At 40.6% G+C, this 71,610-nt stretch overlaps 2 protein-coding genes across 9 annotated transcripts; one reads left to right on the forward strand and one right to left on the reverse strand.

The window, feature by feature from the left end:
- The first annotated feature begins 11,912 nt into the window (after window positions 1–11,912).
- Window positions 11,913–38,489, forward strand: LOC131217524 (uncharacterized). Of its 4 annotated transcripts, none has more exons than XR_009157265.1 (8): window positions 11,913–12,149; window positions 19,993–20,058; window positions 21,621–21,695; window positions 29,805–29,934; window positions 30,098–30,223; window positions 31,515–31,687; window positions 37,896–37,976; window positions 38,074–38,489. XR_009157265.1 is itself a non-coding variant. In XM_058212460.1 (7 exons), exons 1-6 carry the CDS (start codon window positions 11,992–11,994, stop codon window positions 31,656–31,658), a joined length of 699 nt encoding a protein of 232 aa, XP_058068443.1. In that variant the 5' UTR covers window positions 11,913–11,991; the 3' UTR covers window positions 31,659–31,687; window positions 36,138–36,883. The 4 variants fall into 4 exon arrangements, 2 of the variants coding, with proteins under 2 accessions (XP_058068443.1, XP_058068442.1); XR_009157266.1 differs by having other exon boundaries at window positions 37,910–37,976; XM_058212460.1 differs by lacking the exons at window positions 37,896–37,976; window positions 38,074–38,489 and adding an exon at window positions 36,138–36,883.
- Window positions 38,490–44,892: 6,403 nt separating this feature from the next.
- LOC131217537 (transcription termination factor MTERF2, chloroplastic) lies at window positions 44,893–53,647 on the reverse strand. 5 transcript variants are annotated; one of them, XM_058212469.1, is made up of 8 exons: window positions 52,867–53,633; window positions 51,937–52,074; window positions 51,228–51,473; window positions 50,962–51,075; window positions 48,294–48,476; window positions 46,576–46,793; window positions 46,375–46,461; window positions 44,893–45,376 (listed from the first exon to the last, which is right to left on the reverse strand). In XM_058212469.1, the coding sequence occupies exons 1-8, from the start codon at window positions 53,458–53,460 to the stop codon at window positions 45,034–45,036; spliced, it is 1,923 nt and encodes a 640-aa protein (XP_058068452.1). In that variant the 5' UTR covers window positions 53,461–53,633; the 3' UTR covers window positions 44,893–45,033. The 5 variants fall into 5 exon arrangements, 3 of the variants coding, with proteins under 3 accessions (XP_058068452.1, XP_058068455.1, XP_058068453.1); XR_009157269.1 differs by having other exon boundaries at window positions 45,237–45,376; window positions 46,125–46,461; window positions 52,867–53,647; XR_009157268.1 differs by having other exon boundaries at window positions 45,239–45,376; window positions 45,870–46,461; window positions 52,867–53,647.
- Between the last annotated feature and the right edge of the window lie 17,963 nt (window positions 53,648–71,610).

Genomic DNA, 71,610 nt, shown 5'->3' on the forward strand with positions numbered 1-71,610 from the left:
TTTGTCTTTAAACTATTGAGATGTGGAGTCACATCTGGGCAGCGCCACTCGACTAGTCGAGTGGGCTGCTCGACCAGTTAGGGCTGGCTCAACTCAAAGTCCACTGAGCTATGATTTTTTGAGTCCGTGGTGCTTGACCAGTCGACGCCCCTACTCTACCAGTCGAGGTTACGCAGATTCATTTCCGGATTTTGCATGGACTGCCGATTTTTTAGACGATTTCGCAAGAGGTGTGAAAGGGAAGTTGTCTAAACTATAAATAAAGGTCCCTAGGGTTTTTTCTAGGGTTATAGGAGTTATTCTAAAGAGTGAGAAAAATATTTTCTCTATACATCCAAGGAAAAAAGTTAGTATATTACTTGTAATCTCGTTTTCTTCATAGCGAAAGTTTGCACCCGTGGTTTTTTACCATTGTTTAGAATTTTTCCACGTATATCTTGTCTTGTGGTTTGTTTGGTATGCTTTGATTCTACTTCTAAATTATATTTCTTTCCTTTTATCGTTTGTGGGTGAGACCGGAGATTAGATCTCGGTTCACTGCGTTGTTGGCATGCTGCACAACAACTGGTATCAAAGCTACGTTTAGTTCTATTGGGAGCGATGACGGAATAAGGGAATACTAGAATTGAAAAGTTTAATGGTTCAACTTTGCCTTCTGGAATATGCAAATGGATGATTATCTGTATCAGAAGGACCTCTATATTCCTCTAGAAGGAAAAGAGAAGAAACCAGAAAAGATGACAGATGATGAATGGTCTTTATTGAATCGGAAGGCTTTAAGAAAGATCCGACTCTCTCTATCAAAGAGCATCGCCTTCAATATATTCAAGGTAAAGACCACAAAAGAATTAATGAAAGCCCTAACTACGATGTATGAAAAACCCTCAGCATCTAATAAGGCTCATCTTATGAAAACAGCTATTCAATATGAAAATATCAGATGGTGGGAGCGTGGTTGAACATATAAACGAGTTCAATATAGTCACGAGTCAGTCGGAATCCGTTGACGTTATTTTTGAGGATAAGGTGAGGACATTATTGATCTTGTCCAGTTTGTCAGACAATTGGGATGGTTTGGTAATTGCTGTGAGCAATTCTTCAAAGTCGACAAAGCTGAAATTTGATAATGTGGCCTGTCTAATTCTTAGCGAATAATCTAGAAGAAAGGCATCAACAGTTTCAGGGGATTAAGGGAATGTTCTAAACGTTGAAGGAATAGGAAGATCGCTAAACAAATGAGGCAATAAACACGGACGTTCTAAGTCGAGGAAAAAGTCCAAGGGACCGAAAGACAAAGATAGGTGTTGGCATTGCGGCAAGAAAGGGCACATGAAACGTAATTGCAGTGCGCTTAAGAAACAAGAAGGAAGCTCTCAAGGCGGAAATGATTCAATGAATCTATCTGAGGAGAGTGACATATAGGCGTTGATCTTGTCTCTTGATGTGAGGAATGAGTCTTGGGTCAAGTAAGTTCTGCGTGATTATGTGACCGGTGACTTCGGGAGAGTCTACTTAGGTGATGATGAGTCGTGCAGTATTGTTGGAGAGAGAGATATTTATATAAGTCAGAAAGACGAAACGACTTTGAAATTGAAGGATGTCAGACATATACTGAGTTTGAAACGGAATTTGATCTCAATAGGGCAGCTGGCCGATACCAGATATGTAACGACATTCACTAGTGATTCCTGGAATATCACAAAAGGTGCATTGGTGATATCTTGAGGCAAGAAGGAAGGTACTTTGTACGTGACTTCAGGATCGTATAGTTCACTCGCAGTCGCATCAACTGGAGTGAATAAGTAGTTATGACATCAAAGGTTGGGACATATGAGTGAGAAGGGAATTAAAGTGTTATTATCAAAAGGGAAGCTACCAGGGCTAAAGTCTATTAACTTGGAATTCTGCGAGGATTGCATGTATGATAAGCAGAAGAGGGTAAGTTTTAAGAAAACAGGACGTGCTCTAAAGACACATCTGTTGGAGCTTGTACACACTAATGTATAGGGATCGGCACAATATTATCTCTTGGTGGCTCACGTTATTTTGTTTCTTTTAATGATGATGCTAGTAGAAAACTGTGGGTCTATTTCTTAAAACATAAATCTGATGTATTTGATGTATTTAAAAAGTAGAAAGTAATGGTAGAAAACGAGACAAGTAAAATAGTAAAATGCCTCAGATCAAATAATGGGGGAGAATACTGTGATAAGAGATTTGATGAGTATTGTGCAACAAATGGAATCAAACATCAGAAAACAATTCCAAGGACACCACAGCAGAACGGTGTGGCTGAGCGTATTAACAGGACCATCGTTGAGCGCGCCAGGAGCATGAGGTTATATGCAGGGTTGCCCAAGACGTTTTGAGCAAATGTTGTGAATACTGTCACATATCTCATCAATAGAAGTCCCCGATCAGCATTGGATGGTGGGCTACCAAGCAAATGGAATCAAACATCAGAAAACAATTCCAGGGACACCGCAGCAGAACGGTGTGGCTGAGCGTATTAACAGGACCATCCTTGAGCGCGCCAGGAGCATGAGGTTACATGCAGGGTTGCCGAAGACGTTTTGAGCAAATGTTGTGAATACTGTCACATATCTCATCAATAGAAGTCCCCGATCACCATTGGATGGTGTGCTACCAAGCAAATGGAATCAAACATCAGAAAACAATTCTAGGGACACCGCAGCAGAACGGTGTGGCTGAGCGTATTAACAGGACCATCCTTGAGCGCGCCAGGAGCATGAGGTTACATGCAGGGTTGCCCAAGACGTTTTGAGCAAATGTTGTGAATACTGTCACATATCTCATCAATAGAAGTCCCCGATCACCATTGGATGGTGGGCTACTAAAAGAAACGTGGACTGGGAAAGAAGTGAATCTTTCACATCTCAGAGTGTTTGGTTGCACTTCATATGTTTAGATTGATGCAGAGCATAGAAACAAGCCGGATGTAAAGTTCAAGATGTGCACGTTTATAGGCTATGGGCAGCATGATTTTGGCTAAAGGTTTTAGGATACAAAAAACAGGAAAATCATAAGAAGCAAAGACATAGTCTTCAATGAAAAGGTAATGCATAAGGACCATGTACAGCAAAATAAGGCCGATGAGAAAGAATTTGTAAAGTTGGAAGAGTTACCGTACATGGGTGCTACAGTGCCACAGGATGATCATACACATGAGCATTATGAGGCAGAGCCACAGACACCGGTTGTGAGGAGGTCTACTTGGGAGAGGAGACCTACGGTCCAATATTCACCCTCCTTACATTATCTGCTGCTGATAGATAATGGTGAACCAGAATATTTTGAAGAGGTATTACAGTCAGATATACGGGTTAAGCGGGACCAGGCCATGGATGATGAGATGGACTTTCTTGAATCATATCGTACATGGGAGCTAGTCACTCTACCTAAAGGTAAGAAAATTCTTTATAACAAGTAGGTTTACAAACTGAAGGAGGAACACGATGGTTCGAAACGGTACAAGGCTTTATATCTAAAGCAGTAGTGAAATATTTTCACCAGTAGTGAAAATGTCTACGATTCGCATGGTCTTGAGTATAGTGGCTACAGAGGACTTACATCTAAAACAACTAGATGTTAAGACAGTCTTTCTTCATGAGGACCTTGAAGAAGAGATATATATGCATCAGACGACAGGATACGTGGCACCAGGAAAGGAGAACAGGGTGTATAGACTAAAGAAGAGTCTATATGGCCTGAAGCAGGCCCCGAGGCAGTGGTACAAGAAGTTCAACAATTTCATACTGGGGAACGGTTTTAGAAGATGTCATGCAGACCACTGTTGTTATTTGAAGAAGTTTGATACGTCGTATATCATCTTTCTTTTGTACGTTAATGATATGGTTGTGGCCAGTTCAAGCATGAAGGACATCTCAAATTTCAAAAGACAACTGTCTAGAGAATTTGCCATGAAGGATTTAGGAGCTATAAAATAAATCCTAAGCATAAGGATAAAGCGTGACAAGAAAAACAAGAAACTAGTTTTTTCACAGGCACCAAGGTACTTAATCGATTTAATATGGGAGGTGCTAAGCCTGTTAGCACTCCATTAGCCAACCATTTCAAGCTTTCTAATGAGTAAGGTGCAAAGACGCGGGAGGAACGAGACTACATGGCTAAAGTCTCATACGTGTCAGCTATTGACAGTCTCATATATGTTATGGTGAGCACAAGGCCAGACGTTGCTCAAGCAGTAGGAGTTACTAGCAGGTTCATGAACAACCCCGGGAAGAAACATTGAGAAGCTGTGAAGTGGATCCTCATATACCCGGTAGGTACTGTGGATATAAGGTCGTGCTATGGTGGATCCGGAATCAAGCTATAAGGCTACGTAGATTCAAATTTGGCAGGAGATATCGACAGTAGAAGAAGCACTACAGGTTATGTCTTTACTCTGGGTAGTGCTGCAGTTAGTTGGGTCTCTCAGTTACAGAAGATAATATCTATCAGTACGACGGAAGCAGAATATGTTGCAGCTACAGAAGCGTGCAAGGAGATGGTGTGGATGCAAGGTTTCATGGAAGAGCTGGGTAAGAAGTAAACGGATTGCAAGTTATACGATGACAGTCAAAGTGCAATATACTTGGCTAAGAATTCAGCCTTTCATTCAATGACCAAGCATATTAACATAAAATATCACTTCATACGTTCGTTATTGGAAGATGGTTCAATTGCTCTGGAAAAGATTCATACAAGCGAGAATCCTACGGATATGCTGACTAAGGCGATCACACGGGATAAGATGAAGCTCTGTTTAGCTTTGATTGGTCTTCAGGCTTGAAGACGGGGATGTGGTGCACTCTGGATGTATAAGACGAAGGTTTATGGCGATGTATCTCCAAGTGATTTTTTACCTTTGTTTGGGATTTTTCCATGTATATCTTATCTTGTGGTTTGTTTGGTATGCTTTAATTCTACTTTTATATTATATTTCTTTTTGTTTATCGTGTTTGGGTGAGATCGGAGATTGGATCTTGGTTCACTACATTGTTGGTGTACTGCACAATATAAACAACTCAGTTCAAGGTTGGCATAGGTCTCATCTCTATGAAAGTGCTCTTTCAGCTCAGTAAGTCTATCATGATATTCTAATTAACTCAGCTTTAAGATTTCTTTGCCATAATTAGTTGTATTTTCAATGAGCTGGCCAATTCAATTATATCTACAATATATATATATATATATAAATATAAATTCATAGTTAGGTGAATTGAAAACACAAATATTAGCCTCAACTAAAACTTTCATGACCTCTTGAATGTTTTAATAGTGAATGTACAATGCTTATTGTTTCCTAACGTGTAGTCCACTTGAGTTTTGGATTTACTCATTTTTTATCCCATGAAATGATTTTAAAAAACAGATAAATGAAATGAATTTCACACAAACATTACGGTGGACCCATCTAGCTTCCCGCGGCAGGAAGTTTGTGTTGGCGCAGGTAGAGATGTGGCCTGAGGAAAAACTGTCCCTCGTGTCTGATCGTACACTCATGGACAGCAAAGAAATATGGCTGTATTTAAAATTCTAATTTTCTAAGCGCGACTCCGGCCCATTGACGCCCCTGCAATGGAACCATGAAAACGTATGATAGTATCCCCGTGTTGCAACGTGCGTTCTGTTCTTCTTTTATATATATATATATATATTTAAAGAAGATAATATGATAATACTCTGGCGGAGCGCAACAGTTCATACCCATACACAATCTCACTGTACACGTGGCATACAAATCCAGAATCCAAACCGTTGAAATCGTGGGTCCCCTTGGGGATGGGTTGCAGCTGAAAAATCAGATTGAAAGGATGGTCCTTTCTCACTACAGGCAGCCATCACATGTACGGTTTGAATGAAAATAATCAATGGCCCACTTTTAACAAGCAACCCTTCATTATCACAGGACCATATGATCTCGACGCTATGCCTCGCGCTTTCATTAGAAATCTCAACTGGGATTTCTCCTGTCTTATGGTCAACGAATGTCTATGTTTCATTTCTAGAAATGGGAAAGAAAATGCCTGTTGATAGATCACCATCAATTGTTAAGTGGCTGTCTTACATCCACCGAACACACGACTTACACGTGTGTCATTCCAGACCGTCCAGATTGTGGGCCTCACGGTCACAAATCACGTTTAGCTGGGAACGTGGATTCCTTGGGAAGGCCTGCCACCGGGAAGCTAGGTGGGGCCCACATGATGTTTGTCAGAATTCCACCAAGTCCATCCATTTTTCCATATCATGACAGGAAAGGGCTCAAAAAAGATGCAAGCCGCACGACCGGACAAGATGGTAGGTTGCCTATCATTGAAACTTCCGTCGGTCTGCCATGACGTTCATATGCCATCCATGCTCTTCCTAAGATCATTCCTATTGGGATTAACTGAAAATATAAAAAGAAATGCCTGATCCAAAACTTCTATGGCCCCACTAGTGTTTCAAGGGTGTAGATTCAATCCTCTGTCATGTGGCTTGCTTGAGCCTTCGATTTCCATCATTTTTAGGTTCATATTCTAACATGATCAAAAAATCGAATGTATGGTGTGGATTTCTCACAAACACCATGGTGAACCCCATCATTTTTAGGTCCATATTCTAACATGATCGAAAAATCGAATGTACGGTGTGGATTTCTCACAAACACCATGGTGAAACCCCACCATAACATATATGTTTTATCAATGTGGTACATCCATTTAAGGGTTTGTTCCAAAAAACGAGAGGGATTTAAATCTGCCATGCTATGGAAACATTAGTGATTGAATGTCCACCATTAAAAACCTCCTAGCTCACACTGTTTTCTTTATTTGACATACAGCCTATTAATTAAGTAACACGACGTGCCCGAATGCAAAAAACAAATATCAGCTTGATCAACTAAGAATGCGTAATTCACTTTATTTAAATTTATTTCTTTTTCGGGTTCATACCTGGAAATAATCTGAAAAAAAATGAATAGACCAAATGATGATCTTGGTGAGGCCCTGTAGCCCCCCACTGTTAAACATTGGCCCGTGGTAAGGCCACTAGGCAATCTATTTTCACATACGTCAAAAGCGAAATAGTTGGTGCATTGGAGTATTAGCTACTTGAGCTCGCATCAAAATGACAAGATTCGAACTTATTGCCCTTTGTACCCAAAACAGATGCAATCAAATTGTGCTACACATTGTCTTAATGACCCCTTCTTATTATATGGCAAGTCACTTTCACTTTAAGCTTTAAAATGTATGCATTTTTTCCTTTGTTGCAGCCAACAAGCCACGGCATCGGCGGTGGATACTAGTAAAGCATATTAGGTAAGAGGCCGGCCTCACCCAACCTTACCCATTAGGGTGAGGCTGTGGGACCACCTTAATGTATGTAATTACTGTCCATGACTTCTTTCCAATTTTCCATATTATTCCATAGCACTATCCCAAAAATGAATTAGATTCAATTATAAGGTAGACCATGCCATAAGAAACAGGTTGATCATCCTACTAAGTAAAAACTCATCAAGGCACACTTGGATGAAAGGAAAAAACGAATATCAGCTTAGTCTAAAACTTTTGTTGCCAATTAATGGTCAATCAACACTATATCCATGGTGTGGTCTGCTTGATAATTGGATCTGCTTCATTTTTAGGATAATGTCTTAAAATGATCTTAAAAAGATAGATGGACGGCATCTATATATGATAGATGCATTAAGGTGGGCGCTCGGCAACCCCACGTTCAGTGCTTAAAAAACGGAACAATATTCTGTCCCACTCTCTCTGTCTCTCTTCACGGTGAAATTAGATCCATCAGTCAGACCCGAATCCTAACTGCACTTTCAGATGCGGTTTTTTCTGGTATGGAGGAGTTTTTTTATATTCTGTCAGCCTATGAAGCTTGATACGCTGGCAAGGCACCCAGATATTTTAGGTAGCGTAACTCAAATTAAGCCGACAAAAGATTGATAAGTCAGGGCCCCAAATTCAGATTGTTTAAACAATCATAGCCGCTGATTTATGGACATTTGTTTTTTTGAACAGGACCTTTAGACTTTTTTCATTTTTAACCGTCCAGTCAGTGTCCACTGATTTGATATTCAGATAATCACGTAATCTTAATTTTTGGTTCATGCTGATCTGGGATCCATTATTTGGACATACCATAGTCTTAATTTTTATATTTATTTCAGAACCAAATATGGGAACACGTATGAAAACGTAAAATTATAATTTGAAAATGAGACAAATGGGCCTGGATCTATAGGAAAGCCCATCAAGATTTTCAAGCATAGGTCTGAATTCTGAGCAATGAGCGTGGACAACTTAATTAGGGGAAAGAAAATATAGATCTAGCCCAGCCCATAGGACCCGTATTCGGTAGTGACCCCACCAGTACCAAGCTTGATACTGATCAGCACTGGAAAAAAGCTCTGCAGGCACACCATCATGTATGTGTTTAATCCAAGCTGTCCATCCATTTTTCCCGATCATTTTAGGGCAGGAGAAAAAAAAAATGAGGTAGATCCAAATCTCAGGTGGACCATAACATATGAAACAACAATGACTGAATGCCCACCATTAGCCACAAAAGTTTTCGATCAAGATGATATATGTTTTTTTTTTCCTTTCATCCAGGTCTGTATGACCTGATCAACGGGTTGGATGGCAAACAAACACTGTAATGGTCCTTAGCAAGTTTTTAATGGTGAGCGGTCACTCGCCACTTTTTCCTGACGTGTGGTCTAATGAAATTTGGATCTACCTCATTTTTGGGCTCATACCCAAAAATTAGCTTTCAAAATGGATCGACGGCATGGATAAGACATATACATCATTTTCTCACTAGGAATTACAAGTTTAAACGAAACAGACTCCTAGCCCGTATGTGTCTACAAAGTCCACCCAAATGCTGTCATTTTCTCACTAGGAATTACAAGTTTAAACGAGGACTGGGCCCATTGTTCGGTTATTAATGTGGCTACTCCAATGGGCCTCATGGAAATTGGACCATGCCCTGAAATGGTTCATATTGCAAGATCCTAGCCATCCAAATCACTGCGCCCATTTTGCTTAAAGCTGTCTGTTTGCCGGAAAAACTTACCGTCTTGTTCCAATGGAAAATTTTGTGGAGCTTAAATATGCATTGGGGCCCATTCAATCAATGAATATTTGGGCTCTAGCCCCCCCTAACTGGCCGATTTGGGCCTGAAATTTTGGTTTGTGACGTGGGTCTGAATCTAAATGCAAGCCAGACAATTGATTGGACAGGACCAGGACACTACCTAATGCTGACATGTGACCAATCCATGCGAGGGATTGGTTACATTACTGCCCTTCTTTGTTTTTTTTCCCTGCACCAAAGCCCATCCTCCTCACCTATACAAAACCTCTTATTATCTACACACCTGGCCTAATCTTCTAGCCCAATCCAGACCCTAGCCTACATTCTCCACCATCTCCACATTCAAACCCATCCATCCTTTGTTATCTCCACATTCAAACACTACCTTCCATTTTCTACCATCTCTGCATTCAAAACCAACTTAGTCCATCCAACCCCCTCTAACTTACCCATCTAAAGCATCCAAACCATTCAACCCTCTATAACCTACCATTTAAACCATTTTACCATTCTAACCATCCAATCCACTAATTCATCCATCCATCCAATTCATCAAAACTACCCATCTTCCCATCCAAACCATTCAGCGCTCTCAAACCATTCAAACCATCTAACCTTATCTAGACAGCTATCTGACCTTCTCAAACCATCCCATCTAAAACATCTAGCCCATCAAACTCATCTAACTCAATCTAGCCAATCCAAGCTACTCATTCAACACATCTAATCCAACCTAATCTACTTAGGCCACCAATCCATTCATTCAAACTTTAGATCATATCTAAGTCAATCCAACATGTCTAAAATTGTCATCTAATTAATGCATGTCATATTAACATTTTAGATCTTGCCAAGCAATGTCAGAGTTGAAGATACTTGGACATCTTTTCTATGAAGTGTGTTGGGTCTCTTCTTTCTTATCTCACATCTTCATTTACTGTTTCTCTCACATGCCATCATTTATTACTTTTTAAATTCACTTATAATTATTCGCAACATTTTTCTTCTCATCATATACTCACTGTTTCTCTAAATGATCTTAGGCATGTATCACGTGACTTTTCGAGTTACGGAAACTTATCACATCAGAAACATGGGACTGCCATCCCTTTTTGTTGCTTATTAGTAACAATATTTATTGGTAACGACTGATGTAAGTAAAGAATCTCAGTTGCCACTTCAAGTAAAGTCCACCATTTATTAATAACAATACTTATTAGATGGCAAATAAACATTGCGGCAGTTCTAAGAAGTTTTTAACGATAAGTATTCAATCACCACTATTTCTAACTATGTGGACCACCTAAGACTTGGATCGACCACCTAAGACTTGGATCGATGAACTAAAACGAGCTGTGAAAATAGACGGACAACATGGATTAATGAAAAATACATCACACTAGCCCCACAGTCAAGGATCAGCATCCACGGAGGCTGGGACTAAGAAATCCATCCCATGCATCTAAAAAAATTAAGCAGATCTGAACAGAGATAAAAGTGCCCACGGTTGAAACCAGGCCTTCCAGGACATTTACACGACATCCAAACCGTTCATAAGGCCATTGTAATTGGGATGAACAGATGCATTAGCTAAATCCAAAACTTCTATGCCTCCACAAAGGTTTCGAAGGTGGAAGTTGCATCCCTGCTGGTCCTGTAGTGTGGTCTACTTGAGTTATGGATCTGTTTCATTTTCTAGATCATGTCCTAAAATGAGTTGGAGAAGCTGATGGATGGGGTGGATTTTCTAGAAGCAGATTGCCTACTACATAACCTCCACATCCATTTTACCATATGATTGTATGGCTTGAGCTCTAAAATGAATCATATAAAAAGATCAAGTGGACCACACTATAGGAAAGAGTATGAATTTAACGTCTACTGGTGAAAAATTCTCAAGTGGTATGGTAGTTTTGGATCAATCTTATGCTTTTGTTAATCTTTCAGCTATGTTTGTGTCATGAAATTGAATCATATGAAAAAATCAAGTGGACCACACCATACGAAAAGAGTATAAATTTATTTTCCATGTTTGTGTCATAAGGTTGAATCATATAAAACGATCAAGTGGACCACACCATAGGAAAGAGTATAAATTTAACTTCCATGTTTGTGTCATAAGATTGCATCACATGAAAAGATCAAGTGGACCACACCATACAAAAGTATAAATTTAACTTCCACGGTTGAAAAATTCTCAAGGGCTATAGTAGTTTTGGATCAATCTCATGATAAATAAATATCATTGTGAGTCCAAAAAGTTTTCAACAGTTCCTAATGTTTTCTGTGGTGTGGTCCACTTCAGCTTTGAATATGCTTCAATTTTGAGCCAAACTCCTTAAATGAGCTTAAAAGAATTGATGAACGAAGTGCATTAACCAAGTACCACAAAGGAAACGGTGAGAATAATTATTTCCACTGTTGAAACCTGTCAAATGCCCACGATGATTTTTATTTGTCATCAAACCTGTTCATGAGATCACACAAACACGGATGATGGGAAAAAACAAATATAAGCTTATCCAAATATTCCGTGCCCCTGAGAAATTTTCAACGCTCGATGTTTAATTCACAGTGTTTCCTGTGGTGTGGTCCACTTGATCTTTGGATATGATTAAATTTTGGTCTTAAGACCCAAAATTATCGGGTAAAATGGATGGACAGAGTGGATAAAATACATAAATGAAGGTGGGCCACATAGAGATTACTCAGTACGGTGGGCCACATAGAGTTTACACGTGTGGGTGGGGTGCAGCAACTCGCGTTCCTGCTCCCGCTCGTGCTGTTCGCATTTCTCGCAGACTAGGGCTTTACGAGGGTTTTCTGAGAAGAAGTAAAAACCACCATTTTAGCAGAGAAATGTTGCAGAGATCTGCTTCGATGATTCTCCTATCTCCGAAAACACGAGGCTTCTGCACATCTGCTGCGGAGAAGATCGTTGCATCCGTACTGTTCGAGAGATTGCCCATTGTCATTCCGAAGATCGATCCTACTGTCTACGCATTCCAAGAATTCTCGTAATTTTCCTCTCTCATCTTCTGATTTCTACTTCCGTTTTCTTTTCCCATTTTGAGAAATAAGTGGCTGTTTGGATGCCTGTAATTGCCTGTAAACAATTTACAGTCTGTAATGCCTTTATTGCTGTTACCTGCAATGTGAAGGCAGAATGCCATGTTTCAGATTACTGGTGATGGAGTTACAGGCTAACGGCTATATTTTTGAAAAATCTGTATGATGGGAGGATTGCAGGGAGGCTTCTCTCTAGCTCCCTGCTTCCGGCGACCAGCTCTGCTTGGAGTGGTGCTGGAAGAAGGATTCGCCCCCATTTTGATTGGAAGAGAAGAAGAAGGAAAGGGTACGGTGTCCTCCACTGTTGTAAGAGGAACATGGTGCACATGCACTGTTTGCGGGGCCCACCGTGATTTGTGTAGGTCATCCAATCCGTCTATTTTTGGGTCACTGTTTTTCTATCTTTGAGCACCAAAAATAAGGCCGATCTCAGAATCAGGCGGGCTACAACAACAATCCGGACATTTTTTGTGGCGGGCATACCCGTCGCAGCTGTTCCTTATGGTGTGCCCACCTGACTACTGAAATGGCTTGATTTCTACATCCCCAATCGTCCTGGTCAGTTGAATCATTTGACTAGATTAGATAGAATAGACGTGGATTGGGTACTACCCCCGCCGGCCGGGGGCTCTGAGGGATCATCATGATGCATGGGTTTAATCCATTTTGCCATATCATTTGAGGGCACAAGCCCAAAAAATGAGGCAGATCCAATGCTCAAGTGGACCACATCCACACCATAGGAAGCAGTGGTGATAACAGGACCCACTGTTGAAAGCTTCCTAGGGCCCCCCATGATGCTTAATTGCCATCCAACCTGTTCATAAGGTCACATAGACCTAGATGAAGGGAAAACACAAATATCATCTTGATCCAAAACGCCTGTGGTCCCCAAAAAGTTTTCAATGATAGGTGTTTAATCCCCACTGTGTGGTCTACTTATGCCTTTGAACTGCCTCAATTTTTGGGATTGTACCCTGAAATGATATGACAAAATGGATGGATGGTGTGGACAAAACCCAAACATCATGGTAACCCCTCAGAGCCCATGTTTGTTCCTATCTAGGGACAGGCAGGTGTTGTACCCAATCTGCGTCCATATGGCATATACATTACATGGCAGGCCCCACAAATAATCATGTTTTTAATGGTGAGCGTCCTCATCCCAATTGTTGCTTGTGGTGTGACCCACTTCCTTGGAATGGCTTGTTTATTGAAACATTATGTTTAAACATATTATTATTATTATTAATTTGTTAATATTTTATGTCCAGATCTTTGTATTCAGTAGTTTCTCTGCATGAAAGGACATTTGAAAAAGTGGACCCACTTTTCTGGCCTTCTTTATGTTAAGTGTAGCCTAACAACCGGCCCAAGACTTCACCAAGATGGGTTCAACACAATGGCCCATCTTATATCAATCTCGTGTATTTGATTTAAAGATTTTGGAGGGTTTTACTGCTCCAAACTCTGTGTGTTGTGAATATCCACCCTCTAACCAGTAAGCATAGACAACTGCTTACCTATAAAGACTTTACAACCAAAGCCAAACAGGATAGCTGTAAACACTTCACACCTGAAAAGAATTTCAGGTGTAAAGTCAGTAAAACTTAAAATTTTACAGGCATCCAAACAGCCCCTAAGATAATTCCAATTCAGGGTTCCAATTCTGCAATTTATTGGAAAAAAAAAAATGATAACTTTCATGAGGAACATGCGAAGTGGCCGTTTGGATGTCATGAATTAGCCAATTCATGAATTGTTGATTTCATGAAATTGGGTTTACTGTTTTAGTTCTGCCATTTGACAATTTTCTTGTTTGGCTAGTCTTATCAAATTTATGATTGGAGTGAGAGGTCCACATCAATTGTTCATGTCCATTAAGAATCACTTTAGTTGGATGATCTAGCCCATCCAATTGATGACCATCAACATTGACAGTCTAAATTGATTATTGTGTAGAGAGGTCCCAATCATGCATCTGAAATTTGCCTCCAATGAACAAACATGGATTTCTACGACATTTCTCCTACTTAACCTTATTAAGAAAGAAAGCCCGAGCGCAAGGCAGCGGCTTAGGTTCTTTTGCAGCACTCAGAGCAAATAGCAACGACCTACTCCCTTTATGTAGATCATCATGTGGTACCCAAATTTGATTGCATGTCTCTTGACAATCACTTTGATTGGATCATCATGACCATCATATGTGCTGTGTGCCTGTATCTCAATTCCCAACTAATTGGGCTGGCTGCACGAATCTTGTTCCATCATTCCACTCTATAAAGGGCACTTTGATTTGATCATTGAAACCATCTTAGTGATTGCCACTGGAACACATACACATGTTCCATCCCGAATATAAAACATCAAATATTTAATTTGGAACATCCATCACGTGGGTCCTACATTAGATTTTTTTTGAAAGACAATGATGCTTTCATAAAAGAAGAACCAAGATGGTGCAAGATACAAAGCTAAAACTAAAGAAAAGAAAACGATAGGAAAGAAAACCAGAAATTACATCCTAAACCTAGAGATAAACTCACTATTAGCCAAGTTGTTTACATATAATCCCATTACGCCACTAGAAGCTTAACCCGATTCGTCGCTTCATTTGCCAAAGATTTTGAATTTCGAAAGCATCTTTCATTTCTCTCCCCCCATAAGACCCATAGACCTTCTAATAAAGCCAATCTCCAACACACGCTTCTATCCTTCCTTAGCCCGACTCCGTACTAGGCATAAAAGCGACTTCCAATTGATTCTGGCATCACCCATGTGACATTGAACAATCCCCTTATTGACATCCACAATACTTTGGGCATAAGTGCAATGGATGAAGAGGTATCAATTGAATCTACATCCACAATACACCACACATATATTGTGTAGCACCAAAGATCTTTTTTTTAAAAAGATTATCTAACATTATCATTCTTTTGTGCCCAAGCCAATCGAACACCATCATTCAACTGATGAAAATTTTCCCTCTCTTCCCTTCCTTTACAAAGGAAATCTCACCCGAGTTTTTGCAAGCTATGGATGACGTATTTACTTGCATGTTTGATATTGCTGCTTTGATAAGCGTTATCCGACCCGTTGGGAATAAGTAATGGCTCTTCCATTCCGACAACTTTCTTTCCATTCTTTCCACCACAACATCCAATAGGTGCTTAGCTGGTTTCCTAACGTAAAGGGTGAGACCAAACTTGTAATTATTTTTCATTGATTAATCATGGTTCATTGCAACCGTAGGACCAAATGAAAGAGGTGCACTCATGGCTTCCCTTTGCTCCCATGGGCCGAATCATGTTGTAGAAGGATTAGACCGAGAGCCTTCCTGATTTATCCACCTTGCAAAACATTCTATCCTGAACTTTATGGACCGGGTGGCACTTCTGAAGGAGATCTTGTAGCTTAATATAGTCTTCGATTTCCTCATCAAGCATATTTCTTCCACAGGGAAGAGATCAGGCAACAAATCCACCTAAACAGGAGAAGCATTAAGATATTGGGATGTTGTGTTGCGGAGATAGGTTCGCTAGCTGCGAAAACAGCTATTGAAGTGGCCTCTTTTCCAACCATGCATCTTCTCGAAACCACACACTCTCCATTATTGATTTCAAAACCAATCCCTCGTATGGATTGCTCTTCATGTTGGTTATTGGCTTCCAAATGTTTGAAGCTCTGTGGATGGACAAGGCTTTTACTCACTAACCTCCTTCCCGGCATCTATATTTGCCCTTAATAACCTCTATCCACATAGGATTTTTTCTGACCCCAAATCTCCTTAGCCATTTCCCCAAATCTCCATAGTCAAAGCGGTGGTAGAGTCCTTGGGGGAACCATTCACCAACATTGAAAAAGAAGCAGACTTCATGCATTCACGCATCCTTCCTCTCCACTTTGAACTGCAACCCAAAGGATCCATCATGTAATTCAAAAATTCCTAGTCGATGTGATCATCGGCTTTCTCCAAGTCTAATTTGTAAACTATTCCTTTTGCATGCATATCCCTAGCATCTTGCTTTTTGTCGCGTTCGCTTTCAGCCCCAAAACTACCTCGAAGCACCTGATAATCTTCTTTAGGTTGTCTGCTGCACTTGGATTGGCCTCGCACATAAGCAAGGTGTTGTTGCGAAACTAGAGGTGAGATATCGGGGGAGTCACCTTTCCCATCCTAAATCAACCAATGAGATTGGCTTCATACCCTTTTGCTGACATTTGTCATTCTAAATCAACCAATGAGATTGGCTTCCTACCCTTTTGCCAACATCCTACACAATGCCTCAATCACCACCAGAAAAAGAAATGGTGAAAGTGGGTTCCTTGCCTAAGGCCCCATGTGCTTTTAAAAAAGCCTTTGAGGGAACCATTCACCAATAATGAAAAAGAAGCGAACTTTATGCATTCTCTCGCATCTATCCTCTCCACTTTGAACTGCAACCCAAAAGATCCATAAGGTAATTGAAAAATTCCCAGTCGATGTGATCATCGGCTTTTTCCAGGTCCCATTTGTAAACTATTCCTTATGCACCTTCCTTGTGAGGAGAGTCCACACATTCATGGGCAATGAGACCACTATCCATGAGCCGCCTTCCTCCAATGAATGCACGCTAACTCTTTGAGATGACGCTATCAAGAACCTTTTGAAACCTCGAAGCCAAAGTCTTAGCAAGATTCTTGTACATACCCTTGATAAGGCTTATCAATCTGAAGTCTTTTAAATTATCTGCACCTACCACCTTCGAAATAATGTCTATGAACAAAGCCCTTAAACTTGCCAAGAGACGCCCCCTTTTAAAAAATTCCTTCATGAATCTCATCACATCACCTTTAACTATATCTTAGAAAACCTGGTAAAAGGCCATTGAAAAGCCATCAGGCCCTAGGGCCTCATCTATCCCCAAGGACTCCACCATCGCTTTGACTTGGAGAATGGATTTTCTAGGGCTTCTCTTTTATGCTTCATCTCTCAAGAGGTCCTTGTAGAGCTGCACCACATCCTCGCAAATTGTCTTTTCCTCCCCCTATCTTACCTCCCACTTTAAGAGTGCTAATTGCTATTGGCTCGAGCACTTCAAGAGTGCTAATTGCTTTTCGCTTCCATTTTGTTCTTCCTTTAATCTTCTTACATATTCTGAAGATAGCTTAGAGATCTCATATTTCTTTCTCATTCGGCTCGGCGCCTTTTGTGTTTACATCAATTTCTTGAATACCTTAAGGATCATATCTGTTTCAGCTTCCCTGTTTGATGCGGACATCGGTGGTGCATCCTTTAGAGTGTACCGGAGGAGGAGGCACCACTGATAGAGTACCGGAGTGGAGGAGTTGATGTGGATGGACACCGGGTCCATCGGACCCATTTTCTAACGTGCTACGAGTGCCGGAGCGGCATGACCGCACCCTGACCGCAGGCCCATGGCGTGGATTTCATACCCTGTCGTGCGAGTGTTTTAACTTTAGGCATCCTTTTATTTTTTTCATTGTTTTAAGGCGCTTTAGTGCACTTTTTGTTTTTTCCCGTGGCTTATATATACACTGTGAGAAACCCTATTTTATTATTGAATGAATGAGAATTCATATGTTTTCTTCCTCTTTTACCAAAGAGATTAGAGTTTCAGTATTGGCCCTTGGGTGTTGAGAATTCCTCTTCGATTTCAGATTTTCCTTCTTTCTAGATCTTCGAGGTGCGGGAAAAGGTAAGAATCAGCCGTCTTCTTTTCTTTGATGCCCAAGAATCCATACTCTCTTTCATCTCGAACCCATCTCTTCTTCATCTCTTTCGTTCCTCTCTGAATATTTTGGTTTGAATGGAAAAGAGGGATGGCTAGTTAGGAGAATCAAATCCAAACTTGACTATGGACTGACTTATGGTGGATCTGGGATATCCTCATATCCCTAAATCCTTCCTTTTTTACCGTTTACGTGATTTTATGCTAATGGGCATGATCTTGACAGAATGATTTCATCTATGTGTTGAGATTTGCTTAATCCCTTTGATTGAAAGTAGTTAGTTGATTAATTTTATTATTTTGAATTTCTTCAACCTGATTATGTATGCATCTAGGGTCAGGCCATCACATGTCCTTGCATCACTGTTTGCCTATCTTTCAACAATCACCTCTAATTGGACAATCCTTGCACCCAGTTGACAAGCAGTGTAAAGGGTAGTTCGTCTCAATTACAATTGAGTTGAGTTGGCTAGAATGGCTCATCCGTCATGTGGCGAACAATCATTTTGATTGGACAATCCTTATCATCCAATCAATTGTCAGTAGAATGGACTGCTAAATTGTTAACAAAATGGTCAGATAACTGGTCCAGATTCTTTATCACTTGACATTCTCCTTGGATTGCCGATATCTGACAAGAATCACTTTCATTGGAGAAGGTCCTAACTTCCGATTGATGAACAATAACTGGCTTTGACAATCTTAAGTGTCTTATTGGCCACCAATTGCACAGAAGGTCTAAGTTGTTGTCAAGAAAAAGATTCCAATGATTATCTTGATTGTCGATTTTGTAAGACCTTTGATTGTCTGTGCTTCTCAAGAATTCCTCTGATCAAACAATCATAATAATTTGATTATTGATCAACAAAATGAATGGTCCATATTTGATTAAAGAAGGTATAGTCAATGATCTAGATTTTTCACACCATGGGACCCACCGTTTGCGTTAATCGGAAGTCACTAGGATTGGATTATCTTAACTAGTATGATTTCTGGGCCATCATATGCTCGTAGTGCTCGTTTCCTGGTTAACTTCCAATATTTCACATGCCTGTGTGATGTTGGCACATTTGCTGTGAAGCCCCCTACTTATCTTTTGCTAGAGGGTGCACCTGGCATTCTATGGATGAGTTTGACTTTGACGCGGTCACAAAATGAACTAGTCATTGTCCATTGCCACATGGTTGCACGGTTTGTAATTTTGTAATTCTGAACCACTGTCTTGAGGGCCCTACTGCAGGTGATCCACAGTAGAAAAACCACCCCGTACATGAAAATTCTGTTGATTTGTGTCCTCCAAATGGATGGTGAAGATTGGAGTATTTCAATGGCCCTGATTCAGAAGGAGAAGTACATTAGTCAGATACTAGATTTATTCAATCACAGTACTTTCCATACCATTGCTCCAGATTCATTGACGATACGCCCATTTCTACTGTGGAGTTGCAATGAACCATGATTGGCTTATTATCCAATCTTGAAAAGATCCTCAAATACCCCCTTTTTTTCCTTCCTAAGTTTGAAAGATTTGAGTCAGCAGTCCATCTACTGAATATTATTCTTCACTGGCCATGCACCTTACATGTTGCATCCACTGGTGATCGGTGAAGAGCATCTAGTGGGGCCCATTGTAATTGCACTGGATTTGTAATTTCAGATGGCCCTGACTCATGAACATTAGGTTACTGGAGTTTTACTTGTAAGATTTGAGCTGTCAGCTGTTATAGTTTTCCGTCTGCCTGTAACCCACACCACATCATCTGATCACTGGGATTTTTGCATCATGGGCCATTTGTAATGCCCTTCTTTTGTTTCTTTTCCTTTTATGTGTGTAAGCTTAGATCAAACCCTTGTCCTCATTGTCCAACACAGTTACAGATTCAACAACCACTGGACCCTATGTACAGTGACTTCAGTTCATGTTGTCTCCATACCTGCTTTATTTTTACTCCTTACTCTTTTTCTTTTTAAAATTTTTTTTTTTTAAATTATAAATTTTAATTTCTATTGTGGAAGCATGTAGATGAGGACTAATTAGTGATTTGCTTTGTATCAGGTTCCGGTGGAGTCAGCAATACCGACGGAAATATCCCAGTGATGTCTTAAACAGATCTGATTCCAAGTACTTTCAGTTTCTCTTTACAATTTGCTTAGAATCATTGATGCAATCTCTATCCTGAGATCTCGTAAACATGGTTTTCTGCAAGTTAATTTCATTTTCTTATTTGATTAGGATAAATCTACTTTCCTTCTTCCATATAAATATTTTGTTGGGTTCGCTAGCCCCACTACATGCACACATCTACAGTGGCAATATGTCCCAACCTGGCAGATATTTAGGACGTCTAAGTCAGGTATGAAGTGGGACCTACTGTCTCTATCGTCTAGCCAAATGTTAGGCTGTTAAACTAACAGGTAGGTACACATGTATTAAAAAGGAATGGTCTAAAAGAAACTTGCAAGATTTTTCTTGGCCGTCTTTTGTATGTGTGTGGTGTGGCCTACTTGATAGTTAAACAGCTGGAGTTTTTTGCCAAATTGTCTACATGGTGGGCCCAACTGAGACACGTCTTGGATGTCATCCTACACATGTGAGGATGGATGGACATGTGGCTGCGTGTGGGGCTAGAAAACCTCATTTTTCTTACTGAATTGAAGTACCATAAGAATTTATGCCAATGATGGCAGAATAGCAAATGGTATCCAGAAGAATTTATGTAGTTGATAGCAGAATAGAACATGGAATAATGAGGAGGGTGCTCCTCAGTGACACTAACATGTCGCTTAAGAGGTTTTGGGTGGCTGATACCCTTGGCCTAGCATTTGGACATAGGGGCCACAACATTTCAGTCAAGAATCCAATTGCAGCATACCCATTTAGAAAATGAAATCACTTTTTCTTTTTCCCTTGTCAACTGTGTTACTAGAGTAAAATATGAATTTCGATAAAGTGAAGGCATTGATGGATTTTTCATTATCTTTGTAAAGGATTGATTTTTCTACTTATGCTTGAGCTTGTAAATAGCATTTGCTTTCATCGTCACCATCATCACTTGTAAGTTGTAACTAGCATTTGCTTCTCCTCTTAATGCTGGCTTAGCTTCTCTCTTGAAAATGTTTCACTCCAAATGAAAATTTGTGCTGTAGCATACGCAAAGCTGTTCCCTTTCCTTTTAGCTTCTACTTTGAAGCTAAAGTAACTTACTAGTCATGTCTTGATAATTTGCATGATGGGTATTCCATAACATGGTTACTACACCACTAAAATGAGGAAATTGAATTGATCCGCAGTTCACTGGTAATCAAATCTCGGTGATTTGCTGCAAATTACAATATGAAATTCAACAAACCCAATTTCAACCAAACTGGAAACCTTATTACTATCTTTTCTGCAATAGTATTGAACCACTAGCATTTATGATCTACATGCATTTTCTGAATCCAATTTGCATCAAGTAACAGGATGAAGTCTAACCAAATCTTGACTGATCTGCAGACCTGGTCACTGTGTTTCGTGCAATAGTACTGAACCTCTTGCATTTATTCTCTACATGCGGATTTTGTTGTGCTTTCTCTGTTAATGGTATTTGAGTGTTTTTCATATTTTCCTTTTCTGCATGTGAAAGGTTAGATAATTAAATACTCTTGTAAAAAGTTTAATAAAACCATTCACTTGATTATCAGGGGAAAAGGTGACTATCAGATTGATTATGTACCAGCTCCACGGATCACTGAAGCTGACAAGGCAAATGATAGAAGGTGCAATATTCTTGTTTTACTTATTAGCGAGTTTATGTTTTATTTCCTTTCAACTTTTTGATGCCTCAGTGCTAGCTTCAAGTCCAATATGCAAGTCTTTTCTTTGAAATACAGCTTAAGCTTGATATATTGCTTTGGCAGTGGTTCTCATATTTTGGAAAGAAGCATTGCATTATACATGAGTGATTTCTTTCAGAAGTGGTTGATTCTTCAGTGACCAACCCCAAATGTGTGACAAGACCATGATGATAATGATGGTATCCCCTCGCTGGCAAAAGGAAATCCAGGTCCATGGTGGTTTGTGTGCTTGTAATTGAAGAATATTGGTCCCACTGTTAATAAAGTTTTTAGTCTTATTCTCAGGGAGACAGTTTCCTTTTTCTTTTTCTTTTTCTTTTTAATTGATTAGGGAGCCAGTGATACTGTTGACGCTTTAGCTTAAAAATGGGTGATTTCTCCTGCCATATTTTGCCACTTTATTGTGCAGTAATTTGGCATCTGGTTTCCCTTTGGTTGGTGATGGGTAATCCAGGCCCATGGTGGCTTGTGTGGTGTGCGTAATTGAGGAAATGAGGAATGTTGCTCCCACTGTTGACACAGATTTTAGTTTTGTTCTTAGGGAGAGAGTTTTCATTCTCTTTGTTTTTTTATTTATTAGGTAAACAATGATGCTCTTGATCAAGGTATTCAATGCCAATGGCCTGTTGTTTATGATACGGGCCGCAGCAGCTGTTAAGGCTCCATAATGGTCATTTTTATTATTTTTTTTAAGAAAAAAAATGTGAAATACTAGAGATTTAAAAAAAAAGAATGCTCATAGCAGGTTGGCAGGTTGCCTGATAATATTACTGACCTTAAAGGCTTACACTGACTTTAAAATTCCTATATTCCTATATTTAATATTCAAAATATCTAACATCAATGGTTTGATATAAATTAGAATATATGAGCATGAAGCAAGTGTCAAGACAATTATATATTGATATTTATATAACAATTTTACCAAAGACAACCATAGTATAGGTCCATAAAATGTTAATGTATGAAGTGAATCCATAAGTGATGAAGTGATATTGAACATAAATACAAAAATATTACTCACAATGTCACTAGCAAAAAGAAAATGCTGCTGCCTGTAGCTACACAACCTCAACATCGTTGTCATCTAGCTGTGGAACTAGTGCTGCATATTCATAATAACCATATGGAAAAACCATGTCAATGAAAGCCGAGAATGATTGAACACAATCCTCACTGGCACTGGGCATTTGCTGTGTTAAACTTGAATAAAATTAGCTAGTGCCCAAGGTAGACCCATTGTCATAGCCATAGTTGTACAGGTACTGCTCGTACTACTTAGTCTGCGATTGTGATTGCGATGAATAACTCAGATTTGCATCTTTGGATATCTATGTCCATCATGTCTTACTCCATGTGAAATATATCTAGAACTAGTTTAACAAGAAAGTGAATTAGGATTGGGTTTTTTTCACAATATGGGATCTACCATTGATTGGAAGTTACAAGGATTGGATTAATTTTTTTTATTGATGTCCAACTTAATGGGTGGTACTGATCGATCCTAATAGAAAAGGTCTGAAGTTCATACACAAGAAAATCGGATGGTTATAATAAAATGAGCAACTAACATGCAAATGTTTCCGACATGATTGGTGGACCAATATGATTTCTGGGCAATGACAAGCTCGTAGTGCTCACTTCGTGAACTCCCAATATGTTAAACACCTGTGTGATGTTGGACATGTGCTGTGAAGCCCCCCACTCATCTCTTTTTAGAGGGTACACTTGGCATTCTAAATCTATGGATGAGTTAGACTCTGATGTTGTCACTCAATGAACCGGTTATGGTCCTTTGCCATGTGGTTGCATGGTTTGTGATTCTGAACCATTGTCTTGACAGCTTTACTGAGGATGATCCACTGTAGAAAACCACACTACTATAGTGTATGTAGATTAGCATGTTGTGTAGGCCACATGTGACTTGAGCTATTTTCATGAGCTACGTAGCGTGAGCTACATGCTACATAGCGTAGCTATTTAGAACACTATTTTTTTCCTGTGTTTTTAAAGCATGCTTATGCTCATTATTACCCAATTAAAATTCCATGCAAAGTGACATAAACACTTCTGCTGAACTTTTGCCTCACTAACAAAAGAGTGTTATATACAGCTAAAGGCAAGGACACGTTGAATGTGGTTCTACAAAGCATGGTACAAAGTCCAACTATGGACCAAGTCACTCAATAAACCATGGGCACTAGATGATCTGGCCAATGTGCAATGAAGATATGCCTGGCTGGAGACAAATTAAAAGAAATTATAAATAATTATTGTCATATGATCAACTTTAAGAAGACGATGAACAACAATCGGTTTATGATGGTGACATATTAGGTTGGGATCAAGTTTGAATGAAGTGCGAACCCACAGCCTCAAGGACATTGCATATAAGAATATGAACTTTCATTTTCTCACCATCACTGTTGAATAAAATTTCAAGTCTACAATCCTCAACCTTATTGCATTCAAGTAGCTTTATTTGGATGTAGGTGGTATCATAAGTTCTTTCATCATGTTCATATATAGTCTCATAACCTTGTTCAATGATGTTAGATTGTTTTGGAAAAGAGAATTCATCAAGAGCTCGGTCACATACGACAGAACCAACCAGAGATAATGTTGAAGTAAAGACAATGGTTTGTTCTTCGATAAAGCTAATAATATTTGTCAATTATAATGGAACTTGAACGATATTACATTGTAAGTAAAGATATGTGTAAGAGGAAAGTAGACAGATGGTAGTAGAAGGTTTGTGATACGTACTTCGAGAGTACTTGGTTTATCATCAAACTAATGGTAGAAATCATTGTTTTGGTTGAACAGTAGTGGTATCTATTACGTTGTGCTATCAATCTAAAAGGGTGGAAAATACGACAATGACTGTCTTAACTAGTAGTAAGTCGAATGTACACATTTATATGGCATGTACCACTAAATAGTCATTAGGTAGTACAAATCATCTCTTTCTTTATGTAGGCATGCCCATATATTGGAAAAAAAAAAATTCTATGGTTAGTTGCCACAAAGATAGTTTTTCTTATTACCTTTTGTTTTTGTATTTGAGTTTGTTAATTATATCTCATAGAGAAAGCCCTTGATTAAAAGAATGAATGGGGAAGAGAAAGGAAAGATAGATACATTTAATGTCATCTTCTAGAGGAAGCACTTACTAGGCTATTCTCCAAATGAAATGGGGAATTAGAGTCATTCTTTGTTGATGGAAAGGAGTCAATATGATGTAGGACATGTAAAAGATGGCTTGATGGAGGTCTAGCCTTAGGGGCATTGATAGGGAGCAAATGGCCTAAAATGGGCATTATAGCTTCCGACGGCCATAACTTTGTGACTTATTATCCTTTTCGTGCATACAATATATGTCGGAAAGCTATCGACAAGTTCTACGTCTTGGCCAATCGTCAAAGGTTTATTGGTCTCCAAACGGCTTCGCAAATTCAATCATTTTAGCAGTCAAAATCAGATTTTATGTTAAAACTTACAATTCATTTTCTCTATTTTATAGGTTTAAGAATCTAGTTGTGGTCCAAAATCCTTGTTTTTGTCATCTAAGAGTTGCTTAAGAATCATGAGATGTATGGTCATCCTGTGTGAGGGGTCCGACTTGGGTCAAAATGTACAGTCTACAACATTGAGGGCACTTGTATTAGTGGATTGAGTTCAAGTCACTAGTTTGGGGACCCATTGGTTTGATTTTGCTTGAAAAATGATTAATCCCTATACCCAAGGATGTATAATGGTTGCGATCTAGTAGAGTGGTTTGATTTGATTTGCATGAAAGATGATTAATCATTATACCTAAGGATGTATAATGGTCACGATCTTGATCAAACGGCTTTTACTCTCTTTAGGAGGCTACTGGGAGGCTATTAAAAGTGGGTATAGCTAGGTAGGGTCTGTTGATTATTGCATGAGCCAATAAGGGATCTACTAGGTTTACCGAGGGACATGTTAATAGTTAGATCTGGTTAGATTAAGGATTCATCAAATGGTTTTTCATTGAGCCCATACTCAAAAGGTTTTAAATAGTTTTTAAAAGTTTTTCAATTGTTGAAGTTCTATTTTATTGTTTTGGTCACATTTGATGATGATATGATGGTTTAGATCTGATGGTCCACTATTTAATTAGCATGGGATATAGATCTTTGGTGGATAACCATAACAGTGGAAGGATTGGATAATGAGCATATACATGAATGAGGTGGATCAACGAACTTCATAGTAGAGCAGATCAGTTGAATACATACTTGCAATGATTGAAACTTACGCGGTTGTTTGGGGCCAATGAACCTCGGGTGGTTGGCCACGACGTAAAGCTTGTCGATTGCTTTTCAATAATTTGTATACACGAAAATGATAATTGGTCTTAAAGATATGACAGTCGGAAGTTATAATGCCACATTTTTTTAATAGATGGATATGCCTGCATGGAGAAAGAGATAACCCACATTGCTTGGTGGCCAGTTGTATGAATGTATTGGTTCTAGTTAATAAGCTACTGGTTAAGGCAGCTATCGTTCTACTTTCCACTATTGTAGATCGATGACACAATATAATGGGTAGATATCGTTATGCTTTTCGCTATTATAGATCAGTAGCACAACGTAATAGGTATATGTTACTATGTTACTATCATGACTAAGATGACGATTCCTATAACGAGTTTATGATAGATCAAGGGTTCTCAAAGTATGAATTTACATAGTTTCGAATACCATTTGTCCACGTTCCTCTTACACGTCTTTGCTTACTATGTAATAATTGTTTAATTCCTATTGTAATCGACAAAGATTATCATCTTTGTCGAAAGACAAGCCCTTGGCTAGCTTCAAGATAATCTCTTGAAATGTGTTGTCGCATGTGGTCGAGCTTTCGATGATTTCTTTTTCCCGGAGCAATCTAATATCATCAACCGAGGTTATAAGGTCGTTCATAGATACAAGAACTCATGGAGCAATCCATGTTCAAATAAAGTTGCTCGAATGCGGTGGAGTTGAGGAACACGAACTTGGAGTTTTGTTCAATAGTGATGGCGGGAAATTGAAGTTGTCATCTTGAATGCAATGTACTTGAGGTGGTGATTCACACACCTTGTAAACTTGATCCTAGCTTGGTATAGCATCGTTACGAATTGATTGTTGTTCATGGTCCTTTTAGAGTTGATCATAGGGTGGGCGTTGTTCATGATTTCTTATAATTTGTCCCCAGTTTGGTGTAACTTCATTATACAATGGCCGGATTGGTTGGTGCCTATGCTTTACCAAACGATGTCTAGCATGTTCTCGCTTTAGCCCTTGTGTGTAGTTCTTTTGCTAGGGAAACAAAAGCTCAAAAGGAGATTGTTTATATTATTATGCATGAAATTTTAATGGGGTAATGATGAGCATAAGGATAGTTTAGAGACATGTAAAAAAAAAACATCTACTTTGAGTCACTCAAGCTGACTCGACTCGACTAGATTTGACCAAGGCTTGAGAAAAAACTTGATCTGGTCATGAATTGGTTAAAGCTCAAGAAAACTGAAACTCGATTAGACACAACTTAACATTATTTGTATGTTATTCTGTAATTTTTTAAATATTTAACACAATAACACTACTAAAGGGGAAAAAAAAAACTCAGAAAAATTCATGCGAGTTTCACCCAAGTTTTTGAGTTGGCTAGACTCAACTAGGTTTCAAGTCGAGTTTTCATGTTCTTCAACTTTGAGCATGAATAAGAACCAAAGAACGATTTTTCTAGCAATATATCTTACAGCCTATCTCACCACTTGGGTTACCTTGCCACAACCAAGTCACCTATAGTTAAATGCGTGCGTGCGCACACATGCATACGCTGAATAGAAGGGCTGTTGTTCCAGAATGCATAGACCATTGGTTCATTGCAGACCACCATGGATGGTCCATTCCCCAAAGATCTCTCAGTGAGCAATCTTGGACTTTGTTCACTTGAAAGTAAACCTTTGCTATAGTTCTCTCACATGCTGTCTACTTTGGGCCACAGATCGAAAGGTTATCATTGTGATGCACGTAGAATTTTGGGGCACAATCCATATGCAGGGGAATGCAACAAATAGATGGTTTGAATTATTGAACCATAGATCCTCGTCTGAACTGGAAGCTTTCCTATATTGCATGATGACAATTGTGTCCATGAATTTAAAGCCTGGAAGGTGTGATCAGCATTGTGAAACTAGCAGTTACTAAAAGCATTAGTTTTTCACAGCGGTCCTTAATTTAAAGACCCAACTGCACAGACTAGATAGTCCCAACATGTAATTTGGGCCGTTACACATCATTGTAATGGACTGTTACACTGTTATGGGCCTTTTACGGACCGGAAATTTCAACATGAGCCGTTATGACCCTGTATCGTGTAATGGCCCGTGTTGTTGCTGTTACTTTATGGCCGTTATGTAACCATTTTTTATAACTTGCTCCTAATGCTTTAACTAAAGAACAGGTGACTGGCTTATGTTTGGGCAATCTCTGCCTTGTACTTTGTTTGGTAATTTTGTTACTTACCAAATAAAAACTTGATACTCATCACACGCACAGAAAAAAAGAAGAAGAGAGATTTAATAGCGTTTTGGAGGATGCACTAATCATTAGATGGTATGAGAAGCAGATTTGCAAATAACTCATTATTTTCTCTGTATGTCTGTGTGTGAGCACGGGCATGTGCGCATGTTAATATGAATATTATATGTTATGGTACCTTAAATACTGGGTTTTGTTGTGCCCACCCAGTATGTGTGTGTTTGTGCTCGCACACACGTTAATATCAATGTTACATATTATTGTACCTTGAATACTGAGGTTTGGTGTGCCCACCTGGTACGTGGGTGAGACACCCAGCCATCTGTCAGGTGTCCTATCATGGAGATGCAGTCTCCCAAAAGTTTGGTCAGTACACTGATTAGGTGGGCTATAGATTATGAAACAGATGGTTGGATAATAAGAACTTGGCCATGTTTTCCAAATTGTACATTTGTTTTTAACACTGGCCCATGTGAGCAGAGCAGCCTGAGTTTAGGCAAGGGCATAGGGCTGTCAACGGGTAGATCCTTGTGGACACGGTACTTGACCCCTATTTAAATGGGTCTAGTTCCAATTCTTGGACTTGTTTAAAAAATCCGGCCGGGTTGGGATCCACCATCATGGACTTCATAAGAAATATTGGGTCAGGTAGGTTTGAATCTGTGTTTAGTTTTAATCGGGTTTGGCTGGGTACTTGGTATACTTTAATAGTTATATTGCAATATTAATATTTATAATTGTTCTAGCAATTGAATGAGGTTTGCTAGTCCCACAAGCGTGTAAGAGAGCACTTCTAGTCATGTAGAGTCTACACATCTTGTTTGTGTCAATGATCTAATCTGTGTGTGCTATTGAATTTGTCCTCAGATGTAGTCAACTGTGTAGATGCCCTAAACTTCCCCAGAGCCAACCTGTAGCCAAGGATCTGAGACCGTGGGTATTCGAACCCACTGTGATCTGGGTCTGGGCCTCAAATATGGTACCCAGACATGAACTCGTCAGGATTTGGACCTGGCCCCCTTGAGCGGTTCTGGGTATGGGTACATGAAGAAATGACCTGAACCTGTCCTTTTGACAACCCTACAAGGCATCAACATGGTGCGAATGACCTGGTGGACAGCTTATATTTGCACCCATGTGCCACGTGGGCACATATGGTAGCGTGTAGATGGGATGCCTCACATCGATAAAAATAAATAGGATGGGTTGTGCTTGAAATATGTTTGTGGGCTTATTGGACCTTGATTGCTTTACCAAAGATTGGTGAGATTCTTGAAGAAAGCATGAGGTTGAAATCATTTTTTAAAGGGTTACTTATTTGGAAGTCATTAAAAAAAAAAATTGCGGGTTTGTTAGATGGAAATACTTCTTGATTTTCTTTGTCGAGGTTTTGTTGGCGATGGTGGGTAAATGATACATGTAACTGACAATACTCTCCTTTTCGGTTCTTAATTGTCTACCCCCTTTCTGTAAGGTCATTAAAGAGAGCACTTGATAGAAGGCTGTATCTTCTACTCTATGGTAGCACATATGGGGCTCCTGCAAAGAAGCCTGTTTGGCATTTTCCAGAAAAGGTTTATGAGAGTGAAGAAACATTGCGCAAGGTAATAGCCCCAATGTTTCTTTCATTTGTTACTTTTGTATGTTTATATTAAAACCATTTGATTTGCAGTGTGCAGAGTTGGCACTAGAATCTGTTATTGGAGACCTTTCACATACATACTTTGTTACTTTTGCATGTTGATATTCAAATCCTTTGATTTGCAGTGTGCAGAGTCGGCATTAGAATCAGTTATTGGAGAGCTTTCACATACATACTTTGTTGGGAATGCTCCTTTTGCTTATATGGCTGTACAATCAACAGAAAATATGTCCAAGCTTTCACCCTTTAAGGTACCTGCCTTTGTTCTCCGCTTCATATTTTCTGTCAACAAACAGTGTCGTAAGTACAAAGTGGTGGTTGATAACAGTGACTTTAGATGGATTGGTTGTGCTTGTTTATTGAAACCAGCTGACGAGACATCCTTGTTAAGTTGCTGATTAGAAAATAAATTTTTTTATTGGTTGGCATGTTAACACACACACACACCCACCCCCCCAAAGGTGCTGTCTTTATTTTATTTTGTTAGTGGCAACTATAATTTTATTAAAACCAAGTACAAAAATGAAACACAATGACAAAACAAGTGGACAAGGAATCATCCTGATTCGATAAGCCTAGAATCCCCTCACGTCAACCCCCCAAAACATGCTCTTCCACCCTCCGCGAAAGCCTTTAGGCCTAAGGTCCTAGGTGTCACCCTTTCCTTTGCATTAGGAAAAGGACTGCTTTAGAAGCTTCCGGGTTGTTCTTGAAAGTCCCGTTGTACCCTCTAGATGGATCAAAGACCTGCCAATGGCAAAAGTGTCCTTGACTTGAGGATACTTATGTTAACCTTTATGGCAATAAATTCTAAGCCACTTGAATGCCTTTAATTTATCTGTCAAGAAAATGAGCTGCATCAATTCTTACTGAAATTTATAGATGAAATTTCCATAAGACCAATTTATGGAGTGTACGCACCCATGTACATGTGTATGCACACTTGTAACCATGTTTTATGTACGCTGGCTTGTGTTTTCTTTCAGAAGACATTCTTGCAAACTGCTTATACATTAGGGGTGCATTCCAGTGGTACTGGGCAGATGCTGGGTCCATGCTATGCATTAATGGCAGCCAACCCATCTATCAGACACATCACCCTAGAATACCCCCAGGGCCCAAACAAAATGCCAATCATGTTGCATGTATTAAATCGAGGCTGTTCAGACCTTTCATTTGGCCTGGATGAAGGGTCAGACCAAAAATTAGATGGTTTTGCAATTCAGGCAGGTCTTGTTGAAAATCAAGGGTGGGCTTCCCCTCCCACGTTGTTCCCTATGTTGTGGCCTACCCCAATTAATTGGTACAAGGTTTAGATGATGATGACGATGATGAGTGTTATTGAGGTGACGCATCTGATGGATGGATGGATGGCTGTGATATATACATCACATGGGCCCTGCTTCTGCGTGGTCCGCCTGGCACCACCATAAGCTTACAGTGGCACTGGTACCACTGTGACTGCATCTCTTATACATTAAATCAGGTTAATAGCCTCTGGCATTCATTTCCTTAACTTTTCCGATTTTCTTTTTGCTACAGCGGTTCTTTTTCAAATCGCAAGTTATTGGTACTGACAAATTTACGATCGGGAAGTGCGAGGATCATGTTTGGGTGACCAAGGATGAACTAATGGAATACTTTCCAGAGCAAGCCACCTTCCTCAACCAGATGATCATCAGCTAGGATTTCCATAATTGCTGTCTCCAAGCTCAGTAAGGATTTTCAATGCTGTTGCTCTTCAATGTGTCTGTTTGAGCTTCAAGAAAAAAACAAAAGCTTTATTTTTGAAAAGCCAGTCATCCTCGCCATTGCATTCATGATGTGTAAGCAACAAAATTGAACTGTGATAACTGATAACATCGTGGCTCTTCTGGAAATCCAAAATTTTGATAAAATGGTCCTTTTGCTGTATGGTTCTGATGGAATTTGTATTTTGCTTTATATAATCAAGAGCTGAATATTTCCGGTATTATGAGTGTTCCTTCTTGCTGCATGACTGACTTGACTATTTAATAGTTAAATTAAATAATTGGAGAATATTAGGGATAATATTTTAAATATTTAGTTTATTATCTCTTCTATACATAACGCGAATAGCTAGGCTTGATTGGGACAACATTGGCCTAGCTAGACAAGACCAAGACAAACACGACCTTGACAAGCTATTCGGCCTTGAACTTTTGCTATGGGCCCTAATGGTGTTCCACATGTTTTGAAGTGGTTAATTGGACTTGGGAATGTTTTTTCAGCACCTTCCAATATCGTTGGCTGATGCTGACATCAATTGGGTCTTTTTTTGTTACAGTCAATGTGTCTGTTTGAGCTTCAAGAAAAAAACAAAAGCTTTATTTTTGAAAAGCCAGTCATCCTCGCCATTGCATTCATGATGTGTAAGCAACAAAATTGAACTGTGATAACTGATAACGTCGTGGCTCTTCTGGAAATCCAAAATTTTGATAAAATGGTCCTTTTGCCGTATGGTTCTGATGGAATTTGTATTTTGCTTTATATAATCAAGAGCTGAATATTTCCGGTATTATGAGTGTTCCTTCTTGCTGCATGACTGACTTGACTATTTAATAGTTAAATTAAATAATTGGAGAATATTTGGGATAATATTTTAAGTATTTAGTTTATTATCTCTTCTATACATAATGCGAATAGCTAGGCTTGATTGGGACAACATTGGCCTAGCTAGACAAGACCAAGACAAACACGACCTTGACAAGCTATTCGGCCTTGAACTTTTGCTATGGGCCCTAATGGTGTTCCACATGTTTTGAAGTGGTTAATTGGGCTTGGGAATGTTTTTTCAGCACCTTCCAATATCGTTGGCTGATGCTGACATCAATTGGGTCTTTTTTTGTTACAGTTGCATGGGGGTAGAGTTGGTAATATAGGGAAATTTTGATGGAATACTTTTCTTCTAGCAGGCTTGTGGTCCTTTTTTGCATGAAGTGCAATGAGAGATGCTTCCATAATCATCATCTGCTCCCTCGCAAGGTGTTTAGGAGGGCGAAGTTGGATGTCATGGCCCGAGCTTTGTCTCTCAAATTCCTTGCTAATCGTTCAGTTGGTTATCTGGATTTTTGGTCAAGCTTTTTGGGAATTTGGAGAGTAGATGCCTCCTTTTTTACCTCTCTTCTTTTCAATAAAATATCACTGCTTCTAAAAAGAAGTTTTGGAGTAGTCTCGGGCCTTTATGTGAATGTAGGCAGAAGTAAATTTGATGCAGGACATGAAATTTAAATATGATATGCAAGAATTCAGGCTTAGATCAGACTAATGCAGAACGATCACATAATAATTTCACATCCCACACAAAAGTTCAAACATTAAAGTAAAGGGGAATCTGCACGGGTCTAGGCCTACACATGTTAGGGCTGGATCAATAAAAATTATGGACCAAACGATGCTCAAAGGGAAATAGAAATCAACCACACATGCATAGCAAACAGTCCCTAATCCAAGGGATTCCCCAATCTCAATTCAAGGAACCCTAGGGTGAAAAAATGGGCAAATAAATTAATTCTAATGCAAACTAAGGCTAGGGTTTAGGAAATAGAAATAAAAAGAGAAAAACCAAGAGAAAACCTGACCCGGAGAAAGCTCCTGCGTGCAGATGGTGACCGTGCGCGGGTGGATAGCCTCAAGTGTGATGGAAGCCCGCCTCCCCAAAGTGACACTTAGGCCTTGGTCGGCTAGGGGAGATCTCCAATCCCTTCAAGTTTTACGACGATCCGACTTCAGGTCGAGGCGTAGTGCTCCGCCGAAGTCTCGGCTCTCCTACAGGTCCAGATTCTGGAAACTGGCTATAGGGGGATGAATAGCTACAAAAGGCTGGAAAATTCGAAGCAATAATGATGGTAGAAGATGAGATATATGGATGGGAGAGGGTAGGGATGGATGAGGATAGATGTGGCTTCACACCACGTGGTTTGCCCTTCGAAAAGTGAGGGCTTCGCACCCACTTTTGAATTCTTCCACAACTCACTAAGAGCAAAAAAATAAAGCGAAAATTTTTATTAAGCTTCAATGAATCAAAAGAACTACAAGGGGTGCCTATTTATAGGGAAAATCCTATACCTCTAAACTCGCGCCATGTGCGCAACCTATTACTTAACGATGAAGTAAACTAAAATAAAAACCAAACAAAGAAATTCAAAGCGTTCATGATGTTCTAAATAATAACAATAAGCAAAACCTAAAATATGAAATCAATTCGACTAGTGGGCCACGATCATGAGATCCCATGATGGACTTTTCTTGACTAACGGGCTCATTCTTTTGAATCAAAACTTCGTCATCTAGCTAAGAGGCCCTCCCTGGATGTCGTCATCGATCCAGATCGACGGTGGGGCCCTCCTTCTTCTAGCATACGAGCGACGGGGGGTGGTGTGCGTGCACGTGTGGACGGCGTGCGCGGGATGTCCTCATCAGTGCCATAGTAGGTTGGCAATGAGTGAGGCAGATATGCGATCGTTAGCAGACTAGATGGTGTCTAAAAGAATGGTTCTCTGTGTTAGGTATCTCGAGCTTCCTCTTAGAGGCAGCAACTTTAAATCAATCTCTTTTTAAGATTTGAAGCTGGCAAGGTGGAAACATAGTCATCTTTTGGACGTATGATTATGTTTTCTTGTGTGTGTGTGAGTGTGCTTGTGGGGGTGGAAACAAACCCCCACTTTTCCTCTGTTTGAAAGGTAGCATTGGAAAACGATTGCCATTTCCCAACTTTTCCTCAAAAGCTGCAAATGTCCATTTCTCCCCAAGAAAGGATGTTAGGTCCATTTCCGAGGTTGAGATGATACACGAACTGACCCTTTGAGGCGACAGTATGTGGGATCCATGTAAAACTGGAATCACCAAAACAAACATTGGATGATGGTTTTCCATTTCCCGAGTATTCTAGGTTACATTTTACTATCCATGTTTTAATTCCCCTCTATCCAAACACCCACTTTTAAAATCCATCCTCTCAAAACTCCCAATTTATTTTCAATCCCTTTTCAAAGTGCTAATGGCTGCGGCTAAGAAGGTTGATTGGTTGAGAAGGAATTTTCGTTGGGAGGGGAGAGAACCTCATGAATTGGAAGGAGGTTCAAGAGCCAAAGAAAGGGGGCAAAGGAGTGGGAAGAATTAGGGAAAATGAACTAGAACTTTCTAGGGAATTGGGGATAGAGATATGGGAAAGGTTTCATGACTTTGCGGAGGTAGGGAATAATAAATATGGGGGTGTCTTTGGTGTGCCTTCAAACAGATCAGGGTCAGAGGTGTAGAGAGTGAGAAGCAACATGGGTAGGTGCTCAAGAGAGGATTGTAAGGGACCTTTAGTGTTGGCATCATATTTGATAAAGGAACTTGGTTTGCTATCAACAATGGTGATAAGATGTGTTTGGATATTGGCTTGGAGAGGCCTCTCTGGATGCCTCTTTCAATCCCATGTTCTCACTGTCTACTTGCAAAGATGTGCTTGTTAAGGACTGGTAAGAGATCCTTGGGGATTTCACTGTGCGGAACAATATCTGAAGAAACCTTAAAGATGATGAATTGATAGCAATGAGATTCTCTTGGCTATGAGGTTTTCATTAGTTCCATTGGGAATAGGAAAATGTTGAAATGGACTATGATGTTAATTTCACTAAGTCCTTCCAGGCCATTTGTTCTTGTGATGCGTCTCTTCTCTTCTCCTTGTGCCCGAGTCTGGGAGATTTCCATCCTGCCCAGAGCTAAAGCTTTTGTTTGGCTGGCAACGTCAAACAAAATTCTTGGCGTTGAGAATCTCCGAAAGCTTAATCAAACGTTTCCCTAGTATCTGCTTCTTGTGTCCAATCAAGGTTTAAAGTATCAACCGAAACCGTTACACATTGCCTGATCCGTACTGGTATCACCCATGAACATTATGGGTGTATCGGCCCATATTGGTCTGAAACAACCTGATACAGGGCGATACGTAGTGGTATCGGTGGTGAACGATGCATTGCGCAACATGCTGGTTTCAAAACTTGTTTCTCCTTTGCAAGGGAACTGTAGAGCACTTGTTTCTCCTTTGCATTTTGGGTAGGTCCATTTGGTATCACCTCTTGACATGTTTGGGGCCAATTTTACTTGTAAGCTCTAGTCAGATCTGAATTCTCGGGGACTTCTTATTTAGATATTCTTCAGGTCTAGAAAGCAGGGATAGAAGAAAAAGTGTTCAAGAAGAAAGCTCAAACCAAGTGGGAACTACCTCCGCCCATCTTGTAAAGCTTATTCCGATGGCGCTCCACGGGAGACCCAGGTCATTCTAGGTTGGTGATGTTTTGAGAGATGATGTTAGGGAGATTGTGATGGTGTTCTCTGGGCCATGTGGTGAGGTGGGTCCAAATGTAGCATAGTTGTTCACTCTGGAAGTGGCTGTGAATTTTCTTGGGCTCATTATCGTGGAAGTTGGTTATTGAAGGAAACTCTCGGTCTGTCATTTCATAGTTTAGATTTTAATTCTTTAGTGTCTCTTTGGGAGCTCTATTTCCTTCTCAGACAGATAATGCATGGGTTCCACCACTAGAGGTTGCAAATTTCTGGCCTTGACAGGTCACGGGCCTGAATTGTTAACTGCAGGTGTTGGTCCTCTTCAAGTCTGCCACTTGCTCAGCCAGGGCCAGGCCCATTGCCAGCCCCACCCACCACCTTCTCAGTCTAGGTTGCAATGCTGTAATGGATAGAAAACAAGTTCCCCGTTTGTCAGTTGTTTGGGTGACCTTATCTTCTGAAAGCGAAAATAATTGATGGGCGGTATCTCTGTTTGTTCATCTGTCTCAATGCATCTTTATGTGCAGAGGATTGCTGCTCATGAAGCTAGTTTTCGTTTCTCGTTACTCTAGATAATCGACATTGGACTATCTTTCAGGAAAAAAAGAAAAAGAAAAGAAGATAATTGACATTGGACCAGTGAGTGCTTTTTGGTGCCTTCTTTAGTCTATGCTGCTCCAATAGCCATCAATTGTTAAGTGGCTGTCTTACATCCACCGAACACACGGCTTACACGTGTGTCAGCACAGACCGTCCAGATTGTGTGTCCCACAGGCATAAACCACGTTTAGCTAAGCAGTTGGTAACAAATATCAAAAGCAAAACTGCTGGTAGCATGACATCAATGATGACATTCGATCCATCAATCACATTTGAATCATAACTTTAGAACTCGGATAAAATATCAGTCTATTTCATGGACACGGATTGGATACTACCCCAGCCTGTACCTAGCTAGTGGCTTTGAGGGGCCACCGTGATATATGAGTTTTATCCACACCATCTATCCACTTTTTCATTTCATTTTAGAGTACAAGCCCCAAAAATGAGGCAGATCCAAGGCTCAAGTGGACCGCACAGTGGGGATTAAACACCTACTGTTTTTCATTTCATTTTTGAGTACAAGCCCAAAAATGAGCAGATCCAAAGTTCAAGTGGACCACAGTGGGGATTAAACACCTACCATTGAAAACATTTCAGGGGCCACACAAGTTTTGGATCAAGCTGATATTTGTGTTTTCCCTTCATCCAGGTCTATGTGACCTTATGAACAGGTTGGATGGCACTTAATTATCTCGTGGGCCCTAAGAAGGTTTCAATGGTGGGTATCATTATCAGTCACTGCTTCATGTGGTGTGGTTTACTTGAACCTTGGATCTGCCTCATTTTTGGATTTGTACCATAAGATGATATGGCAAAAAGGATGGACGATGTGGATAAAATCCATACATCATGGTGGCCCCTCAGAGCTTCTATATGTTTCTTGCTAGGGACAGGCAGGGGTAGTACTTCTGCCTCCCTGATTCGCTACTTGAGTGGGTCACAATATAGGAAACAATGGAGATGAAAACACACACAAACATTATGCATGGGGCCCATAGAATTGTTTTAATATTGAATCCAACATGTCAGGTTCCTCCCACCAGGATGAAGGGACATGCGAAATATTGTGATGATTGAAAACTCGGGTGGATCACAACACTCAATTTTAAGGTATTTATCCCATGATTATACTTTTATTTTTTTCCTATTATATAGCCCCAACTGAAGTTTTTATTGAGCCAATTTTTATTTTTTTATTTTTTGTAAGGTGGATATGAGGGGAGAAGCATGATGGACTTAAGTGGATTTCACTTGAATAGCCTGATGAGCCTCAGAGAGCTCTCAAGTATTTTGAAGTAAAAGATAAAACTTAGATGGACTTCAATAAACAACAAACAGAATTGTTCTTGCCACATCAGACAAGTTTCAACAAAGAGCAGACTTGGCTGACTAGGATGGCATTGACCTAGCTAGACAAGATCAGGACAAGCCTAACCTAGACAGGCTATCCGGGCTTGAACTTTTGCAGCTACCAATTCGGAGTTTAATAATGCTTAATGAATTTGCTTATGTGGCTCAGTACTTTAGGTATTTGGATTTGATTAAATGCATATAGCTTATATGGTGGATATTAAGGGGGTGTTTGGATCATAGGTTGCTTAAGATAAGCTAGTTATCGCACAAGTGGCTCATATTAGTTTTTACTTATTAAGAAGATAAGTATGTTTGGCAAACAACATACTTATCAGCTTTATCCTCTCTTTCGTCTCTCCCGATGCCTTTCTTCAACAACTTATGAAAAGTAGAAAACCTTTAAAAAACAACTGAAGTGATTAAGCACTTTTAAGTCAAAAAGTTGTTTATACTAATCATAAACCAAACTTATCGGAAATAAGCCACTTATCTACTGCTGTAAATTGAAAAGGTAACTTATTTAGTGGTATCCAAACGGGCCCTCAATGTGTATTGCTTATATGGTTGACAGATCACAATGAGTTGGCATCTAAAAACTTTTGATCTAAAATAACACCACAATCTTAAGTTGGGTTTTTGAAACATCTTCAAGTAAACCTAACCTGCTCTGTATAGTCACATAGAGTTAGGGAGCGAAATTGTGCGACTACATGTTACACTAAGAGAGCACGGAACGTTTTCAACAATAGGTGATACATCCCCACTTTTTTATTGTCTAGCCGACTCTTAGACCTGCTTGATTTTCCTTTGAACATCTTGGCATGCGGTGGAACAATTGACATACAAAGTGAATTTTATACCATTATTATGGTGGGTCCTTCATTGTCTTTGTTTCACGGTGTAATCTGAAGCTTACCCTTCTTCCCTCTAGGGTCTTTACACCGTAGGTTTTCATATCCAGCTTAATGACCGTGTATAAAGACCACGGTTCAAGCGTATCACTCCAAACTTATCTGTAATAATCACAACTGTAGTGGGGTCCACTGAATCGCTCAATCTGAATAATCCAATGGTCAGATATAAACCAATGATCATGTGTGGCGCACCCAATGGAGTCTTACACAACTCTCTAGTATGGGCTACTCACAATAAAGAGAAGCAGGCCAAAATACCCTCCATTATTTTTTGCTACTTGTGAAATTTCAATCATATGCTAAACAACAGCTATATTTTTTCAATTCCCAAATTACTACCAACCCCTATAATATCTTCCCATGCCCTTGTAATATTTAGGGGACGTTTGGATCATTTGTTGCTTAAGATAAGCTACTTATGCCTCAAGTAGCTTATCTTGGTTTCTACTTATTAAGCAGATAAGTACGTTTGGTAAACATCCTACTTATCAGCTAAAAAGTAAATAAGCATGTTTAGTTTTCAACATTAATAAGTAGCTTTTTAACTTAATCAAGGAACTTATGTATATTGTGCAAAGAGAGACGATTGATCCCTTGCCCCCCCTCAAATCTGTACAGGCACTGAGCATGTCGTTGACCTCCTTGAGAATGGTCCACCGCTTATGGATAATCATCATGTCACTGTCCCCACTGCTTCTTGTAGTGGGGCCCACGATCTGCTGGGGCCGGCCCCTGGTAAAATGGATGGATGGTGTAGGATCCATAATACATGCGTTAAACGGCCCTTGATGGGTTCCATGTTAAAGAAAGTGGGACCCGAATAGCAGGCTTCACTAGAGATGGAGATGTATGGCCCACTTGAGACTAGCATATGCCCCATCATCTGGCTCATGCACTAAAATGATCTAGTAAATGGATGTGCGGTGAGGATTAGAACACATACATGATGGAGGAACCATGGTAGGCCCAAACGAGTGACCCAAAGGGGGGCCCACACGTCAGACAATTTGGGCAGCGCCCACTGTCTATCGTGTGCTCCACCTGGGTCACGGATCTGCCTCACTTTGGGTCCATGCTCTAAAATGGGCTGTTAAAATAGATGGACAACGGGAATGCAACACATACAATTGGTGGGGTCCACTTAGGACGGTAGGGATAAAACATATACAGCATGGTGGGTTCGACAACGGGCCCCACAGACAGGTTGGATAGCAAATATACATCACAGCAGGCCTATGAAGTTTTCAGTGACAGGCGTCCAAGGCCCCTTCTTTTCCTTGGTGTGGTCCACCCAAAACTGGGCCCACGCTCCAAGAGCTGAAAAGATGAATGATCAACGTAGATACAACAAATACATCAATGTGGGACCCTAAAGTGGGCCCCACAGCATGGGAAAAACGCACTGGACACCCACCAGAGGTTTGGGTCTCTTGCACGAACGGTCAACCCACAAGGGCCCATGGCCTGCTCCTATGCCCGGGTGGATGGACGGTTTCGGGAGGAGTCTCCATATGGTGGGAGTTCACAGTGGGCCCCACAACCCCCAGATCGAGCTGCTAGTAAAATCAAGGTGGGCCCACTAACGTTGCTGCCCATAGTGCAGTCCACTTGATCTTTGGGCCTGCTTCATTTTTGGTCGGCCCACCAGGGCCCGTTCCCCTCTCCAGTGTTCTGATCGGGTGGGCCACTGGATAACTAACATGCATCATGGTGGGACCCCTCAGTGGGCCCCACAGCCCCTAGTTTAATGCCAAACAAACATCACAGGTTTCAAAGGTGAACTCCGGCCCCACTTTTTCCTGCAGTGTGCTCCAACTGAGATTTGGATCTGGTTCATTTTTGGGCCCAAGGCCTGAAATGATCTGACAAAATGAATGGACGGCTAGATAAAACATATGCATCAAGGTGGGTCCCACAGAGTGGGCCACATACTGGACACCGTCAGTCGCATGCTGTCTGCAGTGTGGTCCACTTTGTGGACGCCAGAAGTTTTGGATATTTGTGATTTCCCTTCAGACACCCCTACGTGACCTAATGCACAGGTTAGATGGCCAATAAACATCCAAGTGCAGAAAAATGGATTAGCGGTGTAGATAAAACATATGTATCACGGTGGGCCATTTTTTTCTTTTTCTCCCTCTCTATTTTTTTGTTACAGTAGGGCCCACCTGAATTCCAGGTGGACAGTCATGGTCTAAAACACGTGCATCATGGTGGGCCGTGCCCAAACGTGACTGGAAAAACGATAGACTGGGTGGATGTGCAACATATGGACCACGGTAGCCCCTAGAGGTTTCAACGGTGGTGATTTCAGGGAGGTGCCAACGATGGGAGTCATTATCTCCCATGAAGTTTTTAATAACAGGCGTTCAATCATCACTGTTTCATATAGTAGGGTACACCTAGATTTGCCCCCTCCTCGTAGTGGTAGATACATTGTATTTCAACAATGAGGTCATAGGTTTGAGTGCCCATGTGGTGTGTGGGTGTTAAAAAAAGTTTTTAAAAAAATAAAAAAGGAAAAAGAAGAAAGAAAGAAAGAAAGATTTGGATCTGGTTCATTTTCTAGCACAGCCATAAAATGGGCTGGCAAAACGAATGAACGGCGTGGATACACAATACATGCATCAAGGTGGGCAACATGGTTAGGGCAGCACCTTGTTATTTTACTTGATCGGTAGTACGAAACCGAGTCAAGGGAAGAAGTCGTATCAGCCTCGCTCGGGTCTTAAGTTAGGCCAGGTGGGCCAGTTCAAAGTCCCACTACTGGGGATGAGAGATTTTCAGACTGTATAGTCCGTCCACGGTGGGACGAAGCAGACAGACCAACGGCCAAGATTACTGAACAATGGTCCCCACTTGTCATAACATGATATAAATCTTCCTGAGGCAGGAATTGAAGAGAGAAAAATCAAAGCATGGGTTGTGAAGGAAAAGAGAAATGCTTCAAGGAATGGGGCACTTGGGCTATGAAGAAAGCGAAGGTCATCACTCACTATGGTTTCATACCTCTCATCATCTTCATCGGCATGAATTCAGAGCCTAAACCCCACCTTTCTCAGCTTCTCACCCCTATCTGAATCCCATTCTACAACACCCATATGGGATTTCTCTTCCAATTCCACCTTCTCATCCCTCTCTGAATTCAGTTCTACAATACCCAGATGGGATTTCTCTTCAAAATCCCACCTTTCACTGAATCCAGTCCTACAATACCCGATGGGAATTCTCTTCCAATTCCACCTTCTCATCGCTATCTGAATCCAATTCTACAATACCCATATGGGAATTCTCTTCCAATTCCACCTTCTCACCCCTCTCTGAATCCATTTCTCCAATACCCAGATGAGAATTCTCTTCCCGTTCCATGGTTTCTGTGGATTTTTCGCCATCTGTGTCAGCGTGAAATTTACCTTGTTGTTCTTTTCTTTATGCGTTGTGGACTAATACAAATAGATTTTTCTCCATTTGGTTGGAATCCTTACGTTGGAATTATGTTTTGAATTAAGAATTTGCAATACCCAGATCCAGAATCTGGTTTTGTTTGATGTCTTTCTTCTTCTTCTTCTTCTTCTTTTTTTTATAAAAAAAATAAGTTTTGTAGAATCTGCCAGAAATGCTTAAAATTCTGCTTTTTATTTATTCTAATTTTCTATGTTGGGTTTTGATGCTTGGAACCCAGTTGTTGAAATGATATAATTTTGTTTCTCTATCTTTGTTTACGGATTAAAAATCTGGAATTCCCGGATGGGAAATCTCTTTTATTTGATGGTTTTTGAGGGCGCCTGATGCTCCAGGGCCATATATGATTGACGAAAGGATGAATCCAGGCCACACAAGCTAACCAATCAAAGATCTGGACCCATACAACCATCCAAATTGTGCCCGATCAAGGATTTGGATTAGATCAATGGTTTAATGATAATTCAGACCTAAATCAATGGTCCGATTGAATTGTGCCTTTTCACAAGTCCTATATAAAAGGCAATTGAGTTGGCTTTCAATTTACGTGGAGGTTATAGATTGTGGTAGGATTCAAAGTCATTTTTAATATTTTAATGAAATAGAAAGGCTAGGATTAAAATAAGAAAAATTAAGTTATCTTAGGAACTCTCTTATTTTAAGAAAATCAATACATATACACATAGAGACAGGCTATTAAGGAGTTACATGGAATAAAAAATGATTTTTTTATTGAGTTATGGCAGGTGATTTTGGGAAACGGATTGGCTACTCCCCCCTGCCACCACCCAATGGCTGGTGGTTGGTGCTCTGTGGGCCCCACAATAATGTATGTGTTTCATCCATGCCGTCCATCTATTTTTATAGATCATTTTATCATATGTGACAAAAAATGAGTTATATCCCAATTCCAAGTGAACCACATTACAGGAAACAGTGTTGAATGAACTTCAACCGTTAAAAACTTTTTCGGGGCCATAAAAGTTATGGATCAAGCTGATCTTTGTTTTTTTGGTCTTTACGACCTAATCAACAGATTAGATGTCAAATAAACAGTACAGTGGGCCTTAGGAGGATTTTAATGGTGGATATCCAATCACTATTATTTTCCTGTGGTGTGGTCCACCTGAGATTTATATCCCTCTCATTTTTGTAAATAAGATCTAAAATGATCTGTAAAAATGGATGAATGGAATGGATGAAATACATACATCATGGTGGGGCCCACAGAGCACCGACCATCAGCCACCGGGGTCTTGGCAGGGGGAGTAGCTAACCCGTTCTCTTCACTTTGGAGCAGATTAGGTGTGGCTATGTATTCTACACCGACACCGTCCATCCATTTTGTCATATCATTTTAGGGCATGAGACCAAAAATGAAGAAGATTCAAATCTCAGTTGGACCATACCATCGGAAACAGTGCCGATCCAAATCTCACCACAGGAAACAGTAGTGAGATTGAGATTACCAGTGAAGCTTAGGTTGTTGGATATCATTCACAGCCTCTCTTTTTTTCTTTTTCTTTTTTCTTTTTTCCTTTTTTTCTTTTTTTTCTTTTAAAAATTTTGTTAGAAACTAGCTTTTAAAAGTTGAAAACACATTTGATTTTGCTCAGCTTGGCCATTAGCACTTATAACATTGATTGGGACCTCCACATGCAATTTTCTAAACAGTATCAACTCTATCTATCATGTATATACCTTAGCCACAGCTCTTTAGCTGTGCAACTCAGGCGTATTGGGTTGGGTCAGATCAGGTTAAGAGTCCACCCAAAACTACTGAACCTCATGAGGAATCCCCCACAGGCCCAACTAACACAAGACCCAACAGAGGCATCGAATTCTCAACCCAATGACAGAGACCCAACCCAATGTGGTATTGAATACCCAACCTGACATATCGTGTTGGGTAAAAACCATCTTTATGAAAGCTAAACAGTTGGAAATTTTGACCCTGGTTCCTTCGGTTACATGCAGTAGAGCCAAGCCCAACCTGGGTCAGGTCGAGGATTTCCAAACCAAACCCAACCTGATCCGATCTAAAGTTCGGGTTGGGCTAGTCAGGTTTGGGTTGAGCCTGACCATATAGCACACCTAAGTTAAAACTGATAGAAAACCAGGCATGTAATGCAGTTGAACCAACTCCAACAAGCAGGCTCTGGCTTAAGCATCTGCTTTCAATTGTATTCTTCTCCACAGCCAGCCCAAAACCAGCAATTGCCACCACCACAACTGGTAATTGCCGTTATTATATAAAGTGACCAAACGATTGCCACCACCAATCAAAAACACAACCAGAAATGGAAGGAATTTTTTTTAATGGATGGAAGGAATACTATAAATGCAAAAACCAACTGAATTCCTACGGACAGACGCACCACTCTCAAAACACATCCGCTCACTGTACATGAAACTCAAAACAGATGTAGCCTTACCAGCTAGCAATCATCAACTGTAATTGGGGGAACCAGCATTCTCCCAATACCCATATAGTCAGCTGCAAAATCCTCATCATTTTTCCCCAACATGTCTTTCAAGCTGCACTCCAGATTCCTGCCCTTGAGTACCCAGAACCTAGGCTTGATTTTCTTCTCCAAGGAGTAGCTGAAGTACCTTGGGTATTCTACAACATCTCTTACTGGCTTGTTCATGGTGCATACCAGGAAATCGAGCTTGGGTTTCAACACTTCCTCAATGCTGTAGCCTAGCAACGGAGAGAACCTGTTGACCATGCTGGCCACCTCCCTCTTTGACAGCCCAATCTTCATCAAATACTTCATCCTGCAATGGAGAATATGATAACAACATTAGCATTAGTGCCTAAGTGGCCCCAAGCTTGCAACTCCCCGCATGGTCATCCAGATCATAGTTCTAAAACTCAATGACAGAGACTCAAACTCAGATGAGTCAACTTGGTCCAATGAGATTTCAAGTGGAACCAATGAGAAATTCGCTGCCCCTAAGCTCAACTTGACCAAGATCAACAAGTCAACTCTCTCAACCAGTCAATACAACCAGCCAATGCAAAACCTGGGGTCAACTAACTCATAGGTAAAAAAGCTGTTAAGATAGGAGATTCAAACCCAAGATCTCTCTTACAAAAACCACCACACCAGTAACATATTGCTTGCTATTGAAGCATTTTAAATTAGAAATCCCACCCATATCTATGGACCAATAAACACATATAACCAAAGTGCCATGTGCATACAACATTCAACACGCCCACCTTGAAGATAATTCATTGCAAAAATCTCTTTACAGCAGGGCCTACCTTTTCAGCAACTTGGATGTCATAGACACATGCACTGTGAGAGCTCAGTGGATGGTAGCTTAGCAAGCATTGAAACGTGGACGCAGATATTCCTCATTTTAAATAATTTAGCTATCAGCAACTATGTTGAGCATCATCGATTATCAAATCAAGTCTAGTTGAGCTTTCAGGTTGTAGAACCATGGTCCAAAATGTTCATCAAGTAGGTGTCACTGTGATGGACTGGAGAAGTTCCGATTGATCAGAAATCCTCACCATCCATGTAAGACTGTTTTTTGTATCTCTGATCGGCAGTGAATATTTTGCTAAACCCGCACACCTCCACAAGCAGGCCAGGCCTACCAACTTCGGTCATGCAGAGCGATGCATTAGGTGGGCTCCACCATGTAGATATCCTGACTAACAGCCTGGTCCACTCAACAGCTGGACCACTAACATGCTTGTACATTGAACGTGGACCTTTAACCTTTCTCAAACCATCATTGTTTTCATATGTATCGCCCACCTGAAGCACAGCCCGGATGTCCCACAAACACATAATAGGTTGGCAAATGTGGCTGTGAGAGGAGATGGACGTGCTTTAACGAACCTCCTACAAATCAAGACAATTCCTCATCACCTTTGGAAGAAGTTCACGTTCTCTAATTTTGCATTCACTGCAGGATACTAAAAATAAGGTAAAAACTCAGGGTGCTTTGAGCATTACCGTGGAAGTAATGTGTTATTGACGTCAGAAACGAGAAGCTCGGGATATTTTCTGATAACACGAGGAAGGTTGTTTCTGTAGATGCCAAACTCAATGAGGAGATTGAGCTTCTTCTTAAGAGTGTTTTCAACACTGCTGGCAAATATTTCTGGGCATCGGCTCAGAATCCTCCCAATACTTTCTTTGTCAAAACCCAATTCCTCAATATATGAAACCACCTAACATGAGAACAAATAATATTATTAGAAACTTAAGAAAAATATCAAGCACCAACCAAACTGAAAAATATTCATGATACGCATAAAGTGCTACTTAAAATTATTCTATGATTTCTGATTTGTTAATGTTGTTTAGAAGCTCATTCATCTACTAGAAAACTGGGCTGATCAAGTAAGACTCGATTGGGACTTGAGAATTCTTGTTTGGAATTTCAATTGAATGACATACAGCTGATTCTTGTTTCGAATTTCAATTGAATGACATACAGCTGATTCTTGTTTCGAATTTCAATTGAATGACATACAGCTGATCACAAATAGAGGTAGAAGGCCATGATGATGAACATCGTGGTGGTGAAGATTTGTTTTGAGTAACAAAAAGTTTAACAGAAGAAGAGAGGGAAGGGAGGATATGAATCACTTAAAGAGACCATTACTCGTTGGGAAAGGTGACCCTAGGTGACCTTGTTTTGCCTCTCTAGGAACATGAACCAAAGATGCATTTAAAGCTGAAAATAATTTTGGGTTCCACAAAAATCGAAGCAAATCTCAACAGCTCCTAGGCAGCGGACAGAGCCTGTTTAAAGTTCAACGAATAGCCTTCCAAAATCAATGACCCCTGGAATATTATAAGTAAAAGACACAGACTTTATTGAGAGGCAACGTATCCTCTGCCACAGTCAAGTGCTCAAAAGCTTTGATTGATTGCTCAGTTGAGTTTGAGACAACTCAGACTTGGGCCTTCACTGAAATGAAAGAACCATCCCTTCCTATTTGCTTATCCTGTCAGATAGAAAGAAAATTAGACCCCAAAGAGCCCTTCTCTACTGCTTGATGGGGCAGAGGTGTTATTCCAAGTAATTATATTGAAGCACATAAGTTGAAGATCACAAGGTGGTTCAAATAAGAACACTTTTTTAATTCATTATAATATTGGATCCATCAATCAAATAAAATAGATGACGATAGAACACAGAAACTAACTCAACATAGAAAAAAGCTTCCTGCATATCCATACAAAACCCAAGTAGCAGGTCAAGGCCTTACGAGTAACGAGGTACCCGCTACTCAGATTTTATTTTTTTTGAAAGGTACCCACTATTGGGAACATCCTCTCAAAAACAAAAAGATGTGTATGTCAGGTTCTGGTTGTTGCTCTGATCCTTAAATGTCCTCTCCAGTTTGTCATGGTTCTGCTGCTTTGTCCTCCATCCTGCTAGTCTCCCATTTTATGCTTGCTCTTACTGATCGCCTGTTCCAGACTTGTTGCAGATGACGTAGTTTTGATTGACAAGATGAGGGAGGGTGTAAACACAAAGCTAGATTTATATAGGGAGAGTGTAAACACAAAGATGCGTCAATTTGTTGAGGCTCACAAGTTGAAAAATCCTCCACACACTTCCTTTTAATCAGCATATGATACAACTATGTTTTACATGGAAACAAAACAGAATTAAAAGAAGATAAGGGAGAAAATTACTAAGATATCTGATTACTAACCTCGAGAAATTCATTTGGTTTCTGCAGTAGTAGCTGAGGACTTGCAGCGATAACCTGGCCTAGCTTCTTGTTTTTAACACCTAGTTCAGCGAACTGATCTACCATTGTTTTCATCTTGCTAGTTGAACATCCCAATAAATGAGGCCAACTTCTGATTGCACGATCAATGCTCATTTTTGGTACCTGGCAGCAAAATAAATAAATAAATAAAATATTTCCTAACAACAGCTCATTTTTATACGGCACCCATGCCATATCCATTAAGAGAGGGAGCGGAAGAGAGCACCAGTATTTTTGCAGTGCTTGAGCAAAGGTTGCAAAAGGGAACAGAAGATTAAAATCTGTTCATTATGTAAAAGGCAATTATGAAATGCTTTACGTCAAGTTCACATGGGTGTTTAGCTTAAGCTGACATTTTTTGACTGATTGGGCTGGGGTTGTCGTCAGCTGGACCTAGTCAGAATTTGATTTCCCTCAGCCTCAGCAGGCCAATTTGCAGCCCTATGGCTGGTACTTCAAATTCATGCATGTAAGCATCCACAGGAATTCATTAACATGTGACAAATTGCATATATCAGATTTACGACTGTCAGCAACTACCAAGCAGACTATTGTAAAGAAACTCAGAAAGGGCAATGGTCAATTTCAGACACCAAATGCACAAATTTTGTGCATCAACCACGTGCTACTCAGGATGAAACACTAGACCAATGTTGTCAAAATCGTTATCGTATCAAATCACAAACTGTATCTTTGTAAGACTTTTTCTGATTTCGTAAAAAAACATTGAAAACATCTGAACAAATATAAACGAATCAGAAAAGATTAAAAACTCATCAATCATCCATGTCCCATCAACACGTACCAAAAAAAGCAAAGGATGCTTGTCTTTTTCCTTTGTTGTCTTTTGTTGCCTTTCAAAAAATATAAGACTCCTTTAATAATTTTGTTCTTTTGTACTTTTCTTGAGTTACATTCGTGTTAGCAAAAATAGCATTAGATTCCATTAAGTAAATTTATAAAAAAAAAAAAATCTTGATTTCTTTGTTTGGTTTTTTTATTACTCAAAAAAACTTCAAATCTCTCTCTCGAAAGAGAGAGAGAGAGAGAGAGAGAGAGAGAGAGAGAGAGAGAGAGAGGATATTTTAAATAGGGGAGTGCCTATTTCATGTTTTATAAGCAAAAGGGTAAAAAGAAAGAGGAAAAACTTAATAATTAAAAAAAAAAGTTTTTGGGACCATTTACAGTCTACAACTATCTTATGATTCGATACAATTATTGTACAATTCAATATGATTCATACAATGTCGTATGATCATTTAAGATTTGCAATTTGGGTGTACTACAATATGATATGAATCATACAATTCTTATTGTGAATCATACAGTTCTGATAAGTGATAACACTGCGCTCAACCTGATGTTGGGCTATACCAGTCCATCTACAACAGTCCACTTGCCAGTTATTTGTTTCTGAATTTCTGATTCACTCTTATCTTCGTTGAGAATGACGAATTACTACCCAAAAAAAAAAAAACCATGTCTTGCTTGATTGGAACTCTCCAGCTGACAGTAGGCTGTAATCATTCCACACTCAGATCTGGTTCATGGTGGAAACGTTCGAAAATGTCATTTTCAATATTCTCAGATTTCTAAAACTTTAAGCTAATTGCAGGTTTGCCCAATCAGTGCTCATAACTTATTTTTCGATTCTAATGATCATGATCTCACATTAGAATAGTGTCAAACTGTTATGATTTGTCAATATGGATTTTGTTTCAGATCGAGTTTGGACAGTTCAATCTTATTTAAAAATAATTGTTTACTGAGCTACCCTCATAATGTATAGCATTGTTTAGTCACATGCTGGAACTGCTTGCATTGATTTAATTAGATTATCAGGGTATTCAAGCATTAACATAGGTCAAACATGGTAACAAGTTACTTTAGGGCGCAATAACAAGTGATATCATGTTAGTCCTGAGACTGATTCAGGGATCACTTCCTAATTTGAATTATAGGCTTCCATAATTTGGCTTGTGTGTTGCAGAGTTCAGATTGGGCCTATATTTCTGTTTAAGCTTAGGCATAGTTTATTGATAGGCATGCTTAACATTGATTGACTGCCCTCTGGTTAATGTTTAATTTTGTTATTGCATAAGGTTTAGGATTGATTTAATTTGTTTGACTATATGGCCATGTTTCCACCTTTATTTTGGGATTGGCATGCCTCCCTTGAACGATGAACAGAGGCAACAATGAACAGAGGCTTCTTCTAGTGCTTTATACTGCTCATATGACTTCTGGATTTCGTTGTTTGTTTTACAGTTTCTTCTAGTGGGTAATTAGGGATTGAACATGTCCCATTTGTTTTGCATCAGTACAAAGTTCACATGAAAAATGAAATACAAACTTGACTTTTCGTACTTCTTTGTTGGATAATATAAACCAAATTCTATCCTCCATTTCAAACATGGGCATGCATGTCTATAGCAAGGGTAATGACATATTTTCAATGACCGGCTATAAGGGGATTGATCCCCTTTTTTTTTTTTTGAACGACAAAGGGGGTGGATCCAATCCAACATGAACAGCACAATATTGTTAGATTCCCAAGTATTTACGTCCAGATACTTAATCATCAAGTTTTAATAGTGTAAAATGATACCTTTTCAGCATTGAAAAAAGAAAAGACTTTCTCATAGTTCTCTTGAATGCTTGTTGAAAGAACCCATGGATATTTTACCACCACCCTACCAATATCTTTGTCTTCTACACCAACCTGAAAAGTTAAGACATGATAATGTGCTCAAGTACTAAAGATAGTGATAAACAAGTAATGTTTCTTTACAGCATAAAACCCTAGCATCCCTTCTAAGTTTGAGTGTTTTGGTGAGATGAAATTTTGCTGCTATATTATGTTGGCAGTGGTACCTTTTCAAGAGCCTGTATTTTTGGTTTTATATCTTTCTCAATATTGTAAAAAACAATGGGAGGAAATGATAGGAATATAGATCTAATGCGCCCTTTTGGGACTCCAGCAGCTTCAAGAAATTCCACTAAAGGTTTGAAATGGGATTCCACTGACAGCAAAAGCAAACGTGGAAAAGATTCAACGAGGTATGGGAATGAAGCATCTGCAGAATCCAACATGTCCAAACCTCCACGCCTCGCTTCCATCTGCAACAGAGAAGTAACCTTTTAGGCGCCTAAGTAATCAATTCAAAACCCATATATTTGTAATTTTAAAAAAAAAAAAAAAAACTGAAACATATTTTAAACATTAGGTACCATTAGGTCATCTTGGGGGCGACGAACAGCAGCATTCCTGTTTCCTGCCATTCCAGAAAGCACATGGGCACACTGACAACAACTAAATGCTAGATTCTCGTATAGTGGAAACACGCCTCGCATTTCTTGAACATGAGCATTTCTATATAAATATAGAAATGATCACATTCTGAAAACATGAGTTGGTGATCCCACTCAACAACAAATGTTGAGTAGTTGTCAGCAGGGCCCACTTCCGGGAAGATTAGAAAACAGGTATACGGGTTTCTCGCCCTAAACAAACCATTCCAATCTAGCAAGAAAAAAGTATGCAAATGCCTAAAAATCAGTAAGATTCAGTGACAAACTCCACCTTTGCAAAGAATGATAAGGTGTGTTGGATATCATCATCAGTAAAAATCGATAAATACATCATCATGCGGCGGGCATTCTTGCTGATTGGTGCCTCCTGATCACTGCCAGAAAAGAACATTTCCTTCACATATTTAACCTATAGATGAAATGCACAGATAAGTAAACTACAAGGACTTAGACCAAGTGAAAGAAAAAGGAATAAGAAGCAAGTATGAAACAATCAATGGCTCGAATGGTATATGTCATTCGCGTAACATATACCAATTACTTTTTTTTTTTCTTTTTTTTTTAAAGGTATATCTAAAGGAATGATAGGAGCATAAAGGTTCTTATTATTCGTGATGAGGCATAGGCCACATGCAATTGATCTAAAGAGTGGGCTCTACACTCCTAAACTACATAATCAAAACAAATCATGATGACACCAACAAGTACAAAAACAATACGGACAATAGGGAAGTGTCCAGGGTCGGATTTTTCATTAGGCCCCAACTGTTAAAGTTACGCGGTGTCAGAGGATCTTATGCTGGATCAAGAGCCTGGGAAATGGATGGTCCCATTTGTCTGATTGTGCGGCTTCCAGTCTTTTGATGCGACGCTCCAGTCACAGCAATTTTTTAGCATTAACCAATTCGATCTAACAGCCATTTTGCTGGCACTTGATCAGGGGCTACGACTGTCCTCTGATCCGGGTGACTTTTGGACCTGATGCAATTCAAGCTAACCCCCTATCCGAAATCCCTTAGTGCATGACAAAAAATCTAGTAGACCACTTGCTACTTATACAGTCTGTAAATGTGCTTTTGCATCAATGGCTGCATCATGTGCATCAATCCAGACCATCAAGATCATGAGGCCGGTGTGTATGCTCTATACACAGCAGATGAAATGACAACGATGGAAATGATGGTAAAGATAATTTACATACCTTGTTAATGAGATCAGGAAGCCTCTCCGAGGACAGATAACGAGCAACATGCGATGAACCCGACGTGCTCAGACCGACGCTCTCGAGGAATGGAAGAATCCCCCTATCCCCTTTCTCCTTCCCCATGTAATACACCTTCTCCTTGAAAGAAAGACTCCCACTCCTCCGTTCATCGTCATCTTCTTCTCCAACTCGTCCGCCCTTCCACGAATCCCACAATGATGCCTCATCCAATTCATGGACGCCGTCAATCAGCATCCTCACGTAATTCGGCGAATTCGAAGCGATCAGGGCCGCTTCTTCCTTCGATACTCCTTCTTCTTGCAGGATCTGTGAAACGGCTTCTCGAGCATCTTCTTCTTCTTCTTCAGCAGAGTTGAGTGGCGAGTCGGGGACGAGTTCGTCCGGGGTGACTCGGAGGCGAGTTGAGATGGGGAATCGGGTTGGGAGGAAGGGGAGATTGAGAGAGAGGAGAGGAGATTTGGGAGAGAGATGGTGTTTGGGAAGGAAATGAGAGCGGATAGGACTGAGTTTTGAGAAGAGAGGATTGGATTTTTGTGGGATTTTCGGGGTTTGAAGGATCGAAGCTGACATGCTTTTTCAGACGAACGGAATTTTCGTTTTCGGATCCTAAAACCCTAAACCCGCAGGGGTTGAAGAAGAGGGAGGGGAGGTGCAGTCGTACGGTAGTAACGGTACTGGTACTGCCACAACTTGTGGTTGTACGGGGCTGTTGTGGGGCCCGCGGAAATTATGCACCCGATCCACTCAGTCTTTCGTTCTCTCCCCTTCATCCTAACCGTAGAAACTAAAAATTAGAGAGCTCTGAAACTTAGGTGGGCCAAAACTCATGGAACAGTGTAAAATCATGCCTAAGACCTATTTATTCGCGTGTTGTGGCCCACCGGGTTTTTGTTATGGCTTTGTTTTTATTTATCGCCTCATCCTAGTGAGGAATATATGATGAATGGATTAGATGTAATGTAAACAACGTGGTGGGTCCCAGGGATATTAGGAAATGTTTTATTGGTCGGGTGTCAACCTCCTAACTATTTCTTGTGGGATGGCCCACCTGAGCTTCCGTTTGAGTTGATCCTTGGTTGCATGGTCTAACATAGACCTTCTGATGGACGGCGTGGATTGGATACACAGTTGACGTGGCCTGTAAGCCCACAGAAACCCGTACCACATGAGCGCATGTCGAGTGAGGGAGATGATACGGTAGAGCTCCACCGCAAAAGCAAAAAAACTGGATATGTGCTCGAAGTATCCATACGCATGGTGTACACGAGTGGAACCGAACTCGGCTCGGCCACTAGCTGACCCTACCTCGAGTTCAACTGGAACTCGGCCCGGTTCAGTCCTCAAGCTTGCTCAGGCTAGCTCAGGTCAAGATTGAGCTTGTGCAGCATTTTCACAAACACATAAAATGCACTTTCAACTTCTTACTATATTTAAAACATAGGCATTTCTTTACAAGTATTTTACAAAACACCTTGCAGGTAACATCAAATTTAAGAAAAAATGTATTTGTTTCGTATACATATCTTCCTTGCCAATATTTCTTTGAGTCATTTCATCAAACACCACCTAGTGAGCAACATCAATATCAAAGTAACTTAGTCACCGAATTGGTTTGATCTGAGTTTGAATCGAGTTGGGGTTCAATTCAAGTCGAGTCAAGCTCAAGTAAGCTCGAACTCAGATCGAAAATTTTTCGAGCTCAAAAAATCAACTTGACTCGACTCGAACTCAATTTCGAACCAAGTTGAATCGAGCGAGCTATCTAAGCTAACTCAGTTCGTCTACAACCCTAATACGTATGTATAGTCATTTTTTAAACTATGTTTTGTTTAGTCTAAATTGTATTAAAACTTACTCTTTCAACTATTGAAACCAAATGAAATAAGAATATCCTGTGTTGTCGTGATGGTTTTCTGCCGATGGTTTCTTCTTTCTTCTTTTTTTATTCACATAAAAAAACATGTCCTACAATTGTTGTGTGTGGGGTCATAGGCAAGTTGATTGCCTGCGAAAGCCTTTAGTATAAGCTTCCCACATCGGGAAGTTAGGTGGGGCCCACCATGATGTTTGTAAAAAATTCACCTTGTCCATCTATTTTGCCATGTTATCTTAGGACATGCATATGGAAATGAGGTAGGTCCAAAACTCAAATGAACACATCATAGGAAACGATGAGGATTGAGCCCATGGATATGAATATCGATATCATATTGGTGGATACAGCCGTATATCGTATTTGTATCAACACGGCAGGACAGCTAGACAGGCGTATCGGCACCAAGGCTAATACGCCTTTAAGACTCCAAATTTAGTTATTTATTTTTATTTTTAAGTCACTCATCGCTTTCCATTTATTCTCATTTGAACCATGGAAGAATCTTAACAACTCATTTTAGGTTAGATGTAGACTTACTTTGGGATCAAAGCAAATGACTTGAATGAAATTTGACAAATCGAAGCGAAATAAGCCATTATGGGAAAAATCAGAAAGAATGGTAAATCTTCACTTTCTTTTTAATGTTTTCATCATCGTTTTTTCTTTTTGTATTTATAATATAAGGGGCCATTGTTTATCAAATCATGCTTTATTTGTATTCAATTAGGACATATTCAGTTCACATTCAACAAACACCATTCTTATCAAAGAATGGTCCAATACATTATTGAAAACATGGTTAAAAAAATTGATAGATTCTTGGATATCTCATTTTTTAAAATGTTTTTCATATCTTTTTGCTTAAAAAAATTGATTGATATAGGTTGATAAGCCCATATACCAATACGTGATGTTGTATCATATCATTTTTCTATTGGGCTAATACATTAATTGATAATAGGGGTGTCAATCGGCCAAACTTGGGCCTGAAAAATCAAATTTTTGAATAAGCTCAGCCTATAATAGTTCAAAATATAAGTTAACACCTGCCTCAGACTTGCCCAGCCTAACCTATTGATAGCCCTAGCCGATATCGACATTCAAAGTCATGATTGAGCCCTCACCATTTGAAAATTTTGATGGGGTTTTTCCTCCTCAGATCAAAGGAGAGATGGAGCAGCGGGTGAGAAATCTGGAGTGGTTCACCGCGTTGCACGACCGGTTGTGGGTGGTGCACGACCGGTCGTGGATGGCGCTCGACCAATCGTGGGTTCGAGTCCTGCCACGACTCAAAGCCCGACGACTTTGAGTAATTATTCTCCAGGGTGCTTGACTGGTCGTAGGTGGTCCACGACCAGTCGTAGGTGGCTCTCGACCGGTCGTGGACTCGGTAGACTAGTCGAGGTTATGCATATTCATTCCGCGATTTTGCGCGAATTTTCATGTCGTAAGTCCTTTCGCAACTGGGATGCGGAAAAAGATTTTTCTAAAACTTTAGATATGAGGTACCTAGGGCTTTCTAGGTATGACAAGATGGTTTCCTAAAGCTTTACAAGAGATTTGCTAAAGGGTTTAGGGTTATCAAAGTGAGAGAAAGAGAGAAAGAGAGAGAGGAAGCTTATAAAATGGAGGTTATGCTCGTGGAGGTTATCTACTGTGCAATTTATATCTCAGCGCTTCTATATCATCGTAATCGGTTAGATCTCTCCGTTTTTCTTTGTTTCTCTTATTGTTTATCCACTCTTGCATAAGTGAAGAAGGTTGTAATATTCTACTTCATAGTGGATTGTTGATCTGGACGAGGTCCCGTGGTTTTTACCACTTTGAGAGTTTTCCACATAAAAATCTCTCGTGTGGTGTGTGGTGTGTGGTTTATGCTTTGATTTATTTCATTGTTTTATTATCCATAATTCTGGTTTGTTTCGGGAGGTTAGATCCTAAGGTTTTGTGCAAGGCATCCCAACAAAGTAGTATCAGAGCTAAGTTCATTGAACAGGTAGGATCGATTTTTGAATTATGGAAGGTGGCTCATCAAGGATGATCAGCCTCAATGGTTCTAATTGGACCATATGGAAGGCTAAGATGGAGGATTTTCTTTATTACAAGGACCTATATTCTCCAATTTTAAGCATATCAGCAAAATCCAAGGATATGTCTGATGATGATTGGAAGAAGATGGACTTAAAGGCGGTAGGGTTTATTAGACAATGGTTGGATGATTCTATGTTCCACCATGTGTCTACGGAAACCTCAGCCGCTAGCCTATGGCTGAAATTAGAAAGGTTGTATGAGAGGAAGACAGCCAACAATAAAAAATTTCTGATAAGGCGACTTGTGAATCTCAAGTTCAAGGATGGTGGTTCTATGGCTGAGCACATGAATGAGGTCAGCAATATAGTGAACCAACTCTCGTCTATGAAGATGGTCCTAGATGATGAATTGTAGGCTTTACTTTTGCTTGGTTCATTGCCTGACAGTTAGGAGACATTGGTGGTGTCTCTAAGTAACTCTGCGCTAGACAAAAAGATATCCATGGAACAGGTAACTAGCTGTCTCTTTAATGAAGAGACAAGGAAAAAGTCTCAGGGGTCTACTCAGTAAGAGGCCCTTGTGACACAAGGACGGGAAAAAGGAAAGAATAGGAAGGGCGGGAAGGCCCCGAGATAAATCAAGGGGCAAGTCGAGTAACACAAAAGATGTTGATTGCTGAAATTGTGGCAAGAAGGGCCACTATAAGCATGAATGTCATGGTAAGAAGAACGACAATAAAGGAAAAGGAAAGAAGAAGGAAGATGAATTAGATTCCACTGCGGTCGCTTTAGATGGCGACGCTGTATTTATTCTTTTAGCAAATCACGATATATGTCTCACGGCTACGAGTCAGGACACCGACTGGGTGATAGATTCGGGGGCCTCTTTTCATGCAACTCCACGCGGGGGCTCCTTCACAAGCTACAAGTCAGGTGACTATGGGACCATGAAGATGGAAAATTCTGGCGTATCGAAGATCGTAGGGGTCAGTGATATTTGTGTGAAGACCGATGTGGGCTGCACATTGGTTCTCAGGGATGTGAGGCATATCCCAGACCTTCGCCTCAACTTGATGTCGACGGGAAGGTTGGATGATGATGGCTATGAAAGCCGGTTTGCTGGTGGGCGATGGAAGCTCATCAAGGGTTCATTGATCGTGGCTAGAGGAAAGAAGTGTTGCACCCTTTACAAGGCAAGTGTCAGTATGTGCAAGGGTGGGTTGAACGCAGCGGAAGATTCAGCTATTGACATGTGGCACAGGCGTCTAGGCCACATGAGTGAAAAAGGGCTTCAGGTACTAGCGAGGAAGCGGCTCCTTCCAGACGTGACAGGTACACCTCTCAAAACCTGTCTTGATTGTTTATCAGGGAAACAACATAGAGTTTCATTCGTTAAATCTGCTTCTCATGTTAATAAAGTGCATGCATTAGATTTGGTTTATTCTGATGTTTGTGGTCCTATGAGGACAAAAACCTTAGGTGGGGCATTGTATTTTGTTACTTTTATAGATGATGCATCTAAGAGGGTTTGGGTTTATGCTTTGAAATCCAAGGACGATGTCTTTAGTATGTTTAAATTATTTCATGCTATGGTCGAGAGAGACACGGGTAGATCATTAAAGTGCATCCGCACTGATAATGGTAGTGAATACATTGGCGACTTTCATGAGTATTGTAAGTCCCTAGGTATAAGGCATGAACAGACGGTTCCCAAGACCCCCCAGCATAATGGTGTGGCTGAGCGAATGAATCGCACCATTATAGAGAGAGTCAGATGTATGTTATCCCGTGCAAAATTGCCCAAGACGTTCTGGGGAGAAGCAATGCACACGGCGGTGTGGCTGATAAATAGGTCTCCATCAGCCCCGTTGGATGGAGAAGTACCTGAGAAGGTGTGGATTGGACAGGATCCATCATACAGTCATCTCGGGGTATTTAGATGCAAGGCATTCGTTCACGTACCAAAGGACGAGAGGTCCAAGCTCGATATGAAGATCAGGCAGTGTGTGTTCTTGGGGTATGGTGATGAAAAATTTGGTTACATATTATGGAATCCAACCGAGAGGAAGCTCGTCAGGAGCAGATATGTCGTTTTATTTGAAGATCAGTGTATAAAAGACATTGGTAAGCCAGAGAAGAACCAACCTAGTTCAAGTGAGATAGAGGACATGGATCCGATTATTCATCCCATGGTGCCTGATGACGGGAGAGTACAACAAAGTGCAGAGGACGAGGGAGCTCCTTCAGAAGATGGACCAGGGGAGCAACCCCCACTTGATCCACTTGTTGAGCCATGGGTGAGGAGGTCATCTAGGGACAGACAACCATAAAAAAGGTACTCGCCGCATGAGTACATTATGCTGACTGATGGGGGAGAGCCAGAAGGTTATTCTAAGGCCCTAGCCGACGAGCATGAGGGGGAGTGGTTGAAAGCTATACAAGAGGAAATGGAATCCTTGCATAAGAACCACACCCATGATACGGTGAAATTGCCTAATGGCAAGAAAACTTTGAGCAACAAGTAGGTGTTCAGAAAGAAGGTTGAGCAGAAGAATTCACAGACAAGGTTCAAGGCCAGACTTGTAGTGAAAGGGTTTGGTCAGAGGAAATGTGTAGACTTCGAGAAGATATTCTCACCAGTGGTGAAAATGACATCTATACGTGTGTTGCTTGGGTTGGCGGCTAGCATGGATCTGGAGATAGAGTAATTATATGTCAAAATTGCCTTCCTCCATGTGACCTGGAAGAAGAGATCTACATGCACTAACCAGAGGGGTTCGAAGTCAAGGGCAAAGAGCATATAGTGTGTAGGCTGAGGAAGAGCTTGTATGGGTTAAAACAAGCTCCACGACAATGGTGTAAGAAGTTCGACTCATTTATGTTGAAGCATGGATATGACAGAACGGAGTCGGACCACTGTGTGTTCACGCGCAAGTTCTCATATGGTGATTTCTTAGTTCTAATGTTATACGTTGATGACATGCTCATTATGGGAAAAGACATTAAGAAGATTGATAGGCTGAAACAGGAGTTGGGCAAGTCTTTTGCGATGAAAGACTTGGGCTCGGCTAGACAGATCCTAGGAATAGAAATAACCCGTGACAGAAGCAGCAGGAAGCTCTGGCTGTCACAAGAGCGGTATATTGAGAAAGTGTAACATCCTCGATTTTCACTTTTTGGATTTCCAAAATTCCTTTAATTTTTTTTAAAAATTTAATTAACTTATAATATTACTTATTAATCATTAACACTTAATGTTAGTGTATACAGGGGTGGTATCAGTAAAGAACCGCACCAGTCCGATTAATCAGCCGTAGGAAGCTAATGAATCCGCCCGATCACTTGAACATCAGGTGTAGTGTAACGTCTTGCCCAACCAGAACAATGTCCTGGGGTGTCCACATAGGATTTGCCATAAGAAAGTTCGTTTAATCTACTCGTAGTGAGGTATCACAAATAAATTAGACCAAGATTTGCTCAATTGATTAGGTCAGACAGGTCCTGATAGAACCTGGTACGGGCCTCCAAGTCAGATGGCCGTTTACACCTAGCGACAGCCCGTGCGGGCTGTACCGCGACGCGGAAGGTCAGAAAAATCTAAAAATTTAGGAAACTATAGAGCTCACTGGGCTTGTGGACCATCGCGGACCACAGACCCAGTGGACACCCAGAAGTGGGATCTGGCACTGACTAAATGCACCCCACTTATGCTAGGACTGGAATCTGGCGCTTGCAAATGAAGCTGAGATACAAGGCTATCCAGCCGTCGGATCTCTTCTACATTTTCAGGGAAGGTCTAATGAATTTTTCTACACCCGTCCACAAACTCTGGGACCCGATCGTGGCACGGTGACCGTTGATCGCGAATCAGACCCGTGCGACCAAACCCCATATCTGATCATTCTCAAATTTTGCATGGCCCTTCATCGGGCCATGGTGCACCTATCCTATAAGTTTCATGGTCAGAGGGCCACCAGAACCGCCTCGATTTTCCGAACAAGCTCTAGACTGCTCGTTGGTGGACCACTAGTTCCAAAACTATAGAATAATGTCCGTCTCACTGGGCTCGACGTCCATCGCGAGAGTCGGACCTGGGTAGTATTCAGAACCGGTCAACTTGAGCTGAAGGACGAGTGCATGAAAAGTGCAAATACCCTAAAGGAAGGAATTGGAACTTAAGTGAATTGAGTCGTCCACTCTTATGCAAAGTTAAGAATTTTGGACCGTCGGTTTGCGACCAAACTTTACCCTTGAAGTAAGGATATTTCCCTACTCATATCCGTATAGCCGCGGCCCCGATCGACCATCGGTGACCGTTGAACAGATTTCTAATCATATCTGTCGATCGGCGCATCCAAATGGCGGGCCGATCGTATCCATACGTAGATCATCATTAGGGCTAACTATCCTACTGTGTATATCAATATGTATACCCTACAGTGGGCTCTAGATCTTGAAAAGACCCTCCCATAGGTCTGGTATAGTAAAAACCCAACACTTGGGGCCATTTTCACCAAATTTGGCATTATAAAAGGGCCTCATTTGGGCTCTCTCTCTCCCCATACGATTTTGCCCTAGAGAAGGAAAGAGAGAAGAGAGAAAAAGGAGAAGAGAAAGAGGAGAAAGGAGGAGAAAGAGAGAGGAAGAAGAGAGTGAAGGAGGGTGTTGTTGATGGTGGGGCCTAAGGGAGCTTAACTTTGCAACTCTCCACCCATTCTCTAAGGAAATCCCTACAGTACAACCACAAGAATCATCCGTTGGTCATCTAGGTAAAACCCCTCACCCCTTTTTCTTGAAATCCATGTATTGAGAAGGGATTTCATGGATTTCTAACATGCAAATGGTTGTTTTAGGGAATCCGGCCGTCCGACCCCAAAAGCCTCATTCCTAGGTCGTTTTCCAAGTCTCCAACGATCCATAGGTGCAGACTATTACTCTTAGGTGACCTAACACCAATTTTAATATGAGATTAATGATTTTGATTGCTTGGATGTTATATTTGAAAGCATAGGGAAATCCTAGGAATTGTATGTTGGTTGGAATGATATGGATTTATATGTTTGGCTCTCTCTCATGATGTCGTTTATGTTTCTCACATGATTTGATGTATGGATGATCATATGCTCATGCTGTGTTGATTTTTATACGTTGTTTGCTTCATATTACGTATGATTTCATTACTCTTGTGTACATGATTTCTCAACATGGAGGAAGTGTTAACTTCCTCACCAACTCATACCACACACATACACTTTATTCATAATGTTAATAGTTTGCTTGTTAGAGAAATTTGAATTGTATGTTGAGCAACATGAGAACATGGTATTGAATATGCTTGATGTTACTTTGGTAGTTGGCATGCTATGAGTCCCTATTCCTATCATTGGGTTGGTCAGGAATTTGAGAAGTGACGGTAGTCCCACCGGTTGGACTATGCTATGGCTAGACCCATGCGTTTAGGCGGGTGTGTGCGGGTGGCTGTAGTTCGACTACATGGTCCTTTGTGCCCGATGTCACTCGCCTCATGCTCGCCCGACTCAGGTGGTCTAGCCTACTGTCTGACCAACCTTGATTGTTAACTCTGCTTGTTCACACTTGTATGGAACCTGGAACACCCTACAACCGTTGTAGCTCATCAATAACCCACTTGAAATTGGTCCACAGCCTCGTGAGCCGGGCATGGTGGAATGAGACACTGTGTCCGAGCTGTCGGCCTATGTTGGGGTACCGCGCCTCCCCATAGTGACCGCGAGCGATCCCTTTCTCATGGCACTCCTCATGTGCTTGAAGTCGGGGATGAGGAACCCGACGGGATCACGGACCGCGGGGTCTCGGCCTCACGCATTGGGGGGTCTTGGCCTTGCAACCCGTTTAGGGCATTGATACGTGGGGTGTACCAGATTTCCAAATCTGCTGGATGAATAGACCTAACTAATCACACGTCTAACCTGATCATTGCATCGCACTAGTTAAGTGGCGACTCGGCAGTCGAGGTCGCACTGAGGGAGTGTTGGCATTGGCGATCGTTAGATGGTGTCGCACAAGGGAGCGTTGTGGTGAGGGCATGCATCATATCATGCTGCATACATGCGCATTAATAAGATTACTTAGACGTATGTGATTGTCTGCTTTTCATTAAGATCATATTATAATTGATGCCTGTGATAACTTGAGGATAATAGCACCCACTGAGTTGATCACTCGCTCTCACTCTGGGACGGTGTTTTAAAACACCAACCAAACTCATTCATAGATGCAGGTGACTCGGGACTGGAGGAGCCTGGCGAGATGAGCCTGGACGAGGAGGACGAGCCATCATACTTCCAGCTGATGGAGGGTTTTTCGCCAGCTTGATCGGCGGGATTGGGTCACTGAGCAGGGGGCTCAGTCCTATTCTTTTGGTCTTGCTATTCTTTTGTGATTTTGTTGGGTAGCATCTTATGCAACCCATGTATTCTTTTGGACATGTATATATATATATATATATATTTGTATTCAATCTATTTCATTTCAGTGGACTTGTGTGGATGTACTTCATATTCCAGGAGATTCCAGGCTGCGCATTTAGACTGGATCGCATATTAATGAAAATTAGCTATAAGTGACCCTGGGAACTCGGGAGTTGAGCATATGCACGACTCCCAATTTTCAGGGTGTTACAGAAAGTCCTAGAGTGGTTTAATATGCATGCAACGAAGCAGGTCAGTACCCCACCGGATGGGCACTTCAGATTGAGCGATAGGCAGTGTCTTAAGACGAAGGCAGAGGTGGAAGAGATGCAAAAGATAACCTACGCGTCAGCTGTAGGAAGTTTGATGTATGCTATGGTGTGTACACGCCCAGACATAACATATGCGGTTGGTGTTGTCAGCCGGTATCTTGCCAATCCTGACAAAGAACATTGGGCAGCGGTGAAATGGATACTGCAGTATCTAAGAGGCTCATCCAGGTTGAGCCTATGTTATGGTGACGGTAAACCTGTGTTAGAGGGCTACACAGATGCAGATATGGCAGGTGACATAGACTCTAGGAAGTCTACATCGGGGTTCATGTTCACGTTTGCAGGGGGAGCGGTTTCTTGGCAGAGCAAGCTACAGAAGGTCGTAGCATTGTCGACGACAGAGGCTGAGTACATTACAGTCACAGAGGCATGTAAAGAGATATTTTGGATGAAGAGGTTCCTACAGAAACTTAGCCTGAAGCAGGAGGAATACGTGGTCTATTCGATAGTCAAAGTGCTATATACTTGAACAAGAATCTAAGTCAGCATTCCAAGTCGAAGCACATAGAGATTCGATATCACTGGATCTAAGATACTTTGAAATAGCAGGCGTTACAGCTTGAGAAGGTTTACATGGACAATAATGGGTTAGACATGATGACCAAAGCTTTGCTCAAGGGCAAGTTTGAAGTTTGTAGAAACCTGACTGACTTGAAGAAGGTGAATCCCTCCTGAATCGGAAAGGAGGAGATTTGATGGGGATTTTCCTCCTCAAATCAGAGGAGAGATGGAGCAGCGGGTGCAAAATCCGGAGTGGTTCACCGCGCTGCTCGACCGGTCGTGGGCACGATCGGTCGTGGATGGCGCTCGACCAGTCGTGGGTTCGAGTCCTACCACGACTCAAAGTCCTGTGACTTTGAGTAATTATTCTCCGGGGTGCTCGACTGATCGTAGGTGGTCCACGACCGGTCGTAGGTGGCTCTCGACCGATCGTGGACTCAGTACGACCAGTCGAGATTACGCAGATTCGTTCCGCGATTTTGCGCGGATTTTCATGTCGCAAGTCCTTTTGCAATTGGGATGCGGAAAAGGAGTTTCCTAAAACTTTAAATATGAGGTACCTAAGGCTTTCTACGTATGACAAGAGGGTTTCCTAAAGCTTTACAATGGATTTGCTAAAAGGTTTAGGGCTATCAAAGTGAGAAAAAGAGAGAAAGAGAGAGAGGAAGCTTATAGAAGGGAGGTTATGCTCGTGGAGGTTATTTACTGTGCAATCTATATCTCAGCGCCTCTATGTCCTCGTAATCGGTTAGATCTCTCCGTTTTTCTTTGTTTCTCTTATTGTTTATCCACTCCTGTGTGAGTGAAGAAGGTTGTAACATTCTACTTCATAGTGGATTGTTGATCTGAACGAGATCCCGTGGTTTTTACCTTTTTGAAGATTTTCCACGTAAAAATCTCTTTGTGTGGTGTGTGTGGTTTGTGCTTTGATTTATTTCATTGCTTTATTATCCATAATTCTGGTTTGTTTCGGGAGGCTAGATCCTAAGGTTTTGTGCAAGGCATCCCAACAAAATTCATGAGGCCACATGAGTTTTGAATTAACTTAGAACTTAATATTTTTGTGTTTTCAACTCATCCCAATAAGAATAATCTCATGAAGAGTGTGGATGGCATAGAAACATAATGACGTACCCTATGGAGATTTCAATGATAGGCATGTCCTAATATAATATGGGAAAAATGGATGGAGGGGGTGGATTTTTTACAAACATCACGGTGCCCCCACCTGGCTTCCCTCACAGGAAGTCCCTGCAAAAGGCTTTCACAGGCAATCCACATCTGGTCCCCATCTCAGCATCTAACTCGTTCATCAGGGGGCCCTGCCGTAAAATTTGGTCACCCCAAAAAATAGAGCAACCGTTATGTGGACCACCACATGAATTTAGAGGTTCTGGATGGTTGTATATCGTTTCTTATGGTGCAGGCCCACTTAATGATTGTACAAACCTAATTTTTCGGTGATTCAGTTATCTTAGTGGGGCTCACCTAATCCATAATTTGGATAGCATATACATGTTAGGGGATCACGAAAGCACATAGAGATGAATCAAGTAAGGTATTCTGGGTATTCTAATCACACAATCAAGTTCAATCACAAACACTCCAAATTTAACATGAAAAAGCCTATGTGGAAAAAAATTACGATATAAGTGATAGTAATGTACCATGAAAAAATAAAATTATAAGAGATAGAGATTATCTTATTCGAACAAGCCTTGAATCTCCCCGAGTCATGCCTTTGAAACTCTTATGAATAAATTAAAAAAAACCTATAACACCTTTATATGCTACCCAAATCCCGATTACACTCATGTCTATAGCTTTTATGAGAATCACAATTAAAATAAGAAATAAATTCTGCACTTACGCAATTCTACACGTGCACACGCTTGACAGTACATTCGAATGCAATTTGATGGCATTTACAGGCTGTCCATGGCATCGAACACTCGAGTTGAACACCAAAAGATCCAGTAACTAAACATGAATTTTTAAATTTTCCGATGATATCGAGCAACCTTCACTAGCTTCGAAGCCTGCTCAACGGCATCAAGCTGGTTTTCAAATTTAATACACCAACAACAATACACGACATGATAAGCCCGCCACATAAAACAATAGATAACCATCCAAACACTTCCAAAGCCACGTGGTGGCCCACACAATGGTTGGATAAACCTGATTTCAGGGCATCCAAATTTCATGCCTGGACAAGCTTCATGGGCAAGTTTGATGGCATATAAACACCCCGGTGGCCACGCATGGTAGTTGCGAATAAGCTTATATTCTACAGTGACTTAGAAATAAGCTTATATTCTACAATCCAAGTAGCCGGCCTCTCTTTCCCCATTTGATTCGGATATAACTGGATTATTCGATTATATTGGTAGGCCCCACAAAAAAAACAAAAACAAAAAACCATCAATAGAGCATTCCAAAGAACTCTGAATTCACATGGGCCCTCCACAATGGTTCGATAGGCCTGATTTGAGGCGTCCAAATTTCATGTAGGGTGAGGTTGACCATATTCAAACACCTTGGTGGGCCATGTGAATTCCTTGTAGAATACCCTTGCATTCGGCGAGGATTGTGGAGTCTCCACAACATGATGTTTGGATGGCCCTGATCCTTTGGCAATCCATATTTCATGTTAGGGTGAGGCTATGGACAGCCTAGATGCCATATAAACAGCTCGGGTGGCCCACAGGCATTACTGGTAGAATAAGCTTATCTGCTATAGGGACGGGGCATTGTATTCTTGCTACGCCCCACTAGAACATAGGCCGAGTTTGAAGGAAGCCCATTGCGTGGAGAGCGGATTGGTAATAACTCAGTATGCGTGGGGCACATGCATGATGTATGTGTCTTATCCATGCCGTCCATTCGGTTTTCCAGTGTATTTTAGATCATTAGCCCAAAATCGAAACACATCAAAAGCTCAAGGGGATCACACCACAGGAAACAATGGGGATAATGGTGTGCACTGTTGAAACCATCCTAGGGCCCACAGAAATGTTTATTGGTCATCCAACCTGTTTATAAGGTGATCACAGAGACACGGATGAAGGGAAAACATAAAATCAGCTTGACCAAAACTTATGTAGAACCCATACATCACGGTGGGCCCCACAGAGCCCCTGGACCGACTCCGTCCAGGCAGGTGCAGTACGCAATACGCTTCCTGGAGGATTGGAACGTGGACAGGACGCAATTATCAATTTGCACTGGTCTGGTCGAGTAGACACCGACGTATAATGATAAGATACGATGGTGGGGCGGATTCGACTCCCTGAAACGTTACCTCTGCCGTAGGGATGCATGTGTTATATCCACTCCGTTGATTTTCGAAGCTTATTTCAGCGCATATCCGAAGCAGATCCAAATCTCTAGCGGGCCACGCCATGAGAAACATTGGAGATGAAAATTTCCTCCGTTTGAAACTTTTTAAGACTTAGAAGTTGAAGATTAAAACTCCGTTTGAAACTTTTTAAGACGTAGAAGTTGAAGATTAAAACTGGAAGAGGATTGCGTACTGAGTAAACTCTGTGGGGCCCACCATCATATATACATTTTAACTACTCCGTCCGTCAATTTCATCAGATAAGTTCAGGGCTTTATCTCAAAAATGAAGAATATCCAAATTTCAAGTGGAACACGCCACCGGAAACAATGTGAATTGAAATTTTACCGTTGAAAAGTTCTCGGGGGCTATGGAAGTTTTAGATCAAGCTGATATTAGTGATTTCCGTTCATCCATGTCTGTGTGATCTTATGAATATCTTGGATGACAAATAAACATTATTGGGGCCTTAGAAAGGTATCAACAGTGGAAATCAATACTCCCACTCTTTCCTTTGATATGGTCTACTTAAGATTTGGATGTGCTTCAATTTTGAGATCAACCACTAAAATGTTTTATAAAAACAGATACACGGTGTAGATAGACAACATGCATTCAAGGTGAGCCCAACAGAGTTTACTCGGTATGATAAGAGCCTACTAACTCAGTACCCATTAAAACTATCATAGGGTTCAAATAAGTTAATCGAGGGCTTTCATTTATCGTCGTTACGCTCTATAAGGTGAGAGCTGTCATATAAACGAACGGATCATTTTACAATTTGCAACGTATTGTATTTTGTACATCACGATGTATTGAAGGAAAACCTTTTCTACACGGCCTCGTATGTAAAGCTACCTCTCCTTTTACTTTTTTCTTCTTTCTTTTTTTGATAGAACGGAAATACTCTAATCCTGACCGGAGAGCGACGGCTAATAAGTAGACCAACTCGATGTCCCGTCCGTAAGAAATCAAATCCGTCCATCAGTTTCGCAGGCTCACAGCAGTTAGAGACTCCAAATGGAGGAATCAAACGTCACGTGAGCCACGCAACAGGAAACAGTAACAACGGAAACTTTCGCGGTTCAAACCTTTCCCAAGCCCACAATAATGTTTATATGCCATCTAAACCGTTTATCAGATTATTACAGATATAACTGAGAACACATACCACCTTGATCCAAAACTTGTATGGACCCCACGAAGTTTCCAGTGATGGATATTCAATTCTCACCGTTTTGGGTAGTGTGGCCCAGTTGAATCTTGAATATGCCTCATTTTTAGAATTATATTCTACTTCAGTCTTTAAAATCTGATGGACGGAGTGGATTTCTCACAGACAACCCTATGGGTCCAAAATAGCTTTTGCGGACAGAAACATTCTTTTGAAACTTGAAAGAGACTCGGGCAATTTGCTAATTTGGCTGACGTCATTGTTTGTTGGATTTGCAAATTGCAATCCATTTATACTCGCGAGGATAACGCATTTCGATTGGTGTCAACGGTATATTCGGAAGAACCGTAATTCTGTAGATCGATTCTCTCCACGGCACACGTGGCATAGTTACGGATTATTTTGAACCGTCCAACTAGGCACCGGTAATACGTGTGGAAAATTATTCACAAAACAGATGGAATCAAATACTCAGTGGGATAAATCGTTGAAAGTCGGTGGACAGTTCTGTCCAATAGATGTGGATTTTAAATCACGGTCCATCCATGGTAGGGATCACTGGATGGACGGACTCGATTGATTCATAACACTGCGACGTGAACTTTGGTGAGATGGCTTTCTAATCTATCGTATATCTCCCTATCCATTGGCCGAAAAAATGATCGACCGGCTAAGTGTATGGGAGCATTACCATGCGCCATGATGTATTTCTAATTTTTGGAATTCTTATTAACCATCTTAACTGTCCATTAATACCAAGTAATCTTAATAGACTTTATTTAAGAAAATTCATACTGATCGGGTAATAAAAACCATCCATTTAGTGGCTTAAAAAAATGGATGAAGGAAATTGTTCTTATAATATTGATCTAATTTATGATATTTTGGTTAAAAAACTGCTAAAATTTTCCATATGATAGAAAAAGAGATAAATGGACGGTTCAGATAGGCGATATAGATTCCATAGAGTTCGCATGCAACTAGGTGTATACGAAGATTTTGATGCACGCAGTCTACTAAATCATTTATTTCGGCGTTATCGGAAGGATAAATGTTACACGTATGCATTGGGTCAGCGTCCGTTAATTATGCTGACTGAAAAGTCCCTTTACGTAAAAGAAATGCCCAGCGTATCCTTAATTCCTCGAGAGGATTTCTATCATAGAACGCGGTCCTCGTCTTCGTACGGTACACACGTGTTTTCAATTTTGGCAATTGAGTCCTATGGTTCAGTAATCTAGACCATTGGTATATTCTTTTTCAATCTAGATGGACTATTTCTGATCAAATTTTAACAATCGTAATCTTTCTATTTGTGGAATGCAGATGGACGGTCAAAATAGATACAGAAGCGGCCACATTCAACTAAAAAAGTCCTGTTATTGGTTTATATGATCTTTTCAATCTGGGAGATGGAGTTGTTCGGGAGATGATCAATCAACAGACTAGTAGTATGGATTACTGACCCGTGGACCCCACTTGCCAAGTTACCTTACTATGGATGGAGAATGATCTCAATGTCTCAACAAATCAGGTACACGAGAGGTTTGGGAAAATCACTCAAACATGGTAGGCCATGCCTGCTCTACTACGGGAGTGGGCCTCTCGGGACAACGAACATTTGGTGGCCATCGTATGGATGGTCAAGATGGAAATCCGTCAACAGTCCAGATTCAGAAACATAAATCCACACAAACGCAGTACGCAGTTAGCATTCTTCAATCAATTTGATTTGGAACCGTTATATCTACTTTTGGCCCCAATTCCACGGTTCAGATTGATTTAAGTTTACACTAACATACAGAGGCTGCATGAATGTACATAGATGTTGGTGCTCTGTCAGGTACTGTATCATCTGCGTTTCTAAGTTTGAACAAGTAAAAACGAGCGCGACTTGGCCGCGAACCCGGAAACCAGCGTTGTGGGTGGAACCAAGGCAGTAGGACCCACGTCTTCGTATGTATTGTATCCACGCCGTCCATCTGTTTTTAAAAACTATTTTAAGCTATTTTAAGAAGAATTAAGTAGATACAAATTTCTAGTGGACCACACATGAAACAGTGTTCATTAAACGCTCACCATTAAAAACTTCCTAGCGTACACCTTAATATTTATTGGACATCCAAGCTTTTAATAAAGTCATACAGAGATGGATAAAGGGAAAAAGAAAATATCATCTTGATCCAAAACTCTGGTGGCCTACAAAAAGCTTTTGATGGTCAATAACCACCGTTTCCTGTGGTGTCGTACACCTGACTTCTTTTTTGGTAAAATGACCCTAAATAAGCTGGAAAAACAGATGGACAGCGTGGATGTACAAATTCATTTATCTAAATGGGCTCAACGGTCAGCATCCCACGCACATTGAAAGTGCTTAGTTCCGGAGTCGCAGCGAAATCTCGTTCGCTGGAATACGGTTTATCTCCTCGCGCGAATCGCTCGCCGGATCTTACGTCTCGATGTTAAACTAGAAATCTTCTCCCCCATTTCGTTGTTTGTATCGTCCCAGGGCTGTTAATGTTCACCACCACTTTGAAAAATCCACATTCATGACTCGTGTACGGATATCTACACCATCCAAATTGTCGGGCCCATCATCGATGGAGCAGATTAGACAATCTTAACCATCAACTTGATGGCTATCGTACGGATGGTTGAAAGTAAACTAATGAGTCGTCAACATTCTAAGGTAAAATTAAATGGTTAATATCTTATTCTCGGCTATGGTTCAGCGATCTGGATGGTCTGGATTCCCGAACAACCATGCCATGTGTACGGATCACGAGTCACCATCATTTTTAGATAGTGGCAAACTATCACAGGAGTCAAACGCCATAAGAAATGACATAGAACGGATTTCATCACAAGCGTGTGTGGAGCTCTGTCCACTCAGATGCAAGCGCACGTGTCAATATGTAACACGTGTACGAGATACGAGCTTGAAATAATGCTTGCGCCTTCCTCAAAAATCAGTTCGTCTAATTACTCTGGCGGGCCACACTATAATCAAAACAA

The sequence above is a fragment of the Magnolia sinica genome, chromosome 10 (assembly GCF_029962835.1).
Source record: "Magnolia sinica isolate HGM2019 chromosome 10, MsV1, whole genome shotgun sequence".
Taxonomy (NCBI): Eukaryota; Viridiplantae; Streptophyta; class Magnoliopsida; order Magnoliales; family Magnoliaceae; genus Magnolia; species Magnolia sinica.

Coding starts and splice junctions, on each gene's coding strand:
- LOC131217524 (XM_058212460.1), top strand. CDS start 11,992: ATGTTGCAGAGATCTGCTTCGATGATTCTCCTATCTCCGAAAACACGA. Junction 20,059..21,620: donor TTAAACAGATCTGATTCCAA/GTACTTTCAGTT, acceptor CTTGATTATCAG/GGGAAAAGGTGACTATCAGA. Junction 30,224..31,514: donor CCAAGCTTTCACCCTTTAAG/GTACCTGCCTTT, acceptor TTTTTGCTACAG/CGGTTCTTTTTCAAATCGCA.
- LOC131217537 (XM_058212469.1), bottom strand. CDS start 53,460: ATGTCAGCTTCGATCCTTCAAACCCCGAAAATCCCACAAAAATCCAAT. Junction 52,075..52,866: donor TTCCTGATCTCATTAACAAG/GTATGTAAATTA, acceptor TTTCATCTATAG/GTTAAATATGTGAAGGAAAT. Junction 46,462..46,575: donor AATAACACATTACTTCCACG/GTAATGCTCAAA, acceptor CTTGATTTGTAG/GAGGTTCGTTAAAGCACGTC.